The sequence below is a fragment of the Artemia sp. Qi Xiang Cuo genome, chromosome 6, assembly GCF_049724085.1.
Source record: "Artemia sp. Qi Xiang Cuo chromosome 6, ASM4972408v1, whole genome shotgun sequence".
NCBI lineage: Eukaryota > Metazoa > Arthropoda > Branchiopoda > Anostraca > Artemiidae > Artemia > Artemia sp. Qi Xiang Cuo.
In genome coordinates this window covers 20,118,285-20,183,233 of record NC_142799.1, presented here as the reverse complement: position 1 = coordinate 20,183,233, position 64,949 = coordinate 20,118,285, and the positions used below count along the sequence as shown (strand labels likewise).

General features: G+C 36.5%; 2 protein-coding genes across 2 annotated transcripts in view; one reads left to right on the top strand and one right to left on the bottom strand.

The window, feature by feature from the left end:
* LOC148950956 (uncharacterized) overlaps positions 1-1,144 on the bottom strand; it is a 29,847-nt gene extending 28,703 nt beyond the window's left edge. The window contains exon 1 of the mRNA XM_089090967.1: positions 872-1,144. Coding sequence (XP_088947093.1) covers positions 872-1,144 — 273 coding nt within the window. The remainder of the gene's footprint in view (positions 1-871) is intronic.
* A 4,418-nt stretch (positions 1,145-5,562) lies between these two features.
* LOC148950955 (uncharacterized) lies at positions 5,563-63,056 on the top strand. The gene is made up of 8 exons (XM_089090966.1): positions 5,563-5,577; positions 6,627-6,734; positions 33,799-33,944; positions 36,642-36,803; positions 50,650-50,756; positions 53,474-53,585; positions 59,737-59,864; positions 62,567-63,056. Exons 1-8 carry the CDS (start codon positions 5,563-5,565, stop codon positions 62,776-62,778), a joined length of 990 nt encoding a protein of 329 aa, XP_088947092.1. The 3' UTR covers positions 62,779-63,056.
* The last annotated feature ends 1,893 nt before the right edge of the window (positions 63,057-64,949 follow it).

Below are 64,949 nucleotides of genomic sequence, written 5' to 3'. Positions count from 1 at the left end.
ACAAAGTTAACACATCACTCGACAAATACAGCTTGCAGTAGTCAAACCCATTTTTACACCCTCCCTCTGCCCACACTTTTTTAGCAAAACTGTATTCATCGGGGGTGCATCTACGATCATGTAGACTGTCGTAAAACGATTCAATCGGAGGAATAGTTTCCTCGGCGAATCTCGACATGGAACAATAATAATCATAAGGATAGATGCCTTTGACAAACAACAAATATTATAAATCACTTAGAAATTGTTGCTCGAGAAGGGGTAAAGCGTTGAAGTCTACATCGTTTTTCTGCGTTTGAATTAGTTCGCTCACTGTGGTAGGGAAAAAACTGTAAGAACTTAAGTAGCGAATTTTATCCGCTCTAAACAATAAAAATTTACTTTAGGGAAATTTTTTCCACCATTACGTGCAAGGCTGTCGAGATTTTTCATTGTTGAATCTTTTTTTAATGTTTTATGGGCTGCTGCTAAATGTATATTTAAAGCATTGCAGCCCCGTGTCAAATTTGAATCCTTGAACCCCTCCTGTAGCCGACAAATCTGGGTGGCATTTTTTTTGTCGACTACCCTGCCCTCCCCTTAAAATAAAGTTTTTTTTTAAATCTACTGAGATTCAGATCCATGTGTTCAATGCATAAAATTGTGGACCCACTTCCCCTCTCATTAAATATGTCTAAAGTTAATATTAATTTAACTATATGGTTAAAAAAATTATTCTCAAATTCATTTAGACCCGGGTAAAAAGTTTGGTTTCCAGTTGAAAAATAAAAATAAAAAATATCCCCGGATGTTCCCTTTTGTAAATAAACTTTTTTATTCATTCAAACTTTAACCCCCCCTTTATCCCCCCAGTCCGAATCTGAATATTTACTTGGGCTAAAATTAGGTAAATGTAGATACGGAGAACTTTTACAGGGTCAGTTAAAATAGTACCCCTGTCCACCACGTTTTCTTCGAGAAGATAAAGGTCTACCCTATATGTTAGTAAGCGATTTAAAGCTGACTCTAACAAATAAAATTCACTTAACACTGGGGACATGACACTACTTTTTTGTTCTGCACCTGTTTGCACAAGACTCGGTTCACCAATAGTAAAACTATCGTCAAAAGTATCCCCGAACAATTTATATGCAACAGTTCTCATTGTTGTATTACTACTACTACTACTACTATTATTAGCACTAGGTATATCATCAAGGGGACTGGTGGGGGGTGACATAGAATTGTCAATAACACCATCCCCCGTCTGTTCAATTAAATTGGATTGAAGGGGAGCTTTAAGTCCCCTAGGCTAGTTACCATGTCTTCCAATGTGTTTGGGGACACCTGATCGAGCCAGCCTGTACTGTTCTGTCAAGTACGTGCTATACGAGAGTTCGATTCAGTTGCACTACTAGCATCGCCTAAATGCTCACACATGAATCAATCTACCCATTCTGGATGCTCTCTGATATCAATGTCACAAGTTAAATCATGTGCTCTAGTCATATCCCCATAAACATAATTAAGAAAACCTCTATGCCATTCCATATTGTCTAGAAGTAATGCTGATGGCTCGTCTCTGAACTCCACTGGTGGTGTTAGAATTGGTTCAGTAAATGCTGATGTTTCATCGCCCAATGGCGGTGGTATATCATTAATCTATAAAAAAGGAGCTTATTTTCTATGTGAAATAACCATTATTTCATAAAGTTGAAAAACATGGTCATTTTTAGTCGTATGTTTACCTGAATGAGGGCTGGATGGTCCTTTTTAGAGCCCAGGGGGACCTTTGGGGACCGGGAGCTTCCTTCGGGGTTGGAATATGGGGATTGGAGCCCTTTCGAGTTGGGGTAGAGGACTTCACAACACTGTTCAAATAGAACTTTTGTATTATAACGACCCTAGAGTTTCAGCTTCAAATCCTTTTTGAAAATATCTTCTAAAATCATCTTTTCAAATGTCTCTAACTGTTTCATCCAACTAAGTGCCTAAAATTCCCAAAACACTTTCGCCCAAATGATCTCTTAACGTAATTTCTGTCTGTTCTATTTGTTTCTGACATCCCCGTGCTGTCACATTTGAAATTATTAAGAATCCCTTTCCCACGCTAATATCTTCATCTCTAAGATAAAAACATCCGGTTCTTTGGACCACTTTGTAACGAGCGATTAACATTCATTTTATACTGGTTAGATTAACATTCAAATTTTCAACCTTTCCGATGGCTTATTTTGATAAGGGTTAAGTAGGCGCAAAGTTAACTGCACACATATCCTAGTTTAAGGATGTTTGCTCAACAGCCAATTGTGAAATAGTGGTTTGTTAATATAGATTTTGTTTAATGAAATAATGAAATTTTGCATTAGAAAACATCTTGCTTAAAAGAGAAATTACAGGTAAGGTTTATAAATCTATAGAAAAGTATGATAAGCTATTTGCTACTTCTGCATTATAACCACTCTTTTATATACTGCTAATTTGGTTAATGCTAATGAAAGAAAATAAAATAGGATTATTATAGAATAGTTTAGAAACAAATTTAAGTTTAGTTTTACTCATCAAAAGTTACGTGCTTGAGAAAATTTGCCTTATTTTCGAAAATACGGAAAGAAAAAAAATATGTACATTTACAAATTCAGACTGCACTTGTACATCTGAAGTCCCTGGCAAGAGGAGTGTCCTCCCAATCTTGACTAGATGAGGCTGATGCATTATATGAAAGCATCCATTCCCTCTTAAATTTTCTACCAGGTTGCATAGTGGTCTGTATAGAGCTTGCACTTGGCTTGATTGAATTTAATGGTTCGATTACTCCTGTCTCGGCAAAGCTTTTAAAAATTTACAAACGATTTAAGAATTAAAGCTTAGGTAAATAAGCTTAGGCACTTTTTCTACAAAATAAGTTTTTCAAAGAAAACTCAAGCATAGATGAAATTGTATATATGTAAGGTTAAAGCAAAAGCTTTTGAACAGTTTTTGTCCCAATCTGGCCCAGTTTGAACTTCCTGCATTCAAAATTTGGTCCAAATTTAGGATCTAGATCCTCACTTCTAATCCCCCTCCCCCATCTTCTAAGAAGTAAATAGATCTCCACACACGTGACATGTGTATACAAATCAACTAGAATAATCTTCCTCATTGAATTTGAGGATGCTTAAGGCTGTATGAATCAGGATTTTATTTCATATTTATATATTTTATTTGGTATTTGGTATTCCACTGGTAGCGTTGATTTTCACCAAAGCTGGTGTTTATAAAGGTTTTAGTAATAGCTTAAAACCATTAAAACTGGTAAAACAAGGCGAGTACATGTTCCGCACACGATGTTTGAGTTCCAATAAAACTGGTATTTTTTGTATTGTATACAGGCCTATAAAATTTGTAACACCCAGAAGGTTCCTGTATCTCATTACCCTAAATATATGCATGCTAATTCAGTTATATTGTGCCGCAAATTTTTACATGTCAATCACGTAATAGCATTATTCACCGCAAGCATATAAGAGGTCGATTTACTAAATTATTAAAGTATTTTCAGAATATCTATTTAAAACTTGCGTCGATAATCACAGCTAGCTCGCCAGATTCCTTTTCTCCTTCGGAATGCGGTGTGGGAGGAATTACAGTTGGTCTGATTGCATTCAATGATTCGATTAATCCCGTTTCGGTGTTATCCTGAGTTTCATCCAATTTTGCACGTTTTTGCTGCGATGGCTGATCAACAGCATTCTAAAATAAAAATCATTTTAGTTTTCAAACTATTTAGCTTATGAGAGGGCACTGCCCCTTCAATATCACAGTACCAAACCCTCAAAAGTTGAAAAAAATGACACAAATGAATTAGCTACTTCAATTTTTACTTATTCAGAATATTAATGGAGGGCACTGGGCCTTTCAATTCCATAGTACCAAACACAAAAAGTTGACAATAATAGATCTTTTTTTATATGCAAAGCTTTTAAAACTTTATATATTTAAATTGCGAAATACTTAAAATCACAGAAAAAAGGAAGAAAGAAGACTCCTAGACATAACCTAAACCAAAAAATTATTGAGTATATGAAGGGGGTCACCCTCTAGTCAATATCTCACCCCTTTACGCTAAAGTTTTTTTTAGCACTTTCAAAAGAGGTATCTATTCTAATTAACCGGCCTTTGTGATTCAAGAGTTCGTGATTTGAACAAAATTCGAACTTTAGCGTAAAGAACGAGGTATTGACTAGGGGTAAACTCCTTAATACATATGATAGAAACATATAAATATAGAAGTTTCGTTATGTAAGTTAATTCGTAAGTAAATTCATAAGTCAATTTTGAAAAAGCCATTTAGTCAACAAATTTGTAAACATGCTCTTCTTAATCAGATAGTGAGAAAACATCCCTTTTCAGGTAGAAGAACGTAGTGATTTGATTATTTTATTGGTGAAACTACTCGCCCTGTTTGAATATTAACACCTTTTTTCAGGTGGAAAGGATGAAAAGCGAAACTGACTGGTCCTGTTTTCAATATTTACCGAAATTTGAAGAAAAAAAACAGGGACTTTTTAATTAGAATAGGAAGCTTTTTTGAAAGTGCTAACAGCTTTAGCGTAAAGAGCATGATATTGAGGAGGGGGTGACCCTTCATATCCGGATTAAATCTGCCGAAACTAATATGCAAATTCTATTTTAATGTTTCATATACAATGAGCCAAAATCAAAGTGAACCTGCCTCTTTTTTTTGAATATTTACTAAAATTGAAACACATGGACTGTTTAATTAACATAGGAAGCTATTTAAATGAGCTAACAGCACGGTGAAAAAAAGGCGTAAGTAAGGAAGGTAAAGGAAATTCTTCCTTAACTTAATGGCGAGACAAAAATGGATTTCTTTTTTTTATTATAATATAAGAAAATTTTACTCACCAGAAGTCGCTTAGAAGATTCCATATCTCTATCAATGTAAATGATCGTAAAATATAGATATTGATAGAACGAATGAAGTATTCAAACTGTATAAAATTATAATTTGAAACTTGAATTTATACAAAAAAAATAACTGAATATATTAACACCTAAACAAGACACACTGGTTTTCTGACACGGATTTACCCTAAAAGGCATGTATACCATATATATATTACGAAGTAGAAATCTAGTCTACGTAAATTATGTAAGAAAATTGTCCTTCATAACATATTACGCAATTCTCAACTAGCACGAGGCAAGCAAAGTATAAGGCCATGTGAGAGGATACTCACTCTCTTTGAAAAGGTCTATACGTCCCGGCAAATAGTATAGAAATTCCTAGGGCCGCAAGCAAATTGCTATTGAGGCAAGCAAAGTATAAGGCCATGTGAGAGGGTACTCACTCTCTTTGAAAAGGTGTATACGTCCCGGCAAATAGTATAGACATTCCTAGGGGCATTATGCAAAGTATAAGGCCATTTGAGGGAGTTCTGAATCTCTGAAAAGGTGTAGAGGCGTATGCAAATAACATAGAGATTCCTAGGGCCGTACGCAAAGTATAAGGCCATGTGAGGGAGTTCTGAATCTCTTTGAAAAGGTGTAGACGTCCCGGCAAATAGTATAGAAATTGCTATGGCACCAAGCAAAGTATAACATTGATTACTACTATCATCAACAGTATACCGCTTGTAGTGTTAGTGTTTTTAGCTTTTTATGTCATTAAGGATATTTGACTACATAGAGAATAAAATTCTTTGAACCCATAAAAATATTTTCAACAGAGCAACGTAAAATAAACAAAATTCAAATTAAATAACCTAATAATATCAGTTAACCTTTGTGAGTAATAAATTTTTTTGAAGTAAAACGCTTCAGGCCAGTACGCAGGGAAGGACGTCATTACCCTTACCCCCAAACCATTATCCGGGGGGTTTGACTGCCCCCCCGAAATGTTTGCCCGATTCGTAAAAACGTAACGAAAATTAATATGCACTTTTTTTTTGATGCGTCGAAAAAAATCGTAAGACCCCCCTCCCAGAAAAAAGTACGATTTCAACCCCCCCCCCAAATAAATCCCGGATACGGTCCTGTTTGTCCCCCCCTCCTCATCTAAAGTTTCAAGATTTATATAATCAGCGTAATAATTCCTTTTAATTCTCATATGCTTCACCTTTTTTATGTTGCGTCCATTATGCTTCCCCCTGCTATGTTGGCCCCCTTCAACTTTGTCCCAGCCTGTAATCGCAAATGCCTCAGTTAATAATTTGTTTTATTCGATCTCATGTTTTAATTTGTCTGTGTTGTTGCATGATTTTTTTGGTATGCTGGGTGATGGGTACATCCGAAAGTTTTGCTTTTGGTTCTCCTTTTTTCTGAAAAAAATTGTAAAACACACAACGAAGCTTAACTCTATTTCCGTTCTTTGTCTTAGTTTTAATTTTTTTAAAGTGAAACTGCAGTTTCCTTCAAGACTTTCAATATGTATGTATATATATATATATATATATATATATATATATATATATATATATATATATATATATATATATATATATATATATATATATATATATATATATATATATATATATATATATATATATATATATATATATATATATATATATATATATATATATATATATATATATATATATATATATATATATATATATATATATATATATATTTTTTAGGCTATAGATGCAGTATTTTTTCAACTTGCAAATCAATCCGGCCAATACCTAGTTGCTGCAACCGCCAGAAGACCTCACAAAATTATTAATGGATTCATTTACCTCGCAGTACGTATCAATATCAATAAATGCCAATAGAAATCGGTAAACCTTTAAAACGGGTTTACCGATTTCTCTGCCCATTTTGTTTCTTTTCAATTGCTTCGTTTATTAGATACAAAGGTAGTAATACCTATTGGATAATTTACTTAATATCCTGGTTGTTTCAGATTGACGAAATAGGCCTGTCGGACTGGTATCATCGTTTTGTATCATCGTTCTGTGTAGCCGCTTGAGGCCAATACATCTATGCACGCTCCTTTTCCGTCCCATTCTATTCAAAGCATCCTTCTTTACACCTCCCCGAAAGTCCCCATTTCTCTTACATCTTTCCTCGCGACATCCTCCCACTCCAATTTGAGGACGACCTGCTTTTCGTTTAGCCCTCTAAGGTTGTCTGAAAAGCACAATCTTTGGCAATTTGTTATCCTTCATTCACCGAACGTGCCATAGCCATCTCAACCTTTCTCTCATTATAGCCCTAGAAAGCGGGATTAAGCCAGACTTTTCCTACAGCCTACTGTTTGAGATATGGTCAGTCACGTAGGTACCCAAAACAATCCGTAGGCAATTTCTCTGGAAAACATCCAGTAAATCTTCCTCCATTTTTCGGAGTGCCCATGCTTTAGAACCAAACTTGACCATTGTTATCACTGTAGCTTCCAGTATTCTAATCTTGGTTCGCAGACTTATCTTCTTATTCTTACAAACTTTTTATCGGATATGAAAAAATAACACGGGCCTTGGCTTTTCCACTTTTAACATCTTCATCGCACCCACCGTCTTTATAATAATATTACCAAGGTAAGGGAAGCTGCACCTGATAAATCTTTTCGTTACCCAACGTAACCTTCTCCTCTTCACATATTCCTAGCCTCAGCGACTTAATCTTCTTAACATTAATTTTCAAACCTATTCTTACACCCTGAACTCGTAAAACCTCCAAAAGCTCATTCATTTGCTAACACTTTCATCTAGGATGCTTAAGTCATCAGCATAATCTAAGTCCAGAAAAGTTGTACTTCCCCATTTGGTTCCATGTTCTCCCATTGGCTTTGCTGTGCTCCTTAACGGAAAGTTCATCAAAATGATCCATATAAATAGGGACAGAACATAACCCTTCTTAATTCCCGATTTAATACAAAACTACTAACTACCCTCATTTCCAACCTTAACCGCAGCAGTGTTATTCTCGTACACAGCATTAATCATTTTAATGTATTTGTCTGGTATACTATACAAGGAGAAGACTTTCACTAAAGCTCTTCTATCAGCTGAATCAAACGCTTGCTCATAATCTCTAAAACTGAGGACTAAAGGTGTTTGATGACCCAGGCACTTCTCATTTATTAATCTAGGAGTGAAAATTTGGTTAACACATCCTCTACGCTTTCTAAAACCGCACTGTTCTCCTTTTAGAACTTTGTCTGTAGCATCTCTAAGTGTAAAAAGTATAATCTTACTAAGTAAGTTGCTGCCCACAGAAATCAGACTAATCCCTCTGTAGTTACTATACTTACTCTTATCACCTTTCTTATACAGGGGTTTAAGTAGAGTTTTCCCAAAATCGCTAGGTACTTCCCCTTTTTCAAAAATCATATTCACAGTCTTCAGTACCTCATTTTTAGCTTCATAACCGCCATATTTAAGAAAATCATTTACCACATTATCAACACTTAGGGCCTTATAATTTTTTAATCCTTTTATTACTGTCACTAATCCTTCCTCACAAAATATTTCTTCCTTCACATCCAAGGTATTGCAAAATTTCTCATTCTCTTCTACATCATTCCCTGTGTGGTTTAGCACATTCTCAGTGTTCTGCCCACCTCTCTTTAACTCTTTCCTCATCACTAATTGTGGCCCCGTTCCTCTCTTTAACTGGGACAAGTCCAGATTGACTATTCGCTCTCAATTTATGAACATGTCAGTTCAATATTTTACTTTTAGGCCGTCTAGCCGCACCTTCCAGATCCCCGGAAATTTTATCCATGGCCTCGACTTCACACCTCCTTAGTCCATATTTCAATGCTTTCTCCACTTTCTTTATGTTCCTCTTATTTTCATCTTGTCTATAACTCAGATAATTCTTGTACAATCCCCTCCTCATCTCTATTAAACATGAAATATTTTCTGTTACTAACAGAATTTAATAAGATGGAAATATAGAGAGAGAAAAACGGGTTTAATATTTAGAAAAAGTAGTGGACAAAATAAGTAAATAAATAAAACTCGCTTCTTAAAAACTTCTAAGATCACTGAACCAATATCAAAATTACTCCACAACATCTGCGTTGCATATTTGTGCTATTTGCACTATCATTTTGTTGGAAGTGATATTGTTCAGTGATTTTGGAAGTTATTGAGATGTGAGTTTTATTAATTTTTTTTTCTTGTTTGTCTTTTTCTTAAATGTTCTGTTTAATTTTGCTTAATTCATTTTTTTCTGTTGATAAAGGCCCCCAAACGGGAAGTCGAAATATTCAGACTTTTATCATTTAAAGTTTGTTGGCTTTTTTTTGTCCACTGCTTAGTTTAAATATTTACACCTTGGAAGTGATATTGTTCAGTGATTTTGGAAGTTATTGAGATGTGAGTTTTATTAATTTTTTTTTCTTGTTTGTCTTTTTCTTAAATGTTCTGTTTAATTTTGCTTAATTCATCTTTTCTGTTGATAAAGGCCCCCAAACGGGAAGTCGAAATATTCAGACTTTTATCATTTAAAGTTTGTTGGCTTTTTTTTGTCCACTGCTTAGTTTCATTTCTTAAATTCTATTTATTGAAGGCAGTGTGGTCTAACAAATTATTCTCTGTTACTTATGATTCCGTATTTATAAATTATGTTTTTTTGTGTTTCTTTTTTCAAAAATAAACTATAATATCAAAAATATACAAAATCCTTTTCTAATTCGTATTTCAAGTTATTCTTCTTTTCTTTCTTTTATCCAGCGTTCTTTGGTCTATACTGAAATATCTTAATTTAACTCCTTTTCTGGTTTCCACTTCTGTTTCGTTTTCTTGATGAAGGGTTGGTGATTCTTAATGTACTGGCTAGAATCCAACCGGGTGTTGCTTGTTTTTTCGTGCTCCTGAAAATAAACTAAAAAATGAATCTCATTTCTTTCTTTTTTTTTTACTCTAAGACTCCCTGCTTAATTGTAATCTAATTCATCACTATTTCACTATCATTTCCTTTACTTTACTACCTATGTTCTTTATCTCTTACTCGGCTTCAATAGGTTTTTACCTTTTTTAATTCCTTACATACCTAATTTTGTTTTCTCCTAATACATTTTATCTACCTTTTTCCTAAAAATATTTTTTTGTTATTATTAATTTCCTCATTCATAAAATTCTTTATCCATTAATTTACTATACAACAATTTCAAAATTCACATTCTAGCTACCCACGGCGGCAAGGGGCTGCTCCCATTCATTAGGCCTATAACATGTAACATTAAAATAAAAACTTACAATACATACAGCCTACATTTTTGAACTTTAAAATACTTTCACTTTTTTTAAAACACTTTAAAACACTTTTCACTACATTTACATAAATAAAAACAAAACATAACACCAATTTTTTTCAAATACCTCACATTTCATCATATTCTGCTTTCGCTTGGCCTTGCGTTATTAGATAGCTACAACAATCCTCAAATAAATTTTCCAAAAATCAAACATTTCACAATCTAGGGGAATCGTATCCCCCTTAATACATAAAATAAATTCTACTAATTAAAATAAACTTCAAATCTAAGACTTCAAATCTAAACTCTATAATTATTTTTTTAAATCATACGAAATCCTATATTATTTCTATATTCCCTAAAATTATATTCAATCATAAGCCCCATACATTCTAAATATTCTATTACATTTAAATCTTGCCTAATATATAAACTTTAAAATACTGAACAATTCTTGAAGCTAACTATTAAAATCTAAAAGTTCTAATTAAACTCTTTCAAAATCATTGTTTTATATATACCAAAATCAAAAACTCCTTTTCTAATCTTCTACCTAAATCCTTTCCGCAAAATGAAAAAACAAGTTATACAATTATAAAACCTTAAACCTTTAAACCCTATAATTATAATACAAAAAAAACACATAAAGATAAATTATATTTGTTTTAACCAATGGTATGTACTATTTTTATAGCCTATGTACATATTCTTTTTATAAATATGTATACTTACTCAATTTTTTTTTACTTATAGCTGGGGCAAAAAGATGTTCTTCATTAAAAAAATATCATGTGATGTAGCTTTTAGTGCGTACTGGTGAATATTTTTCACTGATACTGACATGTTTTTCAGTAGTAGAGGTGACCCTATTGATCCCATTGCCCACCCGTGCTGCCACCTACAACTTTTTTACATAGTTTATGGATGGTTATGTGTGTTGGTCGATTTATTTGATGTTTTTATGGATTTTCTCAGTGAGAATGGAAAAACAGGAACTTTGTCACTTTCATGGACTATAGAGTCATTAGGGAGAACACGTGGTTAATGGGGTCAATGTTTTTGTTGTTGTTTTGGGCACGCGATAGAGTCATTAGGGGGAACACGTGGTTAATGGGGTCAATGTTATTGTTGTTGTTTTGAGCATGCAATAGAGTCATTAGGGGGAACACGTGGTTAATGGGGTCAATGTTATTGTTGTTGTTTTGGGCACGCGATAGAGTCATTAGGGAGAACACGTGGTTAATGGGGTCAATGTTGTTGTTGTTGTTTTGGACACGCGATAGAGTCATAAGGGGGAACACGTGGTTAATGGGGTCAATGTTACTGTTGTTGTTTTGGGCACGCTCTCAGCGAATGCCAAGGTCAATGTTGTTGTTATTGTTGTTGTTGTTCAAGCCAAATGTTATGAGTTTCCGGGAAACAGTTAGATCCCCCTTCTCAGCCAATCAGAGAGCTTGCTTACATATTAGCGGCGGAGGGAGTATAAGGAAAGGATTTTTGCTATAGTTTTATCAATCTGTGAATAGAATTCACTAAGTTCTTAGTTAGCAGTGTAATAACATGAGTGAACAAGTTGAGTTAGAAATATCCTTTTATTGCAACTGTTCTATTTGTAAGGGGCATTTTCATGATTTTGAGTATTCACATGAACCTACTGAATGTTTAGACTGCATAGAGGCAGAGACAGATGAGAAGAATCTGGAGGAAACGAGAAGAAAAATTATACGTGACATGGAGAGAAATTTATACCGATTGCAAGTAAGCTCAGATAAAAGAAGGATTGATATGTTAGAAAAGGAGGACCAAAAGAAGCGACTAGTAAAAGGGGGCCTTCTCTATAGTGTTAAAGACAGCAGTGAAAACCCAAAGAAAAATATATATAGTTCAAGATATAAATCGGATTATTATGATGATTATGCTCTAAGAGAAGAGAAAAAGTGGTCCTTTAAGAGACAACATAAGAGGTCATTCTACGAAAAGGATTTTAAACAACGGCAACCATGGTGGAAGAGTTCCCATATATGATTTACCGTTAAATCTAATTATTAATATGTATAATGTGTTTTATATTGTAATCATACAATAAATTTGATTGTGCTATTTTTATTTTCTCATACTAGATATGTATAGAATAAGGATACCAGCAGAGACTACGGTACATGAATAGTTCAGTTTGATTAAATCACCCCATAGAGTATTATCAGTCCACAACCAAGTTTTCTATCAAAGATAAAAATAAATCATTTTTCTAATCTTTATTCTTATGATAAATCAATATTTATTATAGTTTTTATGTATACAATCTCGGGTTCTATTATTTGAACCTCATCTTCTTCTTCATTTACTACTATATCTAGGAGAGGAGGCATGTCCTCAAATAAATCCTCTCGTATTCTTATGTTATTCGTCGAAGGGGGCAAACCATCAAGCAACCGCTCATCATCTTCTATCCAGAGTCGGCCCGAAGGTCCCCTCCGCACCAAATCCTCCGACGTATACGATAATCCGTCCTCTGTATAATGGATCTCTATTACATCATCAGCATCATCAATGCATATATCGCACAAAAGAATTTCCTCCTCATGAGTGAGGTCCCACTCGCTCCATACATCCTAAAAGATTGATAACGCTATGATCAAAAACTCGAGTTTCCTGCGGAAAACCTATATTAGTTCAGATTTTACGGGAATAGTTTATTTTCGAACCAATGGGCCCCAAAGAGTCCTCCCTCCATTTTTTTAATACTTTTTTATGGCTTTATTATATCTCATCTGAACAAGTTTTTTTCATAATGTCATTCTTAAACCCATTTTCCAACCTCAAAGAGTCCCCTCCCCATTTCGTAAATACTTTCTTGAATTTTTTAATATGTTTTTTTTTTACATTTTTACGTATCTTAAAATGACATGAACACAAAATTAACTCACACACACACACACACACACACACACACACAAAACTTACACACACACACACACACACACACACACACAAACACACACACACACACACACACACACACAAAAACTTAAACACACACACGAAAAATTACACACACCAAAACTAAAACACACAAAAACTTACAAACACACACACACACACAAACTTACACACACACACAAAAACTCACACCCACACAAACACACACACACACACACACACACAAACTTACACACACACACACACAAAAACTCACACCCACACACACAAACTTACATGCACACACAAACTTACCTGCACACACAAACTTACACCCACACACAAACACTTACATGCACACAAAAACTTACATGCACACACACACACACACAAACACACACACACACACACCACAAACACACACACACAAACACACACACACACACACACAAACAGACAGACACAAACAAAAACACACATACACACTCTCTAACAATCTCTCACACACACACACACACACACACACACACACACAGACACACACACACACATACATACTCAAACATTTACACATGCACACGAAAACTTACATGCACACAAACTTACACACACACACACACACTACACACACACACACACACACACACACACACACACACACACACACACACACACACACGCACACACACACACACACAAAAACTTACACATTAACGCGAAAACTTACATACACACAAACACTTACATGCACACAAAAACTTACACACACACACAATTAGACAAAAAATTACGATATTTATGCACAGTTATGTTTAAGCAATAAATATCTTAAGCCTCAACCGTTTTTATTCTTTAGAATAGTCCATCCACATGAAGATTATACTTTCAGATTCAACATGTCAGGGAACAAACTTTCAGATTCAACATGTAAGAGAACCTTAAATGCTCATCCCAAAAAAGGTAAGTTAACCCTAAACGCTCAAAGAATTTCTCGGAAATTACACTTTCAAGTTCAGCATATTGGAGAACCCTAAATGCTCATCCCAAAAAAGGTAAGTTAACCCTAAACGCTTAATGAATTTCTCTGAAATCACACTTTCAGGTTCAGCATGTAAGAGAACCCTAAATGCTCATCTCTAAAAAAGGTAAGTTAACCCTAAACGCTTAAAGATTTTCTCTGAAATCACACTTTCAGGTTAGGTTAGGTAGGACCCCGCCCTCCCCAAACCCCGCCCCCATTTAATGTACGTGGTAGAAGTCTATACAATATTTAATATCCTTGGTAAAAGGATTTATGAGATTCAGAATTGATATTTTTATAGTCATAGAATAACTACACACAAACATTCAGATTTTCCCACAGTTAAGGGGGGGGGGGTAAAGGTCAACTGCGAAGATATTTAGTATAAGAAAATAGAATATGATGTTACCACCCTTCGCTAATAACTAGTGAAAACCAAGAAATCAAACGCAGATGGACTACTGTTTGCTATTTACTACATTGCAGCTACTGCTGCAACCATGATAACTTGATAATCATTTCTATTTTAACAATTTCTTGCACACATCCTTCAAGCATAATAAACTCAGCCTTGAAGACATTTTCTTTATTTTCCTATAATTTCAAGCTCCTTTCATATAAACATTATTTTTTGCTGAGTCGATGAGTCCTCCCCCCTCCCTCCAAATTAATTACCCCTTCTTTGCCATAGATTTGAGATTGAACACCAAATTAAACAAATGAGAGACAAACAAGGTTAAAATAATTGATCCCAAGTTACCTTAGAAAATATAGCCTTCTTTGAAGTTGCAATCGTCTTTAAAAATCGACAGATTGTTAATGTTTAAACTTTTACGTTTCTTATAAATGTAATAAACATAATTACTTAATATTTTTCAATATAACCATAACTTTCATGTATAAAATTCATCAATAACTCGCAAACTTTTGTTTTTTTTTTTTTACATTTGGGGAAAGATTTAATGTCCTTGGTAGAAGTCTATACAATATTTAATTTCCTTGGCAAAACCCTATACATAATTCCCCTTTTCATATACAGAATAATTTTTCTTCGTCATAAGTTTTAGTGTTGCTTCTTAGTTCCACCCGAAAACTTATTTTTAATTTGATGTTATACCATTTTCAAATCATACCATAAATATCCGTTTGAATATTCCCTCTCTTATCAGTTTAATTCGATCTGAGTACTGGTTCGATTCGAACAGCAAACATTCTTTCTAGTCTTTAGACTTTTCATGCATAGTAAACTTGATTATGCTATGTAATTTGTAGGACCGATAGTGTTTTCATTCAAAAACTTTCTCATACAACTAACCATTGACGTAAAACTATTAAACTAATTCATTTTAAATATTTGCCATTGGAATAAAAAGCAAATACTGTTTGACCGTATTAGCTACCACAGACCCAGAAGGGCTGAATTCACATTTTAGAGTCAAAGAGTACACACAAAAAATCAAATATAATAGCAATTTAAAATCTCCCTTCCCCCCAAACTCAAAATTTCTGGGGGGGGGGGACATATTTTCATTATATTTTGAATATTTTCCGTTGGAAAAACACTGAAAAGCCATATTAAGGGCTATATTTGTGAGTTTTTCACTGAAAATTCCTTTTTTGCCAAGCCGTGACCTCCTTAATTAAAGGACATGAATTAGATTCATGGGAACGTAATTTCATTATATTTTGAATATTTTCCGTTGGAAAAACACTGAAAAGCCATATTAAGGGCTATATTTGTGAGTTTTTCACTGAAAATTCCTTTTTTGCCAAGCCATGACCCCCCTAATTAAAGGATATGAATTAGATTCATGGGAACCTAATTTCATCGTATTTTGCGTACTTCTATTGGAGAAAACACTGAAAAGCCATATTAAGACCTATATTTGTGAGTTTTTCTCTGAAAATTCCTTTTTTAGCCAAGCCTTGACATTCCTAATTAAAGGATATGAATTAGATTCATGGAAACGTAATTTCATCGTATTTTGCGTATATCCGTTGGAAAAAACACTGAAAAGCCATTTTAAGGGCTATATTTGTGAGTTTTTCACTGAAAATTCCCTTTTTGCCAAGCCGTGACCTCCCTAATTAAAGGATACGAATTAGATTCATGGAAACGTAATTTCATTATATTTTGCGTATTTCCGTTGGAAAAACACTGAAAAGCCATTTCAAGAGCTATATTTGTGAGTTTTTCACCGAAAATTCCTTTTTGCCAAGCCTTGACCCCCCTAATTAAAGGATATGAATTAGATTCATGGGAACGTAATTTCATCGTATTTTGCGTATTTCCGTTGGAAAAACACTGAAAAGCCATATTAAGAGCTATATTTGTGAGTTTTTTTCACTGAAAATTCCTTTTTTGCCAAGCCTTAACCTCCCTAATTAAAGGATATGAATTAGATTCATGGAAACGTAAGTTCATCGTATTTTGCCTATTTCCGTTGGAAAAAACACTGAAAAGTCATATTAAGAGCTATATTTGTGAGAATTTCACTGAAAATTCCTTTTTTTACCAAGCTGTGACCTCCCTAATTAAAGGATATGAATTAGAACCATGGTAACGTAATTTCATCGTATTTTGCGTATTTCCCTTGGAAAAAACACTGAAAAGCCATATTAAGAGCTATATTTGTGAGTTTTTCACTGAAAATCCCTTTTTTTTAGCCAAGCCTTGACCTCTCTAATTGAAGGATATGAATTAGAACCAAGGAAACGTAATTTCATCGTATTTTGCGTATTTCCGTTGGAAAAAAAAATTGAAAAGCCATATTAAGGGCTATATTTGTGAGTTTTTCACTGAAAATTCTTTTTTTGCCAAGCCGTGACCTCCCTAATTAAAGGATAAGAATTAGATTCATGGAAACGTAATTTCATTGTATTTTGCGTATTTCCGTTGGAGAAAACACTGAAAAGCCATTTCAAGAGCTATATTTGTGAGTTTTTCACCGAAAATTCCTTTTTGCCAAGCCTTGGCCTCCCTAATTAAAGGATATGAATTAGATTCATAGGAACGTAATTTCATCGTATTTTGCGTATTTCCGTTGGAAAAAAACACTGAAAAGTAATATAAAGAGCTATATTTGTGAGTTTTTTTTTCACTGAAAATTCCTTTTTTTGCCAAACCGTGACCTCCCTAATTAAAGGATATGAATTAGATTCATGGAAACATAATTTCATCGTATTTTGCGTATTTCCGTTGGAAAAAACACTGAAAAGCCATTTTAAGAGCTATATTTGTGAGTTTTTCACTGAAAATTCCATTTTTTGCCAAGCCGTGACCTCCCTAATTAAAGGATACGAATTAGATTCATGGAAACGTAATTTCATCGTATTTTGCGTATTTCCGTTGGAAAAAACACTGAAAAGCCATATTAAGGGCTATATTTGTGAGTTTTTCACTGAAAATTCCTTTTTGCCAAGCCTGGACCTCCCTAATTAAAGGATATGAATTAGAACCATGGAAACGTACTTTCATCATATTTTGCGTATTTCCGTTGGAAAAAACACCGAAAAGCCATATTAAGAGCTATATTTGTGAGTTTTTCACTGAAAATTCCTTTTTGCCAAGCCATGACCCCCCCCCCTAATTAAAGGATATGAATTAGAACCATGGAAACATAATTTCATCGTATTTTGCGTATTTTCGCTGGAAAATACACTGATCTGTGTCTATCAATATCAATTCTGAATCTCATAAATGCTTTTACCAAGGATATTAAATCTTGTATAGACTTCTACCAAGGACATTAAATCGGGGCTGGGGTTGTGGGGGTGGGGGTCCTACCTTACCTAACCTGAAAGTGTGATTTCAGAGAAATTCTTTAAGCGTTTAGGGTTAACTTACCTTTTTTAGAGATGAGCATTTAGGGTTCTCTTAACTGCTGAACCTGAAAGTGTGATTTCAGAGAAATTCATTAAGCGTTTAGGGTTGACTTACCTTTTTTGGGATGAGCATTTAGGGTTCTCCAATATGCTGAACTTGAAAGTGTAATTTCCGAGAAATTCTTTGAGCGTTTAGGGTTAACTTACCTTTTTTGGGATGAGCATTTAGGGTTCTCTTACATGCTGAACCTGAAAGTTTGTTCCCTGACATGTTGAATCTGAAAGTATAATTTTCATGTGGATGGACTATTCTAAAGAATAAAAACGGTTGAGGCTTAAGATATTTATTGCTTAAACATAACTGTGCATAAACATCGTAATTTTTTGTCTAATTGTGTGTGTGTGTAAGTTTTTGTTTGCATGTAAGTTTTTGTGTGCATGTAAGTTTTCGTGTGCATGTGTAAGTTTTTGTGTGTGTGTGTGTGTGTGTGTGTGTGTGTGTGTGTGTGTGTGTGTGTGTGTGTGTGTGTGTGTGTGTCTGATTTTTTTTTTGTTAGTGTGTGTGTGTGTGTGTGTGTGTGTGTGTGTGTGTGTGTGTGTGTGTGTGTGTGTGTGTGTGTGTGTGTGTGTGTGTGTGTGTGTGTGTGTGTGTGTGTGTGTGTGTGTGTGTGTGTGTGTGTGTGTGTGTGTGTGTGTGTGTGTGTGTGTGTGTGTGTGTGTGTGTGTGTGTGTGTGTGTGTGTGTGTGTGTGTGTGTGTGTGTGTGTGTGTGTGTGTGTGTGTGTGTGTGTGTGTGTGTGTGTGTGTGTGTGTGTGTGTGTGTGTGTGTGTGTGTGTGTGTGTGTGTGTGTGTGTGTGTGTGTGTGTGTGTGTGTGTGTGTGTGTGTGTGTGTGTGTGTGTGTGTGTGTGTGTGTGTGTGTGTGTGTGTGTGTGTGTGTGTGTGTGTGTGTGTGTGTGTGTGTGTGTGTGTGTGTGTGTGTGTGTGTGTGTGTGTGTGTGTGTGTGTGTGTGTGTGTGTGTGTGTGTGTGTGTGTGTGTGTGTGTGTGTGTGTGTGTGTGTGTGTGTGTGTGTGTGTGTGTGTGTGTGTGTGTGTGTGTGTGTGTGTGTGTGTGTGTGTGTGTGTGTGTGTGTGTGTGTGTGTGTGTGTGTGTGTGTGTGTGTGTGTGTGTGTGTGTGTGTGTGTGTGTGTGTGTGTGTGTGTGTGTGTGTGTGTGTGTGTGTGTGTGTGTGTGTGTGTGTGTGTGTGTGTGTGTGTGTGTGTGTGTGTGTGTGTGTGTGTGTGTGTGTGTGTGTGTGTGTGTGTGTGTGTGTGTGTGTGTGTGTGTGTGTGTGTGTGTGTGTGTGTGTGTGTGTGTGTGTGTGTGTGTGTGTGTGTGTGTGTGTGTGTGTGTGTGTGTGTGTGTGTGTGTGTGTGTGTGTGTGTGTGTGTGTGTGTGTGTGTGTGTGTGTGTGTGTGTGTGTGTGTGTGTGTGTGTGTGTGTGTGTGTGTGTGTGTGTGTGTGTGTGTGTGTGTGTGTGTGTGTGTGTGTGTGTGTGTGTGTGTGTGTGTGTGTGTGTGTGTGTGTGTGTGTGTGTGTGTGTGTGTGTGTGTGTGTGTGTGTGTGTGTGTGTGTGTGTGTGTGTGTGTGTGTGTGTGTGTGTGTGTGTGTGTGTGTGTGTGTGTGTGTGTGTGTGTGTGTGTGTGTGTGTGTGTGTGTGTGTGTGTGTGTGTGTGTGTGTGTGTGTGTGTGTGTGTGTGTGTGTGTGTGTGTGTGTGTGTGTGTGTGTGTGTGTGTGTGTGTGTGTGTGTGTGTGTGTGTGTGTGTGTGTGTGTGTGTGTGTGTGTGTGTGTGTGTGTGTGTGTGTGTGTGTGTGTGTGTGTGTGTGTGTGTGTGTGTGTGTGTGTGTGTGTGTGTGTGTGTGTGTGTGTGTGTGTGTGTGTGTGTGTGTGTGTGTGTGTGTGTGTGTGTGTGTGTGTGTGTGTGTGTGTGTGTGTGTGTGTGTGTGTGTGTGTGTGTGTGTGTGTGTGTGTGTGTGTGTGTGTGTGTGTGTGTGTGTGTGTGTGTGTGTGTGTGTGTGTGTGTGTGTGTGTGTGTGTGTGTGTGTGTGTGTGTGTGTGTGTGTGTGTGTGTGTGTGTGTGTGTGTGTGTGTGTGTGTGTGTGTGTGTGTGTGTGTGTGTGTGTGTGTGTGTGTGTGTGTGTGTGTGTGTGTGTGTGTGTGTGTGTGTGTGTGTGTGTGTGTGTGTGTGTGTGTGTGTGTGTGTGTGTGTGTGTGTGTGTGTGTGTGTGTGTGTGTGTGTGTGTGTGTGTGTGTGTGTGTGTGTGTGTGTGTGTGTGTGTGTGTGTGTGTGTGTGTGTGTGTGTGTGTGTGTGTGTGTGTGTGTGTGTGTGTGTGTGTGTGTGTGTGTGTGTGTGTGTGTGTGTGTGTGTGTGTGTGTGTGTGTGTGTGTGTGTGTGTGTGTGTGTGTGTGTGTGTGTGTGTGTGTGTGTGTGTGTGTGTGTGTGTGTGTGTGTGTGTGTGTGTGTGTGTGTGTGTGTGTGTGTGTGTGTGTGTGTGTGTGTGTGTGTGTGTGTGTGTGTGTGTGTGTGTGTGTGTGTGTGTGTGTGTGTGTGTGTGTGTGTGTGTGTGTGTGTGTGTGTGTGTGTGTGTGTGTGTGTGTGTGTGTGTGTGTGTGTGTGTGTGTGTGTGTGTGTGTGTGTGTGTGTGTGTGTGTGTGTGTGTGTGTGTGTGTGTGTGTGTGTGTGTGTGTGTGTGTGTGTGTGTGTGTGTGTGTGTGTGTGTGTGTGTGTGTGTGTGTGTGTGTGTGTGTGTGTGTGTGTGTGTGTGTGTGTGTGTGTGTGTGTGTGTGTGTGTGTGTGTGTGTGTGTGTGTGTGTGTGTGTGTGTGTGTGTGTGTGTGTGTGTGTGTGTGTGTGTGTGTGTGTGTGTGTGTGTGTGTGTGTGTGTGTGTGTGTGTGTGTGTGTGTGTGTGTGTGTGTGTGTGTGTGTGTGTGTGTGTGTGTGTGTGTGTGTGTGTGTGTGTGTGTGTGTGTGTGTGTGTGTGTGTGTGTGTGTGTGTGTGTGTGTGTGTGTGTGTGTGTGTGTGTGTGTGTGTGTGTGTGTGTGTGTGTGTGTGTGTGTGTGTGTGTGTGTGTGTGTGTGTGTGTGTGTGTGTGTGTGTGTGTGTGTGTGTGTGTGTGTGTGTGTGTGTGTGTGTGTGTGTGTGTGTGTGTGTGTGTGTGTGTGTGTGTGTGTGTGTGTGTGTGTGTGTGTGTGTGTGTGTGTGTGTGTGTGTGTGTGTGTGTGTGTGTGTGTGTGTGTGTGTGTGTGTGTGTGTGTGTGTGTGTGTGTGTGTGTGTGTGTGTGTGTGTGTGTGTGTGTGTGTGTGTGTGTGTGTGTGTGTGTGTGTGTGTGTGTGTGTGTGTGTGTGTGTGTGTGTGTGTGTGTGTGTGTGTGTGTGTGTGTGTGTGTGTGTGTGTGTGTGTGTGTGTGTGTGTGTGTGTGTGTGTGTGTGTGTGTGTGTGTGTGTGTGTGTGTGTGTGTGTGTGTGTGTGTGTGTGTGTGTGTGTGTGTGTGTGTGTGTGTGTGTGTGTGTGTGTGTGTGTGTGTGTGTGTGTGTGTGTGTGTGTGTGTGTGTGTGTGTGTGTGTGTGTGTGTGTGTGTGTGTGTGTGTGTGTGTGTGTGTGTGTGTGTGTGTGTGTGTGTGTGTGTGTGTGTGTGTGTGTGTGTGTGTGTGTGTGTGTGTGTGTGTGTGTGTGTGTGTGTGTGTGTGTGTGTGTGTGTGTGTGTGTGTGTGTGTGTGTGTGTGTGTGTGTGTGTGTGTGTGTGTGTGTGTGTGTGTGTGTGTGTGTGTGTGTGTGTGTGTGTGTGTGTGTGTGTGTGTGTGTGTGTGTGTGTGTGTGTGTGTGTGTGTGTGTGTGTGTGTGTGTGTGTGTGTGTGTGTGTGTGTGTGTGTGTGTGTGTGTGTGTGTGTGTGTGTGTGTGTGTGTGTGTGTGTGTGTGTGTGTGTGTGTGTGTGTGTGTGTGTGTGTGTGTGTGTGTGTGTGTGTGTGTGTGTGTGTGTGTGTGTGTGTGTGTGTGTGTGTGTGTGTGTGTGTGTGTGTGTGTGTGTGTGTGTGTGTGTGTGTGTGTGTGTGTGTGTGTGTGTGTGTGTGTGTGTGTGTGTGTGTGTGTGTGTGTGTGTGTGTGTGTGTGTGTGTGTGTGTGTGTGTGTGTGTGTGTGTGTGTGTGTGTGTGTGTGTGTGTGTGTGTGTGTGTGTGTGTGTGTGTGTGTGTGTGTGTGTGTGTGTGTGTGTGTGTGTGTGTGTGTGTGTGTGTGTGTGTGTGTGTGTGTGTGTGTGTGTGTGTGTGTGTGTGTGTGTGTGTGTGTGTGTGTGTGTGTGTGTGTGTGTGTGTGTGTGTGTGTGTGTGTGTGTGTGTTCACTGAAAATTCCTTTTTTTGCCAAGCCGTGACCTCCTAATTAAAGGATATGAATTAGATTCATGGGAACGTAATTTCATCATATTTTGCGTATTTCCGTTGGAAAAAAAACACTGAAAAGCCATTTTGAGGGCTATATTTGTGAGTTTTTCACTGAAAATTCCTTTTTGCCAAGCCTGGACCTCCTAATTAAAGGATATGAATTAGAACCATGGAAACGTAATTTCATCATATTTTGCGTATTTCCGTTGGAAAAAACACCGAAAAGCCATATTAAGAGCTATATTTGTGAGTTTTTCACTGAAAATTCCTTTTTGCCAAGCCATGACCCCCCCCCCTAAGTAAAGGATATGAATTAGAACCATGGAAACATAATTTCATCGTATTTTGCGTATTTTCGCTGGAAAATACACTGATCTGTGTCTATCAATATCAATTCTGAATCTCATAAATGCTTTTACCAAGGACATTAAATCTTTTATAGAATTCTACAAAGGACATTAATTCGGGGGGGGGGTTGTGGGGGTCGGGGTTCTCCCTTACCTAACCTGAAATTGTGATTTCGGAGAAAATCTTTAAGCGTTTCCGGTTAACTTGCCTTTTTTAGAGATGAGCATTTAGGGTTCTCTTACCTGCTGAACCTGAAAGTGTGATTTCAGAGAAATTCATTAAGCGTTTAGGGTTGACTTACCTTTTTTGGGATGAGCATTTAGGGTTCTCCAATATGCTGAACTTGAAAGTGTAATTTCCGAGAAATTCTTTGAGCGTTTAGGGTTAACTTACCTTTTTTGGGATGAGCATTTAGGGTTCTCTTACATGCTGAACCTGAAAGTTTGTTCCCTGACATGTTGAATCTGAAAGTATAATTTTCATGTGGATGGACTATTCTAAAGAATAAAAACGGTTGAGGCTTAAGATATTTATTGCTTAGACATAACTGTGCATAAACATCGTAATTTTTGTCTAATTGTGTGTGTGTGTGTGTGTGTGTGTGTGTGAGAGTTTTACAAGGATTGTTTGTTTTTTGGTGGGAGGGGGTTTTGCTGGGGGGTGGGGGTGGGTGTTGGTGGGTTTGTTTGTGTGTGGGTTGTTGGGTTGGGTGTTTGTTTTTATTTATTGGTGTTTATGTGTATGTGTGTGTGTGTGTGTATCTGTATATGTATATGTATTTGTGTGTGTGTGTGTGTGTGTGTGTGTGTGTGTGTGTGTGTGTGTGTGTGTGTGTGTGTGTGTGTGTGTGTGTGTGTGTGTGTGTGTGTGTGTGTGTTTTTGTGTTCATGTCATTTTAAGATACGTAAAAAAGTAAAAAAAACATATTAAAAAAATCAAGAAAGTATTTACGAAATGGGGAGGGGACTCTTTGACGCTGGAAAATGGGTTTAGGAATAATATAATGAAAGGAACTTGTTCAGATGAGATATAATAAAGCCATAAAAAAGTATTAAAAAAAATGGAGGGACGACTCGTTTGGGGCCCATTGGTTCGAAAATAAACTATTCTCGTAAAATCTGAACTAATATATGTTTTCCGCAGGAAACTCGAGTTTTTGATCATAGTGTTATCAATCTTTTAGGATGTATGGAGCGAGTGGGACCTCACTCATGAGGAGGAAATTCTTTTGTGCGATATATGCATTGATGATGCTGATGATGTAATAGAGATCCATTATACAGAGGACGGATTATCGTATGCGTTGGAGGATTTGGTGCGGAGGGGACCTTCAGGCCGACTCTGTATAGAAGATGATGAGCGGTTGCTTGATGGTTTGCCCTCTTCGACAAATAACATACGAATACGAGAGGATTTATTCGAGGACATGCCTCCTCTCCTAGATATAGTAGTAAATGAAGAAGAAGACGAGGTTCAAGTAATAGAACCCGAGATTGTGTACATAAAAACTATAATAAATATTGATTTATCATAAGAATAAAGATTAGAAAAATGATTTATTTTTATCTTTGATAGAAAACTTGGTTGTGGACTGATAATACTCTATGGGGTGATTTAATCAAACTGAACTATTCATGTACCGTAGTCTCTGCTGGTATCCTTATTCTATACATATCTAGTATGAGAAAATAGAAATAGCACAATCAAATTTATTGTATGATTACAATATAAAACACATTATACATATTAATAATTAGATTTAACGATAAATCATATATGGGAACTCTTCCACCATGGTTGCCGTTGTTTAAAATCCTTTTCGTAGAATGACCTCTTTTGTTGTCTCTTAAAGGACCACTTTTTCTCTTCTCTTAGAGCATAATCATCATAATAATCCGAGTTATATCTTGCACTATATACATTTTTCTTTGGGTTTTCACTGCTGTTTTTTACACTATAGAGAAAGCCCTCTTTTACTAGTCTCTTCTTTTGGTCTTCCTTTTCTAACATATCAATCCTTCTTTTATCTGAGCTTACTTGCAATCGGTATAAATTTCTCTCCATGTCACGTATAATTTTTCTTCTCGTTTCCTCCAGATTCTTCTCATCTGTCTCTGCCTCTATGCAGTCTAAACATTAAGTAGGTTGGTGTGAATACTCAAAATCATGAAAATGTCCCTTACAAATAAAACAATTGCAATAAAAGGATATTTCTAACTCAACTTGTTCACTCATGTTATTACACTGCTCACTAAGAACTTAGTGAATCCTATTCACAGTTTGATAAAACTATAGCAAAAATCCTCTCCTTACACTCCCTCCGCCGCTCATGTATAAGCAAGCTCTCTGATTGGTTAAGAAGGGGGATCTAACTGTTTCCCGGAAACTCATAACATTTGGCTCGAACAACAACAACAATAACAACAACATTGACCTTGGCATTCGCTGAGAGCGTGCCCAAAACAACAACAGTAACATTGACCCCATTAACCACGTGTTCCCCCTTATGACTCTATCGCGTGCCCAAAACAACAACAAAAACACTGACCCCATTAACCACGTGTTCACCCTAATGACTCTATCGCGTGCACAAAACAACAAGAACAACATTGACCTCATTAACCACGTGTTTCCCCTTATGACTCTATCGCGTGCCCAAAACAATAACAACAACATTTACCCCATTAACCACGTGTTCCCCCTTATGACTTTATAGTCCATGAAAGTGACAAAGTTCCTGTTTTTCCATTCTCACTGAGAAAATCCATAAAAACATCAAATAAATCGACCAACACACATAACCATCCATAAACTATGTAAAAAAGTTGTAGGTGGCAGCACGGGTGGGCAATGGGATCAATAGGGTCACCTCTACTGTCAGTATATATGATACTGATACTTAAATCCTATACCTATATGATACTTGTATAAATACTGGTATGACCCTGATGTTTGTATCTTTGTTTTCAAATGCTTAAACTGTACTTCAAATATTATAGTTTTAGCCCAAATAATTATTAGTTACAATAGAATCTATTCAGAAAGAGTATTAAGCCAAATCACTGGCTCTTAGCTACTTAGAGCTAGTCTTGGCCATAGTTCATACGCATATTTTACGAGCAAGTTTAACCTGAAGTATGCTGCAGCGGGATTCGAACGGTAAAGGTTAAGACCAGGGGCACACTTGAAGTAAAACCCTGACAATTCTGAAAAATACTTTGAACAATCATAAATGCAGTACTTACTTATCTCATTTCTAAAGGCACATTGATTCACTCTACTTCCCCCTTTCTGTTACGTACATTTGTAACCAGAGCCTTATCCAGGATCTTTTTTTCGGGAGGGGGGGTGTACAAAAGGCTTTTTCGGGAATTTTTTTTGCAGCAGTTGACAAAAAAAGCCAAAAACTTTAAATAATAAAAATCTGAATATTTCGACTTCACGTTCGGGGGCCTTTATCAACAGAGAAAAATGAATTAAGCAAAATTAAAAGCAACATATATAGAAAAAGACAAACAAGAAAAAATACTCACATCTGAATAACTTCCAAAATAACTGAACAAATATTAATATGACTTCCAATAGACTGATAATGCAAATAGCATGAATATGCAACGCAGATAAAGATGTTCTTCCTTTTTTATTCCCATTATACTTCACAATAGCGGATGGCAAACTCTATTATTACAATGGGAAACAGCTAACGCTAGTATTTGCAATGGGGAACGCTGCACAATCAGTGAAGAAAAAAGTAGCGCCATTTAAAGGGCTACTATAAACTGGAATGTATATCTATGTATCAGGGGGGGGGGGGCATGAGTCAAGCAATGCGCCTTTAGGAATGAGATAAGTAACTATTTTTGATTGTCGCTTGTCGAATTTTATAGGTTTCCTTCAAATGTGCTCCTGGACTTTTATCATTTGTGCTTTACGAAATCTCAAAAAGCATGACAGAGCAAATTTCCAAACATTAAAAATAAAACGAAACATTACAAAAGGATCAATTTGAATAGAAAAAGGCGAGGTCACTTCGATAGGAAAAAGCTTGGTGTAATAGTATAGTGATTGGTCTTTTTTGGCTGGGAATCACAAAATTTTTTGGTCAGTGGAGGTCGCAGTATACAATATAATTATACAACAATGAGTTTAAGTGAACAGTCGGACTAAAGGAGGATGGGGCGAAAATCGATAAGAAGCTGAATCTGATAGCTCTACATACAGCACCGCCAGCTTCGCTGTTGCATCGGGTACTCCAAACTTACGAGTTTACTGTTACCCTGCCAAAGGGGGGTGGGGATAAAGTAAAATTAACAATATATAAAATAAAAAACAGGATTTATTTAACAAATGTCGTCTTTAAAAGGAGGTAAAGACCAAAAAGTAGAGGATAGATTGATCACAAAAAGTAAAATTTATTAAAATAAAAAAAACGATTTTTTTCCTCTGAAAATAAGTAGCAACATTAAAACCTAAAACGAACAGAAATTATTCCGTATAGTAGTGGGGTGGCCCCATCCTCAATTCACCGCTCTTTACGCTAAAATTTGGCCTTTTATCCTTATTCTTCAAGAACGATCCCTGAAATAAAAGGGCCGTTTATTTAGAATTAGAACCTTTTTCAAAACTAATTAAAACATTAGCGTGAAAAGAGGAGTATTGGGGAGGGAGCATCCCCCTAACATTCGGAATAATTTATGTTCGTTTTAATGCTGATCCATACTTTCAGTGGAAAAAAACTTGTTATTTTTTATTTAATTAAAAAGAATTAACCACCTGAAAAACACTAGTTGATAGTGCCTACAATGTAAATAGTCAACTGTAAGAAATGAGGTTACTAACACCAAACATGAAATCATTTAGCCTCCCTCTCAGAGGTCGAATCGAGCCTGGACGCCTGGGACCAATTGCCAAACTGCCTAGTGTTTAGACCAATGACAAGAGATTTGAAATTACCACCCAATACCGAGGTGTTCTCACTCTTAGAAATCGTGTACACCAGGTAATACGTTCCAAGTGTGGCAGAAACTAATTCTATAATTTGCATGTCGATTTTTGTCAACAAAACCCCTTCAAAATTCAAGAATATTAGCAAATTTTGCTAAAACTTGAACTCTGCCAAGCGTGGTGCAACTGTGCGGCACACGTGGCGCTCTGAGATGTGCACCAAGTGGCGGAAATTGGGATCCCCTCGTCCAATTCCAAAATTTTTGAAACCTAGGAGGACCATTTTTTCAATAAAAATACCAGAAAAGTATGTATTTAAAATGCATATTTAAAAATCAAGAGAAATAGAAATATAGGAATAGAAAAATCTAGAGAGCGGGAGTAGTAATCTATCTAGTACCACGACGAGTGATTGCGTAATTTGTCTTATCTCTAGCATATAGAAGAATATACACTACAGTTTCACGGGCACATTGTAAAAAGCGGGCAAACCTATAAAGTGCCAAACACGTTTTGAAACTATAGTCAAGGTTGTATAAGACAATCAGACTGGTTTTATTACTATTGATATCAACCATACATGGAATTGCACAAGAATGTGCAACACAGTCTTCTGTGCACATTTTAAAAAGCTGGCAGTACGAGTGGGGATTCCCCACTGGTTCCTGAAGTCTAGCTTGCTGCACAAGCTTGCTTCAACTCCATGTTTTCATGGATGCTACAATCAGAACTGTTTGATTGACATTTGCAAAAAGGGATAACGGATTCGCGAATTGGACTGTACGAACGATCTTATTTGAATAATAGGAAAAAAACAGAGCTAGATAACATTTGTGAATTGGATCGTATGAAGATGGAGAAAAAGGGTTAAAGTGATTAGCAGTTAAGGTAGCCTCAATGGCGTTTGAACAGTGTTGTCAGTTTAAATAGAGTCTAACGTTATAGTATACTAAAAAGTTTATACTAAGAGAGATGTAGATGGTAAGAAAAGAATTTTAATAATGGATAGCTTTATTTCTTCGATTTGTTCTGTATAATACAGAAGTAATGTTTTAACAGTGTTGTCAGTTTAAAACAGAGTCTTACGTTATAGTATACTAAATAGTTGATACTAAGAGAGATGTAGATGGCAAGAAAATAATTTTAATAATGAAATTGAAAACAAAGCTTAGAAATCCTTGCAAATCAAGTAGTAAGGTGTATGTGAGTACGAACCATCAAGAATCATAAGCACCAACGACCCTAACCAGCAGAGACATTAACCCCCCAAAGGTCCCCTATCCCCAAACTCGGAGGGCGCCCCCCCCCCTCCCCTCCAAATTTTTAGCACCATCCCCCCATTTTTGGATTTTTTTTTAGTTTTTTTTAATTTTTTTAATTATTTTTTTTAACATGATATATTTGTTCAACTTTTTTTTACATGTCTTCGAATGAGATGAAAAATACTTAAAACAAAACAAAAAAATCATAGTTACATTCTATTGATTTTTCAAAGTTCATTTTGAATTTCTTTCCTTGAAATACAAGAGTTGGAATATTTCAGTAGTTTTGTCGTGGTTTACCTTGTCACACTTACATTCTCATGATTTTTCAAATTTCATTTTGGATTTCTTTCGTTTAAATGCAACAGTTGGAATATTTCGGTAGTGTTTTGTCGTGGTTTACCTTGTCAAACTTACATTCTCTTGATTTTTCAAAGTTCATTTTGGATTTCTTTCATTGAAATGCAAGAGTTGGAATATTTTAGTAGTGTTTTGTTATGGTTTACCTTGTCACACTTACATTCTATTGATTTTTTAAAGTTTATTTTGGATTTCTTTCGTTGAAATGCAAGAGTTTTAATATTTCAGTAGTGTTTTGTTATGGTTTACATTTTCACAGTTACATTCTATTGATTTTTCAAAGTTCATTTTTTGAATTTCTTTCGTTGAAAGGCGAGAGTTGGAATATTTCAGTAGTGTTTTGTTATGGTTTACCTTGTCACAGTTACATTCTCTTATTGTTTCAAAGCTCATTTTAGATTCCTTTCATTGAAATGCAAGAGTTTGAATATTTCAGCAGTGTTTTGTTGTGATTTACCTTGTCATAGTTAATTTCTCTTGATTTTACAATGTTCATTTTGGATTTCTTTCTTTTAAATGCAAGAGTTGGAATATTTCAGTAGTGTTTTGCTGTGGTTTACCTTGTCACAGTTACTTTCTTTTGATTTTTCAAAGTTAATTTGGGAATTTATTTCATTGAAATGCAAGATTTGGAATATTTTAGTAGTGTTTTCTTGTGGTTTAGCTTGTCATAGTTACATTCTCTTGAGTTTTCAAAGTTCATTTTGGAATTCTTTCGTTGAAATGCAAGAGTTGGAATATTTCAGTAGTGTTTTGTTGTGCTTTAACTTGTCACAGTTACATTCTCTTGATTTTTCAAAGTTCATTTTAGATTTCTTTCGTTGAAATGCAAGAGTTGGAATATTTCAGTAGCGTTTTGTCGTGGTTTACCTTGTCACAGTTACATTCTCTTGATTTTTCAAAGTTCATTTGGATTTCTTTCGTTGAAATGCATGACTTGGAATATTTCAGTAGTGGTTTTCCGTGGTTTACCTTGTCACAGTTACACTCTCTTTGATTTTTCAAAGTTCATTTTAGATTTCTTTCGTTGAAATGCAAGAGTTGGAATATTTCAGTAGTATTTTGTCGCGGTTTACCTTGTCACAGTTACATTCTCTTGATATTTCAAAGTTCATTTTGGGTTTCTTTCGTTGAAATGCATGACTTGGAATATTTCAGTAGTGGTTTGTCCTGGTTTGCCTTGTCACAGTTACATTCTCTTGATTTTTCAAAGTTCATTTTTGAATTTCTTTCGTTGAAATGGAAGAGTTGGAATATTTCAGTAGTATTTTGTCGTGGTTTACTATGTCAAAGTTACATTCTATTGATTTTTCAAAGTTCATTTTGAATTTGTTTCGTTGAAATGCATGAGATGGAAACCTGATTTGTCGGATATGTCGGAAATTTTTTTTTTATCAAGGAAATATCTGAATGCGTTTAAGGTATAGTACGAATGGCTTGCAAATAACACAAAAATACTATCAGAATGAATCAGGATGTTGATAAATCAGGATGTTGATAAATTCTTTATCAACATCTGTTGTTGGATATGTCATTATGAAGAAAAATTGTAAGTAAGTAAAAAAGTAAGTAAGTAACAAACTCTTTCTTGAATTCACCTCTTGGATACACAATACAGAAATTTAATCAAGAGAATGTAAGTTTGACAAGGTAAAGCACAACAAAACACTACTGAAATATTCCAACTCTTGCATTTCAATGAAAGAAATCCAAAATGAAATTTGAAAAATCAAGAGAATGTAACTGTGACAAGGTAAACCACAATAAAACACTACTGAAATATTCCAACTCTTGCATTTTAACGAAAGAAATCCAAAATGAACTTTGAAAAACCAAGAGAATGTAATTGTGACAAGGTAAAGCACAACAACACACTGCTGAAATACACCAACTCTTGCATTTCAACGAAAGAAATCAAAATGAACTTTGAAAAATCAAGAGAATGTAACTTTGACAAGATAAACCACAACAAAAGACTACTGAAATATTCCAACTCTTGCATTTCAAGGAAAGAAATTCCAAAATTAACTTTGAAAAATCAAGAGAATGTAAGTGTGACAAGGTAAACCACAACAAAACACTACTGAAATATTCCAACTCTTGCATTTCAACGAAAAAAATCCAAAATGAACTTTGAAATATAAAGAGAATGTAAGTTTGACAAGGTAAAACACAACAAAATACTACTGAAATATTCCAACTCTTGCATTTGAATGAAAGAAATCCAAAATGAACTTTGAAAAATCAAGAGAATGTAACTGTGACGAGGTAAACCACATTAAAACACTACTGAAATATTCCAACTCTTGCATTTTAACGAAATAAATTCAAAAGGAACTTTGAAAAATCAAGAGAAAGTAATTGTGACAAGGTAAAGCACAACAAAACACTACTGAAATATTCCAACTCTTGCATTTCAAAGAAAGGAATCCAAAATGAACTTTGAAAAATCAAGAGAATGTAACTGTGACAAGGTAAACCATAACAAAGCACTACTGAAATATTCCAACTCTCATCTTTCAACGAAAGAAATTCAAAAAATGAACTTTGAAAAATGAATAGAATGTAACTGTGACAATGTAAACCATAACAAAACACTACTGAAATATTCAAACTCTTGCATTTCAACGAAAGAAATCCAAAATGAACTTTAAAAAATCAGTAGAATGTAAGTCTGACAAGGTAAACCATAACAAAACACTACTGAAATATTCCAACTCTTGCATTTCAATGAAAGTAATACAAAATGAACTTTGAAAAATCAAGAGAATGTAACTGTGACAAGGTAAACCAAGACAAAACACTACTGAAATATTCCAACTCTTGCATTTCAACGAAAGAAATCCAAAATGAACTTTGAAAAATCATGAGAATGTAAGTGTGACAAGGTAAACCACGACAAAACACTACTGAAATATTCCAACACTTGCATTTCAACGAAAGAAATTCAAAATGAACTTTGAAAAATCAATAAAATGTAACTATGATTTTTTGTTTTGTTTTAAGTATTTTTCATCTCATTCGAAGACATGTAAAAAAAAGTTGAAAAAATATATCATGTTAAAAAAAATAATTTAAAAAAATCCAAAAAAAAATGGGGGGAGGGGGCCAAAATTTGGAGGGGAGGGGAGAGCGCCCTCCGAGTTTGGGGATAGGGGACCGGTGGGGGGTTGATGTCTCTGCTGGTTAGGTTCATTGGTGCTTATGATCCTTGATGGTTCGTACTCACATACACCTTACTACTTGATTTTCAAGGATTTCTAAGGTTTGTTCTGAATTTCATTATTAAATTTATTGTCTTGCCATCTACATCTCTCTTAGTATCAACTGTTTAGTATACTATAACGTTAGACTCTATTTTAAACTGACAACACAGTTCAAACGCCTTTTGTGTATTATACAGAACACATCGAAGAAGTAAAGCTATCCATTATTAAAATTCTTTTCTTGCCATCTACATCTCTGTTAGTATCAATTTTTTAGTATACTATAACGTTAGACTCTATTTTAAACTGACAACACTGTTCAAATGCTATTGAGGTTACCTTAACTGCTAATCACTTTAACCCTTTTTCTCCATCTTCATACGATCCAATTCGCAAATGTTATCTAGCTCTGTTTTTTTCCTATTATTCAAATAAGAATGTTCGTAGTCCAATTCGCGAATCCCTTATCCCTTTTTGCAAATGTCAATCAAACAATTCTGATTGTAGCATCCATGAAAACATGGAGTTGAAGCAAACTTGTGCAGCAAGCTAGACTTCAGGAACCAGTGGGGAATCCCCACTCGTACTGCCAGCTTTTTAAAATGTGCACAGGAAACTGTGTTGCACATTCTTGTGCAATTCCATGTATGGTTGATATCAATAGCAATAAAACCAGTCTGATTGTCTTATACAACCTTGACTATAGTTTCAAAACGTGTTTGGCACTTTATAGGTTTGCCCGATTTTTACAATGTGCCCGTGAAACTGTAGTGTATATTCTTCTATATGCTAGAGATAAGACAAATTACGCAATCACTCGTCGTGGTACTAGATAGCTTACTACTAGCGGGGCAAAAATCTAGCTGGAAAAAATATATCCCTCAATTGAATCTTCTAATGTTCTTTTAGAGTAAAAGGGGGGAAGGATTTTTTCTGCTTAAATTAGTATTTCCAAAGTTATATTTTTGGTAAGCCTATCCTGCAGAATATTGCAAGAAAACATGTGTTCTGTCTGTATAGCTGGAGGATGAAATTTTAAGGGTTTTTTTCAAGTGGGTAGGAGATGATCATGGATTTTTATGTTGTAGGGGGACAAAACAAATTTATCGTTTTTCATACCCGTCGGCCAACAGGGTTCGCTGTTAGTCTGTTTTCAATGATTCACATTGTCATTTGTATACTTTATTTTCTTCAGATTACATTAATCAATTTCTAAAAGAATGTCATTTTTTCTTTTGTGTAACAACATTTTCTTTGTAAACAATGTGTAAAACATTGTTACTTTAATTTGCAGATACCAGAGGTGGGACTGCTAGAGGCACCTAAGCTTCCTGATACTATGCTTTACGCAGAGAAGGAAGAATTCGCAGCAGAAGGATTGAGAATTGAACCAGTTGTCCCAAACAGAACATGGAAAATAAGCTACAAAGGACTTATGAAGTAATTCCCTATTTGTCTTCATCTTATTCCATTTATTTAAATAGCCAGGGTAAAAATGTGTGTATGAGGAAAAAAATAATTGGGGAACAAAATCGAGACGGAGGTTAAAATCATTTGGAAGAGAGGCACAACTTCGGAATAGTGCCAAAAACAGGCAACTGTAAAACAGATATAAAAATTTGCAATCGTAAAAATAGCGATACTTAAGATGGGCCCAGCGGAAAAAACGGAATGGTTACACAAAGACAAAGCCCATTTAATGAATTCAGGGGCGGATCCAGGATTTGTTTTAAGGGGGGCACAAAATAGGTTGATCCGATAAACTTGTGTTTGGAACAAGTTTAATTAGCGCGAACTTGCGTTGATATAGTAAACTACACTACCTTAGGGGTGCGCGCGCCCCCCTCGCCCCTCACCTGGATCCGCCACTGAATGAATTACCCATTCTTTAACAAAACGGAAATACTGGTGGATCACAGGGCTTTCCTCGGCTGAACTTCTCAATCTTCCTTTTAAAATGAACGCAAATATCATTTCCAAAACATTCAGAATTAAAAATGTTGTAAAAACAGAGGCGTCTTTAGCCTGCAAGTTTGGGTCATCTCAATAATGTGCAGAGGGGAAGATAATAGGCCCACAAGCATCTAGTTAAAAAATATCCAAAATATAAATCCGTGCTGAATTGATTAAAATCACACTACATTGAGCCAAGAAAGTTGGTTTCTCTATTATTTCCTGGAGACGGAACCTGCTGATCTGGAATAGAGTTTTATTATTGTTTTTATAAGGATTATTTGGAGCTGTCCTAAGCCTTGTAAGGACTCAGTACAAGGCATGGGCATAGGGAGGTGGTGGGGGGGGGGGGGCAGTCGCCCCCACTAGACCTTCAAATTTACATTAGATATGGCTGAAAAAGCAGATGGTTTGGAAAAAGCAGTTGATAAAACTCCATCACACTATCGACTGCCCCCCCCCTAGACAATATGTTGCCTAATGCTGCCTACGCCCATGGTAAGGAGGGATGTGCCTCAATAATAACCGAAACTCTGAAAAACTATCAGTAAGGAATGACCCGGCTCAATAGTAACCGAAATTCTAAAAAACGAAAATTTTGATACCGATAGATACATTAAACGAATCGGATGTTTATTCTGATTTCAAATATATAAAATTCATCAAGTTTAGTGCTATCGATCAAAAGTTACGAGCCTAAGAAAATTTGCCTTATTTTCGAAAAAGGGGAACCCCCCCCCTAAAAGTCATAGAATCTTAATGAAAATGGCACCATCAGATTCAACGTATAAGATAACCAAACTGTAGAGGTTTTAAGCTCCTATATGCAAAAATATGGAATTTTGTATTTTTTGCCAGAAAAAATATCACGGATGCGTGTTTATTTGTTTATTTGTTTTTTTCCCCAGGGGTGATCGTATTGACCCAATGATCCTAGAATATCGCGAGACGGTTCATTCGAACGGAAATCAAAAGTTCTAGTTCCCTTTTTAAGCGACCAAAAAAAACTGGAGGGCAACTAGGCCTCTCCCATGCTCTTTTTTCTCAAAGTCACCGGATCAAAATTTTGGGATAACCATTTTGTTCAGCATAGTCAGAAGATTTGCATTTTACATTTTCATTTTTGGATTATTCAGCGAAAGATCCTGCAGGCCGGTCTCAGGGGGGAAATCTTCATTAGTCTTTACTCTGTATGCTCATTGAGCATTCAGACTTTTGTTTTCATGGCCTTACTGTCTTGTTTCTTATCATTTTGTTATTATGAATGCTGTAAGCTTTCTATATTAGTAAGAGTTATTTTTAATGAAACTCTGTTCTGTGTCGTATCTCCAAAACAGACTCTGGAAGTGATCCCTAATATTGGATTTTTGGCTCATTTTTTGTTTCACCGTCATAGTTAAAAAAAAACCTAACAGTTTTCAAAACACTCAATGTTTATTAAAGCGTGAATGTTATAGGGAGGGGGGAGCATGAATTCTTTTTATCTCGCTCTGTGGAATTTTTCCTATTTCATATGAGTATTCTACGATTTTTTTTTTAGCTTTTTGGGAAAGTATACTCATGTCTTGAAATACATTTTTGGCTCGATGAGAATTTAGGCAGTACTGCTGAGTGGCTATATCGTCCAATGGAATCCGTGATAAAAAAAAATGATTTTGAGCCTTCAAAAACTTAAAAGACTGCACAGATATTGTATTCTTAAAAAATTAGTTCAAGATAATTATTTGCTAAGTTAGTGTTGTCTTTTTTTTACCTATATAAAACCAAGGGTTTAGGTTTTCTGTAGAGGAGGGTTGGTGCCCCTCCCGTCCCCTTTTAGGTGCCACTGATTTTAAACTGAGTAGGAAATCAGGTTGATTTAATGAAAAACAGGCAAATCGTACATCACAAACAAAACAAGCTGGAATGCTCTATGTTTTGTATGCTGTAACTATGGTAATCATTTTGTCTATTAATAGATTAATGGTTGTTAAGGGTCCCAAATTCCCATAAATTTGCTGCAGGCTTCTGTGTAACTAGCCTTTTATCGGATGTTTTAATGAATTAACCCTACCCTAATGACTATATTTTCCTATGTATACCCTTACTTTAAATAGCATTTAGCTAGTGGTGCTGATAACACGGTTTTCTCCTCCATTTATAATTTTTTACTGTGTGATATTATTTGCAAATATTTATTTTCAGATATGCGAAAACTCCAGAGAAAAAAGTGAATGTAGACATTGAACTCGAATATAATTCAAAATTGCGGCCTTTCAATTTTGATACAGATATGAATGCTTGGACAGTGGCAAGAGCCATGGCAAAGGAACCATGGAGCAGAGAATACTTTCAAATTCTAAAGGAGTAAGTATAGTCTTGATTATCCACTCGGTAGTACAGGATGTTTGTAAACAAAAGCTGAGGGAAGATAATGGAAACATATTTTGTAGGGATGCGACCAATGAGACTCTGCGTTTGTGCAGGTACCAATATACTGGTTCTCTGCCTTAGATTCAGATTCACGAGGTAATTTTATAACAAGTAAGTTAAAAACCGTGGAATTCTTTGTTTTTCAAACCTAGAGTCAAAAGGTAAGATAATAATATATGACATGCAGCTAGTCCTTTAACACATCCCACCTCAAAGAAAATCAAGTAAACGACGTCTCGCCGGGTAGTTAGGCTGATAATTCCACGGTTGGGTGTGGAGTCAAAGCACCTTTCCTGATCCTCAGCAGTAGAGATGGTGCCATATGATACATTTGGTAGTTGTTGGACTTTAAAGACGAGGTTCAAAGAAATCAACGCACAGATTACTGAAAACAAAACTTTTTATCTTCTCATATCTTTATTCATGCCGGTAGGGCCGCATCCAGGATTGTTGTCTTTTTTTTCTTTTCTTTTTTTTGGGGGGGGGGGTGTCTTACAAAAAAATTCGGGGGGGGACCTGAGAACTAAAAAACGCAACAAAAACTTTTTTATATTCATTTTTGTTAAGTTTTTATGAGTCGCACAGACATTTTGGAGGGGGGGACTCCTACCCCCCCCCCCGGGATACGACCTTGCATGCCGGACAACATTTGAGATATTTGTTTATTTTTTCTTATTTCGGTACACGTTTAATAACGTGATGTATTTGTTAAAGTACAAATGGTGAACCTGGAGCTAAATATAGCGAAGAAACTGATACATATTTGCCCTGCTGTGTTGCAATAAATAAAATTATTTATAAATTTATTCTATACAGTTTTCTTCTCTTAATTAGAATATGTTTATCCTTTGATGTTTAAATCCTCATGAATTAAGTCAGATTATTTTTTTTTGTATTCAGAATTTGTTAAGTTCCCCGCCCCATAAGATCTTTTCCTGAACATAATACGATTATTTTCTCTAAAATATTTGACTCCCTAATAGTCTAGGGAAATTGCGAAGAAAAAGGGTCACCTCAAACAAATTGCTATACAAATGATTCCTTCACTACCCGACCAAAAAATATGAGCTGATTCGGAATCTGAAAAGTTTGCCGCTCTAGTTCTTTAACAATTTTGAGTTTTTTGAGGTTGAATTTTAGGTTGAGACAAAAAATATTGATTGAGTAAATACCAGCAAATGTGATTAGATTTGTCATTTCTACGCTCTTTTTTGCTGATGGACATAAAACTAAGTGTTTAAAGTCAAAATTATTGTTTGGAGCTTAAAGCTTTAAGAGAGAGTGAGGTTGGGGGAGAGGCTCAGCCTGCAGGCGTATATTAAAGTTGGCCAATGGAAAAACATTTGCAGCATTACGCCTTGGTACCAACCGAGGCTGGGTCCAGGTAAAGTCCAGTATGCCAGGTACCTCAGTTTTGTGAAAGTGAGTAAGAATGAGGAGGCTGTGGGGAAGTTGAAACGTATATTTGGCAACAACAAAAAAAAAATTCTGTCAAAGTGCTTCCCTTAGCTAATACGAAACACTAGTTCCAAATAAGCGATCAATATACTCAAATATAATGCATCATAGAGATCAATTACATAAGGCAGATAAAAATCATAGTAACACAGAGATTCATTGTATAGTGGCAAAGGTATTCGAAAATTTGCTCTTATTATTCGCTACCATCGTCTTCAAGGTTTCCGGCATCGACTGTTTCGCAGTTAGAAAAGTTTGTTCCTTTACAATCAACACAAGCTCAGGTACATTTTAAGCCATGCTTTTTGCAAGAACATCGCAGCGCCGAACACTCGCTCGTGCAATGACATTGGCTCACTGAGAGAAGAGAAGGCGGTACCAGCGATCTATCTGAATGGAAAGGTCGTAATGCTCCTTTCCGCACAATCCAGCCATACTCCTACTAAAAATGCAAAAAAACGGAAGTAATCTAATCAACAAAAAATTTGAATTGTAGCCTACTCCAATCATTATTGCACAGTAAGGAAAAAAATGTCTGCGTAAAGATGTGTCTTATTTAAAGAGTTGTGTTTGTTGCTTTATATAAATTACCTTAGGGCGGGCTAGTTAAGTGGTGACCGGGACGTAAATTCATGAGAATATGGGGGCGGGATTTATTTTCAATTTTTAATTGAAAATGCAAAAAAAAAGGTGTTTCTCAAAATCTATAGGGGGAGGAAGGTAACTTGGATTGTTTTCAGTTTTTTCAATCAACCCCCCCCTCTAAAAAACGTAAAAATTGGCTCCCGATGCCTGATTAGTTTTTCTGAGTAAAGGCCTATTGTGTGACACTTCGAAAATGAAGGAAGTATTTGGAGAGGTTTAGCTCATGGGGTGGTCCAATTGATGTAAGGAGCCATGGGATTCGATGGAGGAAGTTTTTGAAATAATTGGGGTAAGAGGGAAGGAATTAACATCTTGAAGACATCTTGAACATCTTCAAGGTTAAGATCTTGAAGAATGATTGGCAACTGGATATTGTGAATGTGGGGAATTGTGTTCGTGTGGCAATGCAACAAAGATAGAGCCCGTTTGGAGAACGGAGGATCAGTAGGAAAAGAAAGAGGATTTTGAAAAGCTCAATTAAATGGGAAATGAAAGAGGATTTGTTGTTTTTTGTCTTTTTTTTCAGTTTGTTTTTATTTTGTAACCGTGACCCATTCAACCATGTGATTTGAGTAGTAAATGGGTCATATTATTTTACTTTCGCATATAAGAACAAATGTCAAATATGACATTTTGATACTGGCGTAGAGATATCTTTTATTGATTTAACAGATAAATCTTTTAAAATATTTTTATTCTGATAACTTTTTTTTCGTATCTAAATGATTTTCATTTGAAACTAAAATAAAAATCTAGAAATATATGATAACAAATAAAATTAAATTACGTTATTGAAGTAAAGAAAATAATAATCCCCGAACAATTTGGCTTCACATCTGGAATCCTGTATCAACGGAGAAAAAAAATATGAAATGACTAAATAAAAATAATAAATTATATTTTCAGACAAAATAAATTAGCTTCTTATGTTTGAATAACGTTTTAACTCTTTGCTCTTAATTACTTTTTTTTCTTTTTGTGTTTAAGTTTTCTAGGTTTGAAACTTCTATCTTCCATATATAAATAAATGTATACCTTTTTTTGTCCTAAATATCTTTTTTCTCCTTGGATTGAGTCAGCGTTGCCAGTCAACTTTTCAATTTAATGCAAGGTTTGAAGATGACAGGTTATGTTTGGTTAGGTTCGGCTAGGTTAGATTAGGTTTTTAACCCATTTCTGATATTTATAACCAAATTTAATTAACTAACCTAACCTAGTTTAATATAACCTAACTTTTACCATCATAGCTTGCGTAAGACTGAAGAAGCTGACTCGCAAAGCTAATTGAATCCAAGCAGAGAAAAAGAATTTCGGACATTCGCTGAGCGCATACTCTTTTGTGAGGATCGAATAAAAAATAGTTTTCAACCATCCGGCAAACATACAATTGTAATTCCCCTAACCCCCTCCCTCCCAAAAAGAGTCCTGAAATCTTTAACTCAACCCCCAGCCAGGACACAAAACAGGGTATAATCTCTTGTGATGATGGGAAACTGATTAAACTCTGATTATAAAAATACTAAAAAAAAAATATTTCTTTATCTACCCTTTGTATAATATCACGTCACTGGTTAGGTAATGCTGACATAATACCAAATACATATACATATATATATATATAATATATATATATATATATATATATATATATATATATATATATATATATATATATATATATATATATATATATATATATATATATATATATATATATATATATATATATATATATATATATATATATATATATATATATATATATATATATATATATATATATATATATATATATATATATATATATATATATATATATATTCTGCTGAGACTTGGTCGCTGACTCAGACACAGACGCTGAAGGTAGATGCCATCCAGACGAAACACCTCCGAAAAATCGAACGCTCCCGATGGCCCGACAGGGTACGAAATTCGGAAATCCTCAGGTCCTTCAAACTCCCACCCCTATCCGAGCAGCTTGCTCGGATAGCAGCTTGCTATCCGAGTCTCGCTTGCTGCGTTGGTATGGTCATCTGCCTGCCCAAACACCCGCCCGGCTCATCTTCGATTTCAACCCAGCTGCAAACGGCTGGACGCGTCCTAGGGGAAGATCACGCACCAGATGGGCGGACGTCATCCGTGATCGGCTCGCCTCCAGAAACATCAACCCGGTTGAAGTGACAACCCTCGCCCTGAACCGACCACTCTGGAGAAGACTGTCGGCGCTGACGACTGGTTCCCTCTACGCTGGCGACGCTGCCGAGCAAGAGCTTTAAGTAAGTAAAGTAAAGTAATATATATATATATATATATATATATATATATATATATATATATATATATATATATATATATATATATATATATATTATATAGCCTTATATTTTTCTGTTAAATTTTGATATGTTAACTGAATATCACCAAAGTAAGAGTACAAGACTAGGTAAAAAAAAAAGAAAAAAAAGAATGTAAATAAAAGAAGAAGAAAGCCATTTTGTTCAGCGTAGTTGATTTCCCAATCGAAAATATCTTTTTGAGGAGGACAATCCCCCACAACCCTCGGGGCAAGGGTTTTAAGTTATGCCCTGGGGCCATATAAAGTTTTTATAGAAGACGTTGTCGTAGAAACTTCAAAAAGGCTCATTCGATTGGAAATTATAAGGGCTAATGCCCTTTTGAATAGTCGAAAGTTATTGGAGGGCAACTAGCCCTCCCCTCCCCCCGCGCCCATCATTCCCCCAAACACATTCAATCAAAATTTCGAGATAGCCATTTTGTTCAGCGTAGTTGATTTCCACATAGAAAATGTGTTTTTGAGGAGGACACTCCCCTAGAACCCTCCGGGCAAGGGTTTTAAGTAATGCCCGGGGGGCATATAAGGTTTGTATAGAAGGCGTTGTCGTAGAAACTTCAAAAAAGGCTCATTCGATTGGAAATTGAAAGGACTAGTGCCCTTTTTAATAGTCGAAAGTGAGTGGAGGGCAACTACCCCCCCCCCCCTTCCACGCCCATCATTCCCCCAAACACATCCAATCAAAATTTTGAGATAGCCATTTTGTTCAGCGTAGTTGATTTCCAATTCAAAAATATCTTTTTGAGGAGGACACTCCCCCACAACCCTCGGGGCAAGGGTTTTAAGTTATGCCCTGGGGGCATATAAGGTTTTTATAGAAGGCGTTGTCGTATAACCTTCAAGAAAGACTCATTAGATTCTAAATTCAAAGGGCTCGTGCCCGTTTTAATAGTCAAAAGTGATTGGAGGGCAACTAGGCCTCCCCCCCCCCCGCGCCCATCAATCCCCCAAACACATCCAATAAAAATTTTGAGATAGCCATTTTGTTGAGCGTAGTGGATTTACAGATAGAAAATATGTTTTTGAGGAGGACACTCCCCCAAAACCCTCGGGGCAAGGGTTTTAAGTTATGCCTTGGGGACATATAAGGTTTTTATAGAAGTCGTTGTCGTAGAAACTTCAAAAAAGGCTCATTCGATTGGAAATTCAAACGGCTAGTGCCCATTTTAATATTCGGAAGTGATAGGAGGGCAACGATCTCCCCTCGCGCCCAGCAGTCCCTCAAACATCACCAATCACCCTTTCTATAGAGCCATGTTGATCAGCGTGGTTGATTTTCACATAGAAAATGTGTTTTTGAGGAGGACACTCCCCTACAACCCTCCGGGCAAGGGTTTTAAGTTATGCCCAGGGGGCATATAAGGTTTGTATAGAAGGTGTTGTCGTAGAAACTTCAAGAAAGGCTCATTCGATTGGAAATTCAAAGGGATAGTGCCCTTTTTAATAGTCGAAAGTGATTGGAGGTCAAACACCCCCCCCCCCCCACGCCCATCATTTCCCCAAACCCATCCAATCAAAATTTTGATATAGCCATTTTTTTCAGCATAGCTTATTTCCGAGTTGAAAATATCTTTTTGAGGAGGAAACTTCCCGCCAACTGTCGGAGATATGGTTTTAAGTTCTGCCCTCGTGTTAGATATGGTTTTCACCGAAGGTATTGTTTCAGAAACTTCAAAAATGGTACCCTCTAATGGAAATTCAAACGGCTAGTGCCCGTTTTAATAGTCGAAAGTGATTGGAGGGCAACTAGCCCTCCCCCCCGCGCCCATCAATCCCCCAAACACATCCAATCAAAATTTTGAGATAGCCATTTTGTTCAGCGTAGTTGATTCCCAGATAGAAAATATGGTTTTGAGGAGGACACTCCCCTACAACCCTCAGGGTAATGGTTGGAAGTTATGCCCTGGGGGCATATAAGGTCTTTATAGAAGGCGTTTTCGTAGAAACTTCAAGAAAGGCTCATTCGATTGGAAATTTAAGGGCTACTGCCGTTTTTAATATTCGAAAGTGATTGGAGGGCAACAAGCCCCCCCCCTCCCACGCCCATCATTCCCCCAAATACATCCAATAAAAATTTTGAGATAGCCATTTTGTTGAGCGTAGTGGATTTCCAGATAGAAAATATGTTTTTGAGGAGGACACTCCCCCAAAACCCTCGGGGCAAGGGCTGTAAGCTATGCCCTGGGGGCATATAAGATTTTTATAGAAGGTGCTGTCATAGAAACTTCAAAAAATGCTAATTCGATTGGTAATTCAAAGGGCTCGTGCCTGTTTTAATAGTTGGAAGTGATTGGACGGTAACTAACCCCCCTCTCACGCCCACCTTTTCCCCAAACACATCCATTCAAAATTTTGAGATAGCCATTTTGTTCAAAAGTAGTTGATTTCTAGATAGAAAATATCTTTTTGAGGAGGAAACTCCCCCCACATCCCTCGGGGCAAGGGTTTTAAGTTATGCCCTGGGGGCATATAAGGTTTTTATAGAAGGCGTTGTCTTAGAAACTTCAAAAAAGGCTCATTCGATTTGAAATTTAAAGGGTTAGTGCCCTTTTTAATAGTCGGAAGTGATTGGAGGGCAACTAGCCCCCTCCCCCACGCCCATCATTTCCCCAAACACATCCAATCAAAATTTTGAGATAGCCATTTTGTTCAGCGTAGTTGATTTCCTGATAGAAAATATTTTTTGAGGAGGACACTCCCCTACAACCCTCGGGGCAATGGCTTTAAGTTATGCCCTGGGGGCATATAAGGTCTTTATAAAAGGCGTTTTCGTAGAAACTTCAAAAAAGGCTCATTCGATTGGAAATTCAAAGGGCTACTGCCGTTTTTAATAGTCGAAAGTGATTGGAGGGCAACTCGCCCCCCCCCCATGCCCATCATTCCCCCAAACACATCCAATAAAAATTTTGAGATAGCCATTTTGTTGAGCGTAGTGGATTTCCAGATAGAAAATATGTTTTTGAGGAGGACACTCCCCCAAAACCCTCGGGGCAAGGGCTGTAAGCTATGCCCTGGGGGCATATAAGATTTTTATAGAAGGTGCTGTCATAGAAACTTCAAAAAATGCTCATTCGATTGGAAATTCAAAGGGCTAGTGTCTATTTTAATAGTTAAAAATGCTTGGACGGTAGCTAACCCCCGTCTCGCGCCCACTTGTTCCCAAAACACATCGAATCAAAACTTTAAGATAGCCATTTTGCTCCGCATATTTGATTTCCAGATAGAAAATATGTTTTCGAGGAGGACACTCCCCCACAACCCTCGGGGCAAGGGTTTTAAGTTATGCCCTGGGGACATATAAGGTTTTTATAGAAGGCGTTGTCGTAGAAACTTCAAAAAAGGCTCTTTCGATTTGAAATTAAAAGGGCTAGTGCCCTTTTTAAAAGTCGGAAGTGATTGGAGGGCAACTAGCCCCCTCCCCCCACGCCTCTCATTCCCCCAAACACATCCAATCAAAATTTTGAGATAGCCATTTTGTTCAGCTTAGTTGATTTCCAGATAGAAAATATGTTTTTGAGGAGGACACTCCCCTACAACCCTCAGGGTAATGGTTTGAAGTTATGCCCTTGGGGTATATAAGGTCTTTGTAGAAGGTGTTTTCGTAGAAACTTCTAGAAAGGCTCATTCGATTGGAAATTAATAGGGCTACTGCCGTTTTTAATATTCGAAAGTGATTGGAGGGCAACTCGCCCCCCCCCATGCCCATCAGTCCCCCCAACACATCCAATAAAATTTTGAGATAGCCATTTTGTTTAGCATAGTGAATTTTCAGATAGAAAATATGTTTTTGGGGAGGATACTGCCCCACAACCCTCAGGGCAAGGGCTGTAAGCTATGCTCTGAGTGAATATAAGGTTTTTATAGATGGTGTTCTCGTAAAAACTTAAAAAAATGCTAATTCGATTGGTAATTCAATTGATCAGTGATTTTTTTAATAGTTGAAAGGGATTGGACGGTAACTAAAACCCCTCTCACGCCCATCTTTTCCACAAACACATCCAAACAGAATTTTGAGATTCCCATTTTGTTCAGCGTATTTAATTTCCAGATGGAAAATATCTTTTTGAGGAGGACACTCCCCCACAACCCTTGGGGCAAGGGTTTTAAGTTATGCCCTGGGGGCATATAAGGTTTTTATAGAAGTCGTTGTCGTAGAAACTTCAAAAAAGGCTCATTGATTTCCAGAAGGCGTTGTCGTAGAAACTTCAAAAAAGGCTCATTCGATTGGAAATTCAAACGGCTAGTGCCCGTTTTAATAGTCGAAAGTGATTGGAGGGCAACTAGCCCTCCCCCCAAACACATCCGTGTTTGAAACACGGATGTGTCGGGGGAGGAATGACGTGCCCATCATTCCCCCAAACACATCCAATCAAAATTTTGAGATAGCCATTTTGTTCAGCGTAGTTGATTTCCAGATAGAAAATATGTTTTTGAGGAGGACACTCCCCTACAACCCTCGGGATAATGGTTTTAAGTTATGCCCTGGGGGTATATAAGGTCTTTATAGAAGGCGTTTTCGTAGAAACTTCTAGAAAGGCTCATTTCATTGGAAATTCAATAGGCTACTGCCGTTTTTAATAGTCGAAAGTGATTTGAGGGCAACTATCCCCCCCCCACGCCCCTAATTACCCCAAAAACATCCAATAAAAATTTTAAGATAGCCATTTTGTTTAGCGTAGTGGATTTCCAGATAGAAAATATATTTCTGAGGAGGACACTCCCCCAAAACCCTCGGGGCAAGGGCTATGCCCCGAGCTATGCCCTGGGCATGCTATGCCCTGGGGGCATATAAGATTTTTATAGAAGGTGTTGTAATAGAAATTTCAAAAAAGGCTCTTTCGATTGGAAATTCAAAGGGTTGAAAAGGGTTTTTAATAGTTGAAAGTGATTGGACAGTAACTAAACCCCCTCTCATGCCCACCTTTTCCCCAAACACATCCAATCAAAATTTTGAGATAGCCATTTTGTTCAGCGTAGTTGATTTCTAGATAGAAAATATCTTTTTGAGGAGGACACTTCCCCACATCCCTCGGTGCAAGGGTTTTATGTTATGCCCTTGGGGCATATAATGTTTTTATAGAAGTCGTTGTCGTAGAAACTTCAAAAAAGGCTCATTCGATTGGAAATTCAAAATTAGTGCCCGTTTTAATAGTCGAAAGTAATTGGAGGGCAACTAGCCCCCCTCGCGCCCATCATTCCCCCAAACACATCCAATAAACATTTTGAGATAGCCATTTTGTTCAGCGTAGTTGATTTCTTGATAGAAAATATGTTTTTGAGGAGGACACTCCCAATCAACCCTCAGGGCAAGGGTTATAAGTTATTCCCTGGGGGCATATAAGGTTTTTATAGAAGGCGTTTTCGTAGAAAATTCAAAAAAGGCTCATTCGATTGGAAATTCAAAGGGTTAGGGCCCTTTTTAATAGTCAAAAGTGATTGGAGGGCAACTATCCCCCCCTTCGCCCATCCTTCCCCCAAACACAACCAAACAAAATTTTGAGATAGCTATTTTGTTAAGCGTAGTTGATTTCCCGATAGAAAATATGTTTTTGAGGAGGACACTCCCCCACAACCCACGGGGCAAGGGTTGTAAGCTATTCCCTCGGGGCATATAATATTTTTATAGAAGGCGTTTTCAAAGAAACTTCAAAAAAGGCTCATTCGATTGGAAATTCAAAGGGCTAGTGCCCTTTTTAATAGTTAAAAGTGGTTGGACGGTAACTAACCTCCTTCTCACGCTCACCTTTTCCCCAAACACATCCAATTAAAACTTTGAGATAGCCATTTTGTTCAACGTAGTTTAAAGTTCTGCAAATTAGGTCTTTGAGGATGACAACTCCCTCACAACCCTCAGGGCAAGGGTTTTAATTTATACCCTGGGGGCACATAAAGTTTTTATTAAATGCACTGTTGTAGAAACTTTGAAAAGAGCTCATTCAGTTGTAAACTGAAATGGCTAGTCCCCTTTTTAATAGTTGAAAGTAATTGGAAGGAAACTAACATCCCTTCCACTCCCACCATTTACCTAAACACATCCAATCAAAATATTGAGATAGCCATTTTGTTCCACTCAGTTAAAGTTCAGGAAATTATACCTTTGAGCAGGACAATCCCCTCACAGTCTTCAGAGAGAGGGTTATAAGTTATGCCCTGGGGGCATATAAGTTATTACTGAAATTCTTGTCGTAAAAAATTGAAAAAGGGCTCATTAGATTGGAAATTCGAAGGTCAAGTGCTCTATTTAATATTCAAAATTGATTTTAGGGCAACTCGCCCCCCTCTCTCGCCCTTCTTTTCCTCAAACACATCCAATCAAAATTTTTAAAGAGCCATTTTGTTCAGTGTTGTGGATTTCCAGATAGAAATTATGTTTTTGAGGAGGGCACTCCCCCACAGCCCTCAGGTCAAGGGTTGTAAGTTATGCCCTGGGGGCATATAGGGTTTTTTCTGAACGCGTCGTCGTAGAAACTTCAAAAAGGGGTCATTCGATTAGAAATTGAAATGGCTAGTGCCCTTTTTAATAGTCAAAAGTTATTTGAAGGCACCTAACACCCCTTCTTCGCCCACCATTTGCCCAAACATATCCAATCAAAATTTTGGAATAGCCATTTTGTTCCACGCAGTTAAAGTTCAGGAAATTATACCTTAGAGCAGGAAACTCCCCCCACAGTTTTCAGGGCAAGGGTTATAAGTTATGCCCTGGGGGTTTATAAGGTTGTTATTGAAATGTTTGTCGTAGAAACTTGAAAAAGTTCTCATTCGATTGGAAATTCAAATGGTTAGTGCCCTTTTTAATAGTCGAAAGTGATTTGATGGCAACTAACCCCCCTCTCACGCCCACCTTTTCCCTTAACACATCCAATCAAAGTTTTAGATAGCCATTTTATTCAACGAAGTTGAAAGTCTTAAATATTAGTCGTTTAAGGATGACAACCCATCCCCCCCACAACCTTCAAGTTGTAAGCTATGCCCTGGGAGCATGTAAGGTTTTTATTGAAAGTGATGTTGTAAAAACATCCAATAGGGCTCATTAATTTGAAATTGAAAGGGCTAGTGCCCTTTTAATAGTCGAAAGTTATTGAAAGGTAAACAACCCCCCTCTCACGCCCACCATTTCCCCAAACACATCCAATCAAAATTTTGATATATCAATTTTGTTCAAAGTATTCGAAAGTTCTAGAAATTAGGTATTTTGGGATGATAACCCCATCAGAGCTTTCAGTGCAAGGGTTGTACGTTATGCCCTGGGGGCATATAAGGTTTATATAGAAAGTTGTTGTAGAAATTTCAAAAGGGGCTCATTTGATTGGAAATTGAAATTGCCCTTTTTAATAGTCGAAAGTCAGTGGAGAGTAATTAACTCCCCTCTTTCGCCCTCCATTTCCCCGAACACATTCATTCAAAGTTTAGAGATAGCCATTTTGTTCAACGTAGTTGAAAGTTCTGGAAATTATGTATTTAAGGATGACAAACCCCCCAGAGTCCCCAGGGCGAAGGTTGTAAATTATAACCTGGGGCATTTAAGGTTTTCAAAGATAGAGCTGTCGTAAAAAATTCACAAGGGGCTCATTCAATTGGGAATAGAGAGGGCAATTGCCCTTTTTAACAGTTGAGTGATTGGACGGTAACAAACCCCTCTCTCACGCCCCTCATTCCCCCAAACACATCCAATCAAAATTTTCAGATAGCCATTTTGTTCATTTGTAGAAAGTTCTCGAAATTAGGTCTGTGAGGATGACAACTCCCACTCCCAGCCCTCAGGGCGAGGGTTGTAAGTTATCCCCTGGGGATGTGTAAGATTTTTATTGAAAGCGTTGTTGTAGGAACTTCAAAAGGGCTCATTCGATTGGAAATTGAAAGGGATAGTGCCTTTTTTAATAGTTGAAAGTGATTGAAGGAAAACTAACGCCCACCATTTTCCCAGACAAATCCAATCAAAATTTTGAGATAGCTATTTTGTTTAATGTAGTTGAAATTGCTGGAAATTAGGTCTCAGAGGATGACAACCACCCTCACAGCCCTTAGGGTAAGAGTTGTAAGTTATGCCCTGGGGGCATATAAGGTGTTTATATGAAGTGTTGTCGTACAAACTCAAAAAGGGCTCATTCGATTGGAAATCAAAAGGCTTAGTGCCCTTTTTAACAGTCGAAAGTGATTGGAAGAGTTGACATTTTTATAGTAAAGATCGATGTGGGTGATCGATAATGTATTATTTTTTTGTTGTTGTTGTTGTTTAGACCAGGGCACTTTGTATCGAAGGTGTTGTCGTAGAAACTTCGAAAAAGGCTCATTCGATTGAAAATAATAAGCGCTGATGCCCTATTTCATAGTCGAAAGTGATTGGAGGAAAACTAATCCACCTCCCATGCCCACCCTCCCATTTGACTTTATGTTTAAAAACTAAATGCTGCCATAAGATTAAATCAAAATGCACTGTGTTAATGCTAATTCCCAATAAGGCATCTCAGTAGTATCCCAAGACCGACTGAGGGTTTTATGTTCAAACTTTTGGGGCTACTTCTGCTCTTAAGATTTAACTAAATCAAAATACGGTAGTGTAAGTGTATCCAAGCTATCGAAGAAACTAAACAGATTTTTTTTGCGAATGGTGTCAAGTTTTCCATTTCAGGTCAACTAGACGAGGTATGAAACTAAATTAAACACTTCTATTTGTGTCCAGATTTTTAAGAGGGCGTATGTTGTTAAAAATTGCTGAAAATTTTTTTCCAGCATACAAATAGCAGGCCAAACTATAAGTCTTTAAAAAAACGAAAAGATTTAAAGTATTATTTTCTTTTTCTCTGGAAAGACTATGTCAATATAAAACGAACAGAAATTAATTAAAAAAACTTTTTCCACAAAACGATTTTTTAAAAGAAAAGCAAAGAATTCCATTAAACAAAAATGAGCAAAATTAAAATCAAACAAACTGCCAAGCGTCAAACTCTTACAAATCAGCATCGATAAGTAATTGAAATCTAAAACGAACAGAAATAAAAGTAAATAGTCAAAGCAAACTGAAAATGAGCAGACATTAACATAAGTTTGGCTCAAAATCCATGTGCCTTCCCAAGGCCAGATCATAATTTGCACTTTACTGAAAAAAATACAAATGAATGTGCATCGTCAGTTTAATATACATATACTGATATTTAGTAATCGAAATCTTAATATTATTTGATTTATTAAAGTTATAAAAGTAAAAACGGGTTCTAAGGAGGAAGTCGAAGATATATCAGCAATACTTCACCGACCACTTTGAAATTTGACCCCTTTGGAAATTTAATTGTATTTTCATGTTATTTGTTTTATTCTGCCTTTCAGCGCACATCAAACTCATTATGAGCAAATGGGCAGTGCATCAGGAAGAGCAATTGTAGATGGTGAAGATTTTTTACTCCAACTTGATGGAATGCGAGACCACATTTATGGTAAGAAAATTTAACCTATCTGCAGGATTTGATACAAAAAAAAATCGACGTTAGAACGAAATTTTGCGACATCTTGTGTCATTTCACTTTATAATATCATCGCTGTCACGCCTAAGGATCGCATTGGATACTGAGGAAAAAAAGAATTGATTCCTTTTTTGATACCGTAGCAAATGGGTTCTTTGAATAAAAAGGTAAAAAAGGTAAAGAATACAGCATTGGACTTTACAGTCACTACTGATGGCGCTGATCTCCGTTTCTTGGCCCTCCAGCCAGGAAGTGCAATGGGGTGTTGGGGGCCAACCATCCTGTGCTTTCGCGCACTCTTTCTGCTTACCCTTTCTAGACTCCTCCGGTCACCCATTTAGATCGTGGTCAACTCTGACTGAGCTTACAGAGTCACGCCACTGACCCCCATCCCAAACCAAATAATTGGATACTCTAGGATTCGAACCCTAGCCCTCGCGGACAGAGAATCCTAAATCCAGCGCACGAATCCACTTCTTCGTTCTTTGAATGAGGGCTTATATTTACACAATTACCCAGCATCAAGAACAAACGGCCAAAAGCCAAGGCAATCTTACTTTATATAACCGGTAAACCCAAGCTCTGCCAATCGCTATTCTGAAAACAATCATCTGATGTTGTACAACGGGTACCTGACGGAAAGCGTTTTTTATTACTATGAAATTGTTAGTGCTATCAAAATCATTACTATCAGTACCATCAGTGCTGTCAAAATTCTCACAAACACTTTTAAGTGGCGTATAATCAAGTTTAAACAGCTATTTCTCACAAATATATTTAACAGAAATACTCTTGTAAATATATTTGAAATATCTTTCAAAGTATAATGACGCACTCATAATAAAATAGATAATACAACATGAAATCTGCACGATTCTATAAAATATTCCGTGTCTGTTATTCCATTTTGATTTATTACTGAAAATTTCGTTGCTTACACCCCTAGCAGCTTCTTCCGTCACCAACTATTATTTAAAACACTTCCTTTTTATTGGTTTGAAGCCTGTTTTGTTCAGAGTGCACTTCTAACCTTGAATTTCTCAAGACTTTCTGAAATTTAAGTACACTCCTATACTTTCCTCCGTCCCTCAGTAATAAACCCCTCTTTTTTATTGAAACCCCTTCTTTTTATGGATTTAAGCCTGTTTTTCCGAACTTGTACTCCTGTTTGAATTTTTCCACATCCTCTGAAATTTCGTTTATATCCCTGAACCTTCTCCGCCCCCCTGTGATATTTAAAAGCCTTTTTTTTATTAATTTTAAGACAGTTTTTTAAAAATTTTGCTTGTATCTTTTAATTTTGTCCAGATTTTCTAAAATTTGTTTACACTCCATTACCTTTCCCCGTCTAACAGTAATTGTCATTTTAAACCTATTTATTCCAATTTGCACTCATAGCCATGAATGTTTTAAAATATTCTGAAATTTGTATACACCGCTATTACACTATATCTATCCCCTATTTATTAAATATTCTCTTCATCTTTATTTTCTAAATAGTTATTATAGTTCATTCATGTAACGAAGGCGACACAGCTACACATACTTGACGCCAAAACACTTGAGACACCCAACACCCTTCTTTACATTTTAAATCCAATATATGAGTCCCTATCCTTATTTTTAATAATAATTTTTAAATAATAATACTTTATTCTAGTAATAAGGCTGGTGCAGTTTCACCCTTCAGAAAGCGAATGATAATTATAGTTACAATGCTGAAATCATAACGCTGCAAGTCTGTATCGAGGTCAAGTACATGGGTATTGGAAGAGGAGCAGTGGTTTTTTTGTCTTTTCTTCTCAGTTTGTTTCTATCACAGTAGAGAAAATATCATACAGTATCGACAAAGGCTATACTCTCTGTTAAAAATATGCGAAACATATTTAAAACTATACAAAATTCATACTTCGCCTTCGTGCACGCGCGATTCCAATGTACAGGTCATGAGAAGCCTGTGGAAAAACCTGTTTTTTTTGTCCGACCACTAGCAACTGAACTAGGCAGTGACGACACGGCTCAGATCCTTGTGACGCCATGTACAAGGCCGTACCGAGGATTTTTTTCGGAAGGGGTTTTACTCAAAAAAGAAATTTCGAGGGGGGGGGGGTTGCACAAAGAACCTTAAAAACGCATACGAAAGTTTATATCCATTTCTGATACTTTTTTACGAGTCAGAAAAACATTTCGGGGGGGAGGTCGAACCCCCCCCCCCCTCGGGGTAGGGCCTTGACGCGGTATCAAATGTGTTTCATGATTGGAAAAAGAAGACGCTACAGTTCTACAGTGGTTTCTATTTCGTAACCATGACCCATGTGACTTAAGCATCAAATAGATCATATCATTTTACTTTCGAATACAGAACAACTGTCAAATATAATACTTTGATAAAGACGTCGAGGTATCTTTTATTGATTTAACGGATTTATATTTACCAAGATACTCCATTAAAGTATTTTTACACTGATAATTTTTTTATATCTAAACAGTTTTCATTTGAAAATAAAACCGCTGCAACTGAGATTTGTGGATGTGAGTAATGAGGATTTTAACTAAAAATTGAAGGTAGGAACACGAAAATTAGTGATAACTAATAATAATCGTCTCTGGAACGCACAGAGCTTGCCTTAGTTTTTACCTTTTCCCAGTATATCGTATGTTACTTATTATCTTCATTTTTATATTTCTAGCCTACAAACGTGAATGGAAGTTTATGCATCGATATGGTTTTCACACAATTACTTTACAAGATGGCACTCGAATAAACGCTGGTTTTGTTTCTCAGCCTGTTACTTGCTCAAGGTAATTAACGCCATCTAAACGAGTACAATTGAACATACAAAAATAAAAAATACGGCAATCGTGAATTTAAAATTTTGAAGTTAAGAGACTTACTTCCCTAAAAATTTCCTCTGTTGGCGAAATACTGTTAAATACTTATTGAAGCTGACAGCCTTATAGAAGTATTAAAGCATAGTTTCTGACAGAAATTGTATTTTGCTTCATCAGACGGGTTTAAAAGAGACATCATCTCATGGATGGAAATTTAGCCTGCTTCTGTTTCAGCTCAGAATTAAAAATCTGTTTCTTTATCTAACAAAATTGCTTCTTTTTTAATTATTGTGTATATTTTAAGCTTTATTTTAAAAAATTCATCTAACTGGTAGAATGTATTATTAGCATTAGTTTTTAGACAGATAATCAGCGAATTCTTTCTTTCTTCGAGAAATGTTCTAGGAATACTTCAGAGAATCCCAGTTGCCATCAGACTCTCACATAGCGACAACACGTGGTCATTTCTACTTGACGAAATTTGGCGTCTTCTATCAAAGCTTAAGTAAAGGTGCTTGGGATTGAAGCACTAACGAACACGCCTTTTCCATCCTATCTAACGTAATGCTTCTTCTTTTCACGCGAAAGATAACTTTATAGATTCCAGGTCAACTTTATAACCTTATTCTACTATGAACTGAGTTGTGCTTCATTTCAAAGGTAGTTTTGTAAGGGTAGTGGTAGTTTCCATGCCAAGAAAGGATTTTAAAGAAAGACTACTTATAGAATAAATTTCACAACAATACATATTATAGGTACAAATAGATATCCTTTACTAGAACGCAAAATTAAAATTTCATTTTTTTCTAGCATAGCTAGATTTTTACCCGCCAAAACTGATGGTTCTAGGATAAGGGCTAATTTAGTAGTATTTCATAGTTGCAGCGAAAGCTGCATCCTAGTATAGAACGAAGTTCAGCCCATAGTAACTTAAAACTCAAAAACGTATTTAAAAAACTGTTTAGCGAGAAAAAATTGTCATTTGTAGCTGATTCAGAAATGACGGTTATTATTTCGATTACTTTTAATGGTAAAATTTTATTTTGAATATACTTAATAGAGTACTGGGACTACCCTGAATATGAAGAAGGTGGCCACCCCCCACTAAGCTTATTTTCATTTAATTCTGGTTATATGAATATTTTGTTAAAAATGCCGTTAAATATTAGGGATAGGTAAAGAAATTTATAAGTACTTTAAATTTGAAAAGTTAAAACATAATGTAAGAATACAAAAATGAATCCGTATTATACAATAGGTATATCCTAGGTTCTTCAAATACAATAGGGCCCTCCGTAATATAAGGGAGGCTGTCACCCCCGTCAATTCTTGCCATTTACAAAAAACCTTAAATAATTGGTAGTTGCCTCCAATTACCATTTTATTTTTGCTTATTGCATTTATCTTTGCTTATACATTTTGCGAAAATGCCAAAATAAATAAGGAGTGCGTGAAGAAGGCTAAAATATACGTTGGAATACTGAAATGAAAAAATTAATAATGAAATCTTTGTACCTTAGGCACTTTCACAGATAAATGACGCCAGAGAAATTTGTGAAGTAATTATGTTTGATTCAATAGATCAGCCCGCTTTAATCTAACTTGTAGTTAGTACCTTTACCTTGATTAAACAAAAAAAAAGTTTTATTTTAACTGAAAGTAAGGAGAGCAACATTAAAACTTAAAACGAATCGAAATTATTCCGTATATGATAGGGGCTGTCCCCTCCTCAACGCCTCGCTCTTTACGCTAAAGTTTTTTATTGTTTTAAAAAATAGAGTTGTGAGAAAGAGTCTAGATTTAGCGTAAAGAGCGAGGCGTTGAGGAGGGGACAGCCCCTTTCATATACGGAATAATTTCGATTAGTTTTAAGTTTTAATGTTGCTCCTTTCTTTCAGTTGAAAAAACTTGCTTTTTTTATTTAATTTTTGAACGTTTTTGAATTAATGGAGGTTTTGATTTAGCTCACCGTACATGAATAATTAAAAAAAGAATTGCAAATTATTTTACTTTTATTTGGTTAAATGGCTTTCTCGAAAGTTGTTTAATTTTATTTACGAACGTTTTTATTACTAATAAACATACGTAACTTACGAATTAAATTACGTAACAAACTTATATATCCATATTTTAATACGTATATTAGGGGGTTCGCCCCCTAGTCAATGCCTCGCTCTTTACGCTAAAGTTCGAATTTTTTTCCAGTTCTTTAAAAATTACCCTTAATCACAAAGACCTTAAATTATAATCAATAGCTCTTATGAAACCACTAAAAAATCTTTGGCTTAAAGAGCGAGGTATTGACTAGGGGGCGAACCTAAGTATATACTTAATAATTCATGTTCGTTTTAAGTTTTGATATTGCTCCTTACTTTCAGTTGAAAAACTTGTTTATTTTTTTATTTAATTTCTGATCGTTTTTTAAATAATGCTGGGAAATCCGGCCCCCCCTTCATAGAAATGTCCCTTCCCCCATGAAAACCTCCTACATGAAAAGATACTCCCACTTAACCCCCGACCTCCCCCCCCCACTACCAGAAAAAATCCCCCTTGAAAACGTCTGTATATTTCCCAATAACCAATACTATATGTAAACATTGGGTAAAGTTCATAACTTTCAGCCCTTCCCCCGGGAACTGTGGGGGAATAAGTCCTCCTAAAAGACATGTTTATTATATTTTTGACCATGCTTGAACAAAATGGCTATCTCAAAATTTTGATCGGGTGACTTTGGGAAAAATGAGAGGGGGAGGGGCCCTAGTTACCCCTCTTTTTTTATGGTCACTTAAAAAGCACACTATAACTTAAAATTTCAGTTCGAATGAGCCCTCCCGCAATATTCTAGGACCACTGGGTCGATACGATCTCCCCTGGAAAAAAAAAAAAAAAATAAACATGGCTCCGTGATCTTTCTTCTGTCAAAAAATTCAAAATTCCACATTTTTTCAGATAAGAGTTTGAAAGCTCTACAGTCGGGTTCTCTCATACGCTGAATCTGATGGTGTGATTTTCATTAAGGTTCAATAGCTTTAAGGGAGTCTTTCCCCCTTTTTTAGAAAATCAGCTAAATTATCTTAGGCGCGTAACTTTGGATGGGTAGGACTAAACTTGATGAAACTTATATATTTGAAATCTGTATTAAAATCTGATTCTTTTGATATATCTATTGGTATCAAAATCCCCTTTTTTAGAGTTTTGGTTACAATTGAGCCGGGTCGCTCCTTACTTACAGTTCGTTACCACAAACTATTTGAAAATTCCAAATGTAAAATATTTATCAAAAGTTTCATCTGGCGGTCAATTGTTTTATGAAAGGTCAATAAATTCCGAGAAGGTTCAAGCTGAAGTTTTCAAGTTCAATATTGGCTTTAATTTCAAAACATAAATATAAGAATACACTTAACACAATTCCTTGTGCATTGATGCACGTTTGGGCCCTTATATAATATTTACTCTAAATACAGCGTGGCCTCCTGTCTTTTCTAATTTCCATCACAAACAGCCATCAATTAGGCTACCAATAAATTTAATGCGACTTTTCCTCCGCTCTCACCCCTTGAAGTATCAAACAAAAATATAATAAATAATAGTAATATCAAAATATTCAGAAGCATAATGAAATAAATAAATATAAAAAATATATATTTAATCCTTTAGATAGTTTTTAACTTTCTTTTTAAAGGAGCTGAGAGACCTGCGTGATTTCAGCTCTTCTGGAAGTGCATTCCACTCCCTGGCACACGCAATTCTAGGATAAAAGGAAGGCTAGAACAATCCTAACAATGGTTTCTTATTGGCTAAGTAGGTCCATCACAATGGGTTACTAAGATCCGTAAAATTTAAACTTGCCTCTGATTGGTGGATTATTTTTAGCTGACCAACCATAAATCATTTTACATTCTTACGTTAAGTAGCTTATGCTACGGAATAGAATGGGAAGCTACAGCAATTAAAAATTAATTCAGCTATTCAAAATGTTTTCTATAGAAAATGATAATTAAAAGGACTAGTTGCATATTATAACATAAACAAGCAAGGGCGGAAACTAAAATCTTTACTGACAACTTTTGACACACAGTTAAATTGTATGTTTGCTCCTCCTTGACCGGTTTGGGTGGGTATATAACACTAGGAAAACACTGGAGGGATTATAATTTTCCAAATAGACTACGAACTTGCCCACTATGCACTATTTTGGGGGATGAACTGGGACTTCTTCTTTTTAAGTGAAATGAAGTAGTGAATTTAAGCGTAGATTGGTTTAATAGTGGTAATGATGAACTGCTACTAGGGATTCTTAAATTAGAATTCCTTGGTAGGCTACATATTGGACAACTTAAGATATATTCAAAAAATAAATCAGACAAATACAAGGCACCAATCTCCACTAAGGCTCAATGGTATGTAAAGGAGTAATTTTGGCAATAGGTAATTTTACTATAAAGAGTTTCAAGGACGTTTTAGTTCTTAAATCGTATCAGTTTCTGTTTTATTTGCATAAGGCTTTAGCGGCTTTAAAATACACATGTATAGCAAAAGACGAGAACGGATTTTAAAAGGTTTGGAGTACCCAAGATGAAAACCAGTGCTAGTAACTATGTGTCATTTTTAATAGCAAAATAACTTGAGTAAATAAACGCACAGGAAGAAGAAGAGGATGTAAATTCTGATATAAAAATGAAATTCTTGTTTATTTTATGAAAAAACAGAAGTTCTAAGTAATATTGTAGGTATCTGATGTTTATTTTCATATATATTTATGAATAATAAACTGTAAAGCGTTTTTTCTTAATGATAGTCTGCGTTGTCGTTTTTTCTTGTAACTATGCGTCGTTTAAGGTCATTTTTTAAAAGATTTTTGGTACTATTTATGCTATGCTGCATCAACAGTATGGGTGTCTTGTAAGAGTGAAAACTGGAGTTGGTGTCAACAACAAAAAAAAACCGGCAACGCCATTTAACGATTGGAGATGCTTGACATTTTTTCAATCTTTGTAATTTTTTTTTTGTCAGGAACTGAGATAAGACGCTTATTATTACCCTAATTTTACCAATTGCAGTAATCAATTCGGTACTTGTAAAATATACGCCCTACTGCTCAAATTGTTCATTCATTGACGCATTATAGAACCATTTTTTTCGTTAGTTTCTTTCGGCTTAGCGTGAGACAAAACAAAGAGAAGTGACAAAATAGATGGGAAATATATAATTTGCGCTATATATTTGCGCATTAGGGGGATAAGGTATTTGGACAGTGTGAAGTTAAGAAAACAATTCTTACTACATAATGTGCAGAATAATTGTAGAATACTTTGCCTCCCCCCCTAATGTGCAAATATATAGCCCAAATTTGTTTCTAACGTATTATATTCTCGTCATATTTTGTGATGTTTCATAAGAATATTAGAAACATATTAGAAGAACATTAGGTTGGGCATATATCATACAAGTACCATCAAATTAATGATTCTTACTATTATACCAGAAAAAATGCCAAATGTCACCGAATGGTAGATGGTGCTGACGATTTTTTGTCAACACTAATGATAGTTCCCACTATTATAATTCACCCATACTCTTTGGTTGTGTATACAAAATAGGTCATATCTAAATATCATTAGGTAATTCTGGTAACCTTGAAGCTAGTTAAAAGAAACAAATTTACCCTTCATTTGTAATAAAATAGGTTTTTCTTTATGGCTTTCCTGGCTTTCAGCAAGAAGTAGAGTGGAATTATGCCTTTATCTTAACAGTGTCCCTAATATCAGTTCGTCTGGAGTAATTCCAAAATTTATATGTGACTTTTTTTGGATTAAAATTCGTCCCCTACATTCTTAAAACCAGCTAAGAATTTTTTTTTTTTCGAAAACACTTTATATCCCCTTTTTAACGCGTAAAAATAGTCAGAAAAAGAAGTTTTAGTTATCGGAATTTTTTGTGGCCTATCTTTGATGCTTAAAAGAACCTTCTTGGTATAAACAGTCGGTGATTAATAACAGTAATAAACACTTGAAAGCCATGTCTCTGATTTCTCTTCAGGAATAAAATCAATTTTTTGAAATCTATTGCTTTTGAAGTAGCAAGACCCAAAGTGGCATTAATGTATGTTTTTCTTTTATAGGCTTGAATTGGGTTATGTTTATTTACCAGATGGATCTTTACATGCACTAGATTGGATCAAGCTACCACTTTGGGCACTTGGGGAAGGAGGGACGCCACCTGTTGACTATGGATTTACTTTTAAAGCCGGTAAGTGTATGTTCTGATCTTACTTTACATAAATTTATAAGTATCTAAAATGTCAAGCCATTCGCTACCCTTAAAAAAATGACGTGATTCCTAGCAAAGGATAAGGCTTCCTCCGGAGTACTATAGAATCAGTCAGTTGGTTTTTGGATACTTGCAAAAGAGCATAGTAAGATGGCCAGTAGTCAGACCAAAGAATATGGGTAACTTATAAGAGATGAAACTGGCGCTATTTTTGGCAAACAAACATCATTGCTTTCTAGCACTTGGCGAAGTTTGCAATTTTTCAAGCTTTGTAATCGTTTTCCTGTCAGTAACTGGGATTAAACACTAATTACTACACTAATTTTCCAACTACACAAATTGAGATGGTATTGGGAGTTTTTTTTGTCGACACTATTGCCAGCTCCCACTTGTAGATTACCCATACTCTTTGAACCGGGCAGCTAAGTACCACCTCAACTGTTAAATCCCTGTAAAATATCTACTATACCGCCAAAAAAGTGGATTGTTTCGCTATTAGATTTGTCTAAACTTTCTTAATAAGTATGTGATTAGTTTGAGTTTTAACCATAGCAATTTTAAATGCACAGATAGCCAGCAATAGAGCCTAATCACAGACACATACTTGTAAGCTGGGGCCTAAACATGGAAAATAGTGCTCAATCTTAATCATGGGATCTCATGTTAGAACAAAGTATCTAAACTATGGAATATATCACGAATATATTCAATCTAAAGCAATTTTTTTGAAACAGAATAATTGTATTTAAATAGGCTAGGATATAGGGGTAACTTTTGCTTAAGCTTTACTGTTAAAAAATAAGTTTTCATAGATTTTAGTCAGCTAATCCTATCTATATAAAACCATCTACATCATATCCAAGATTAGTAACCTACTGTCCATGTCTTTGAAACTAAAAGGATACCGTCTTGGAATTCCCTGTCCCTTTCGGTGGTGTCGATCTCCGTCTATTGGCCCTTCAGCCAGTAAATGCAATGGTGAATGGGGCCAGTCATCCTGTGCTTTCACACAACCTTCCCTGGACTTCTTCAGGTACCTTTTTGAAGCTGAGTATGCTCTGGCTAAGGTTACAGAGTCACACCACTCGCCACCGTTCCAAGCTAAATAATTGACAACACCGGGACTCGAACCCCATCCCGAAGGACACGGGATTACGAGCTTAGCACGCTAACCACTTATGAAAGATATGATTTAATCAAAATATTTGACTAAGATTAGTCACCGTCCGAGTATTGGAGGTATTACCCGTTTTCTCTTTTTTGTGTGCGTGTGTGTAGTTAAAACTTTCATGGACAATTTTTTTTTGTGGTGAGGGGGGGTGTAAGGAAACTTATAAATTTTTGTTAGGGAAGGGGGGCAAGCTGTTTTTATTCGGCCCTTATAAAAAATTACACGCGTTTCTTTTTTATTTCTATGCCTGTCATCTGACAGGATATTAGAATAGTTTTTTCTAGCAAGCGTGACTTAATAGTAAAAATGGAATTAGTGCTAGCATTTCTTAGACTCATCCCTTTCTTTATGGATTCAACGTGAAAATCCCCCTACTCTCTAGCCTTCCGCTTACTACTACTCATTTTTCTACTTTTCTCGTTTTCTCAGAATTATTTTCGAAGGAAATAATTTTCAAATACATGTTTTGTTTTCGAAACAGCTTAAACACTTCAATAACGTTGCAGTAAAGAGCGTAGGAGCTACTATTGAGTTAGTCACCCTTTTTGGCTTGAGCTTTGTGGAAAATTCGATATATTTTCTTTGCAATTAATGATGCATAAACAGTGTCTACTGAGTAATATCATAAGAACTAACTTGCTCTTTGCAGATCAAGAAGCGAAGCAATAAATGATAATGTAATTCTAAATTTTTAGCTGGACCAATATGGGAGGTTCAACCACATGTCGTTGACACATTGGTAGTTCATATTAGCCGGGGTGAAACAAACTGTTTAATCTTTTTGAAGTTTATGATACACAAAAAGTGCGTACTGATTGTTTTTATAAGAAATAACTCAATTTTTGCAGGCCAAAAAGCGAAGCAGGTCTGATTATGGCTTTAAAATGTCTAGATACCAAAAACTGAAAGTTCTCCCCTTACGTCTGAAAATAAATTTCTTGTTAAATGAATGATAGTGTCGATTCGACTATTTAGCTAGAAAACATGGGAAGTTCAAGTATACATCGTTCACGCCGCTATATTACACCTGACCTGGGAATGGAAAGCCAAACAGTTTAATTTTTAAGGTAATCATACCCAAAAAGTGCCTACTGATTAGTATTATTAGAAATTACGCACTTTTTGCCGACCAAAAGGCGAAGCAAGGCTGATTATAGCTTAAAATGACTAGAGGCCGAAATTTGACAGGACTTTTAGATCTGAAAATAACTTTTTCAAAGAAATAATGCATCATTTTAGCTTTTAAGCTGGAAATAAGGGGGAAGTCAAAGTGCATGTCGTTAACACCCCTAACTGGGAGGGGAAAGCAAAACATTTGATATTCTTTGAATTGATACGCAAAGTGTCTACGGATTATTTTTGTAAGAAATAACTTCCTCTTTGCTGATCTAAAAGCGAAGCAAGTCTGATTACGGCTTTAAAATGACTGGAGGCTAAAAACTTACAGCTCTCCTCTTAGATATGAAAATAACTTTTTCAAATAAATAATAGTATCCATTTGACTTTCTAGCTGGACAAATATGGGAAGTGCAAGTACGTGTCGTTCATACACCCATATTTTACATCGGCTGGGAGTGGGAAGCCAAACTATTTGAGAGACTATGTACCTACACGGTTAATGGAATTCCGGGGTGGGGAGTTTCTGAATGGCATTACAGGCATGCTGCTGGAAGACCGCTTGAATACGCTCAAAATGATCGTTTTACTTGTTGTGTACTGTAATGATTGTTGTGATTGTTGTAATGATGTACGCGCAAACAAGATTGTTAAGGGATAGCCATTTTTTATATTGACAAAATTAAGATTTTTTTTTTTTAACTGATGTTTTGTTGGATGACAAGAGACTTAGCAGAAAAAAAGTAAAACATTGAAAGATATCCCTGAAGTACCGAAAGTGCACTTTGAGGCCCAAATTTTTTTCAACTTTTCAAGTCCTTCAGGGGTATTTATCCCCTGGCCTCATCCATTTATGATGCTAATCTTGTCTTGAATAAATTAACGAAAACTATGTTTCTCGCAAAGTATAATCACCTACGGAACAAGTACTGACAAAACTCTCCAAAAGTGACCCCGCGTACCTCAGCGCCTACGGGTTTTAGTTGCCAGGTTCGCATAGGTATACAAATGGTCACTTTTTTTGTGTGGAGAGGATAGGTTTTGTCAGTACTTGTTCCGTAGGTGATTATACTTTGGTTTCTCGTGATGTACCTCTTACACTTAGCATGACGTTAAAGCAAAGGCTAGATTGGAACAGAGCCAAGTATATCTGAATCATTTTTTGAGGCGATGATTCCGTAAAAACTTATTTTATAAAATATTCAAAGATTCAAAGATTTCTGCATTTCTTCTGTAATTAGTTAAAGGTATGACCTGATCAATGGCGGATCCAGGAGGGCGAGGGAGCGCCCCCCGTAACGTCGTTTAAAGGAGTGTAATTTACTTATTTAAAGCCATGTTTCTGTAATTAAAGTTGCTCCTAATGCAAATTTATTGGATCAACCTATTTTGCCCCCCCCCCCCCTAGAACCACCCCTGGACCTGATTCTTCACCATCTTAAAACACTGGATCAGTACTGAATTAAAACTATTCCTTTTAGTCAAGGCCGTATCCAGAAAGGGGGGTAACGGGGACTGCACCCCCCCCCCAAAAAAAAAAAATGGTCTAACGTGTAAAAACGTAACAAAAATGCATATAAACTAGTTTTTGATGCGCTTTAAAGTTTTTTTTATGTCCACCCCTCCCCTAAGAAAAATCCCCCTCCAAAAAAACATTCCTAGATATGCTCCTGCATTCAGTATACTACTCGTCCTTACCTAAACTACGTGTAGTTCCACCTCTGGTCCCAGAGCATCAAGAAGGAGCCGCCAGTTCTTCATCAGAGTTGCTGCTGTGATGATGTCCTCCCTTTTGAGTACTGGTTGTTACAGGTAAAATTGAGAATGAAAAATTTTGAAAGGTATTTTGCAACATGACGTAAGCGGAAATTTATTCTTAGGAGGATTGGGGAGTCAGAGTGGTTGAGAATCAAGGAAGATTATATGAGTGATTATAGGATTGTAAAATACGCTCTTCTTTTTCTCACTTGGGTTTTCAATCAGTGTTGAGTTTTTAGTGTTTTTATTTTGCATCTAACCTACTGCAACACCAATTCACAAAAATATGGGGAGGGGGGGGGGTCTTTTATTAAAAAAAATAAAAATAAAAAATTTAATGCATTTTTCAGATTAAAAATTATTTCTCTGACAAAAGCGGCATTTATTTTCGATCTTTCAATAAAACAAAGAAGGAAAAGGATAGTCTTCAAATCCAGAGGGGGGGGGGCAAAAAAAAGTTCAATGGAACAATTGAAGAAACTAACCCAAGTGGTTTTATTCATTTGCTTTTCGAAACTGAGATAAGTTAACACTTCAGCTTTTTCTTTTTTTATTATTTCTTTCGATTTTTCAATGGGGAAATATACAGCTTTCTAATACCCCAGGAGCGGTCACTAATTAGACATAAATCTGGGATCAAGTTATCCTCTAATCCTTAATTGTGCATGACGTAATTCCACTGGAAAGCTTGCATTTGAACAGTTCCGTGTCAATGGTAATAAACGAGCAGGAAGAGTGAATGAGTTTGATTTATGATGAAAGATTGTGTGACACTGCTCAGGCCACGATAGTGGCTTGAGAAATTATACCTTTGAGCAGAACACTCCCCCCACAGTCTTCAGGGCAATGGTTATAAGTTATGCCCTGGGGTTATAAGGTTTTTATTGAAATCTTTGTCGTAGAAACTTGAAAAAGGGCTCATTCGATTGGAAATTCAAAGGGCTAGTGCCCTTTTTAGTAGTCGAAAGTGATTTGAAGGTAACTAACCCCCTCTCACGCCCATCTTTTCTCCAAACACA

Coding starts and splice junctions, on each gene's coding strand:
- LOC148950955 (XM_089090966.1), top strand. Junction 6,735..33,798: donor ATGGATTCATTTACCTCGCA/GTACGTATCAAT, acceptor TTTAATTTGCAG/ATACCAGAGGTGGGACTGCT. Junction 50,757..53,473: donor AATGCGAGACCACATTTATG/GTAAGAAAATTT, acceptor TTATATTTCTAG/CCTACAAACGTGAATGGAAG.